General features: G+C 45.2%; 2 protein-coding genes across 2 annotated transcripts; one reads left to right on the forward strand and one right to left on the reverse strand.

Annotated features, from left to right (window-relative positions):
- Positions 1 to 348: 348 nt before the first annotated feature.
- RSPH9 (radial spoke head component 9) lies at positions 349 to 19,025 on the forward strand (the record flags this gene model as incomplete). The annotated part of the gene is made up of 5 exons (XM_080342267.1): positions 349 to 575; positions 780 to 942; positions 1,492 to 1,621; positions 2,179 to 2,325; positions 18,865 to 19,025. The coding sequence occupies 5 exons, from the start codon at positions 349 to 351 to the stop codon at positions 19,023 to 19,025; spliced, it is 828 nt and encodes a 275-aa protein (XP_080198393.1).
- Positions 19,026 to 20,355: 1,330 nt separating this feature from the next.
- Positions 20,356 to 42,217, reverse strand: MRPS18A (mitochondrial ribosomal protein S18A). Its single transcript, XM_080342268.1, has 6 exons — positions 42,006 to 42,217; positions 41,787 to 41,818; positions 38,217 to 38,321; positions 31,051 to 31,174; positions 30,167 to 30,233; positions 20,356 to 20,985 (listed from the first exon to the last, which is right to left on the reverse strand). Exons 1-6 carry the CDS (start codon positions 42,103 to 42,105, stop codon positions 20,841 to 20,843), a joined length of 573 nt encoding a protein of 190 aa, XP_080198394.1. The 5' UTR covers positions 42,106 to 42,217; the 3' UTR covers positions 20,356 to 20,840.
- Positions 42,218 to 71,386: the final 29,169 nt, after the last annotated feature.

The following is a 71,386-nucleotide window of genomic DNA, read 5'->3' on the forward strand; positions in this document are numbered from 1 at the left end:
GGCTCCCCTCCCGCGGGGCTTTCCCGGCGGAGCCCTCAGCCCGAGCCGGCCGCCCTCCCACGGGTGGGGGGCCCGGCACCAGCCGCCCAGCCGGCGGCGGCTCCGAGCTGCCGCCATTGTCCGTCTGCACCCACCGGCGCCGTTTCCATGGCAGTGGGGAGGCGGGACCCGCCGTTGCCATGGCGGCGCCGTTTCCCCCCGCGTCGTTGCCAGGGCGCTGACTTTGATTGACGTTTCGGGCCGTTCCCTCCAGCGGAAGCCCACCGTCACCTTTGACCTCAGCTCTGCGGCAACGGCGCGGCGCCCGCCCGCCCGACGGTTGCCTGGCAACGGCGACGCGGAGCCACCATGGAGGCGGCGTTGCTGCCCGCCGGGCTGGAGCTGGTGGCCGGCGGCGGCGTGGGGCTGAGCCCGGAGAAGCGGGCGGTGCTGGGGAGCTCGCTGCTGCTCCTCCAGCGCGACTACCGCTTCGAGCGGGTCTGGTTCTGGGGCTGCATCCAGGGCGTGCGCGGCGCCTACTACATCGCCGAGGGGCTGGGGCCCGACCGCGCCGCGCCCCGCAGCCGCCTCTACAGGTGCCGAGGCCGGGCCTCACCGCCGCTGCGGGCAGGGGACGGGCTCCTCCCTGGCGAGCTGGGACGGGGAGGCCTCGGGAGGCCGGTTTGGGGGCTGGTGGGGAACGGCGTCCCAGCTGTCCCGGTGGGAGCCTCGCTGTGCCCTGAGGGGCCTGGTAAGGCCGCATCGAGCCCTGTTCTCCTGGTTGTGCTTGTCGCTGACAGCTTGAACTGCGTGGAGTGGAGCCTCCTGCCACCAGCCACCAAGGAGATGGTTGCGCAGGCTGAGCAGCTGAAAGGTCGTTTCCAGGGGGATCCTTCTTTTGAGTATGAGAACCCTGAGATAAATGCAGAAGATGCTGAAGGATTAATAGAAGACGGTAAGGAGGTAAATAGAGCAAACCACTTCCAAACTCTCTTTGCTACAGTTGTACCCCTCACGCTGCACAGGTGGTGGCTCCTCCTGAGTAGCCTGAGCTTGTGCTCAGGAAGAACACACAGTTTCCTCTTTGCTGTCATTGTGTAGCAATGGTTTCTTGATTGGACTTTTACTGTGGTTACTCCTAGGGTTAGACACAGCCCAGAAATATTTGTTCTCCTTTTTGTTTTTATTATGCACAACCGGTACAGATTCCCACTGCTGTGCCTGAAGCTTTGCATGGGAACTGCAGGTACCCTTCTTTAAAACTGAATAGACAAGTCACAAGTAGCTTAATTGAGAGGGAGGAAAGGACGAATGGAGGGGCAGTTAATTCTCTGATGAGTCTCTATAGACTGACTGCTCCTAGCCACATTCTTATGAGAAAAATATTTGATTTGTGGTCCTCGTCTTAGTGCCATCCAAGCTGTTGTGGTTTCTGTTGTCACTTTGAGTTTCTTTTCAGAAATGACAACAAGGAAAGCTCTGCCTTTAAAATTTGCCTGTTTTTCTTTAAAGCTCCTAATCAAGGAAGAGGCCCGCCTTGTAGCTACGATAGAACAGATAGACAGAGCAGTTGGTATCATCCCTCGGGGAGCATTTGTGAAGACTCCTCTTGGGTCTGTGCAGGAAAACAGAAACTTTGAAGGTAAAGTCTCGTTGTCTTTCTCAGGATCAACTGTACTTTGGTCATAAAGGCTGTAAATTAAGATGACTTTTTCTCTAGATGACATCTTGACTGCAGGTTTATTTTTTCCTTGAGGAAGATGAGGAGAGCATCCAATGCCACTAATGTTCAGGTGCATGATTGAACTTTGTAAGGTGGGAGGAAAGCCAGTAATGACTCTGAGTCATTAAACCTGTAGTTTAATTTGTCTGTGTATAGTTCCTGTCAGTGTTTAGTGATCATAGCTGCAGTGAATTCTCCATCTAGATAGAAGTTGTAACTAAATGGGGCCAGAGAGTTGGTATTGACTCAGTGCCCATTGCTTACCTGCAACTGGAGTTAGTATGGCCTGCAATGCAGAGCATCAGGGAGTACTGCCACCCCTTTGTGGCAAGTCTTTGGTCTGCTGTGGAGTCCACTGGAGAAAGACTGTGGTTCTGTCCTCTGCGGTGGGCATTAAAGAAACAAAATGACATTTGATGGTGTAATGTGTGTTAGCCCAGCTCACTGTATTAATGGTCACTAACGGCTGTTTGCAGGTCTTTCTTTGACGGAGGCAAAAAAGTTAAGCTCCTATTTCCATTTTACTGAGCCTGTTAACCTGAAGAATAAAACCCTGCTGGAAAAGGCTGACCTGGACCCATCCACGGACTTTCTAGACTCTTTGGAACATGATATCCCACAAGGTAAAAGTAGCAGAATCAAGAGATGCAGTGAGGGGAAAGGCAGTCTGAGTAGCCTGGGAAACACTGAGAGAAGGTGTGGGTTACTGTGGAGTTGGTAGGCTAGGGAAGAGCTCCTGTGAATCTATAAAGGAACTTTATCCTTTACTAAATATTGTAATTAATTCCTATTTTAAAGTGATCATAAATGCTTAAAATGGTAAGATGTAAGTGTACCAGGGCTGTCACATCCTCACAACAGGTCTTCTGACCATACTGGCAGTTACTCCCTCTGCCTGAGTGCCACAATCTCTCCTGACTTCTGTAAAGCCTGTGACAGCTGGTGTCCCTGCCAGGAGAGATAACCTCACCAGTGACAGAGGGAATTTATGTGGTTGGAAGTATTTCACACCTCTTGTCCCACCCAGTATTGCTCTTCTTTATCTAAATGGGCTCTCATTAACACTAAGCTGATATCTCTGAGAGGCTGAATTCAAACCTTTCTATGACAAACTGTGTTAGAAATGCTGTATGTGGAATAATCTCTGCTCTAGCAGGATTACACACTGTGGAAGGAGAAAGGAAGATATGCATTCTGGAATTCGTCTTCAGTTCACATCTCTATGGTTCTGTTGGACAACTGTTAAATGTATTTAAAGCCTCTTTCAGGGATTCCTCTGGCAGGATATTTCTCTAAAGAGATGGGAATGTCTTGTTTCTAATTGCTTTCTGCTGATTTTCTGCATTTTTCAGTTTGGGCCAAGTGTTTCCACATCCTGCTGTCTAGAAAGATTCTTGGGACACAATCAGAATTTAGGTTTGTTATTTTATTCCTATCCTGGAGTAGCAGGATAGGATAGTAGGCGGCCTGTGCCAGATGGAACTGGCTGGAAGGACAGTGAATTGCCAATGCTGTAAATAGCTTTTCAGACTTTGTCATATACATATATATATATATCTCCCAGCCTTTCCTTTGGCAAAAAAAAAAAAAAGAACTGAGAATGACCCCAGTGAGATCCTGCCTGAATTCTTAACATTTTTAACTATTCAGAGCATAAACAGCACTAAAATCTTAACCATTGTTCAATTTAGTGGGAGTGTCCTTGCTGCAGTCATTTTCCAGAGGTGTAATCTGGAGAGATTGCACATTTTTACATAGACTGCCCCATTGAGTTGGCCCTTTTGACTCAAAAAGGAGTATTGCAAGGGCAGTTAAGTCTTAGATACTTCCTAAGAAAATTTTTGCTACAGTTTTGTATGGTAGTTTGGCCATGGCTACTGTTTGCATTTTTTCCCCTCTTTTGTCCTAGGGTTTGTGGTAGGAAGACTTTTTAATTTTGTGAGACCTGAAACCACAGAGCCCCTGCAGCAGGACATAAATCTGCCATACTTTCTATGTTTACACTAGAAAACAGGCTCCAAGGGCTAAGAGCCTGAAGGCTCATTTGCATCACAGAGCTGGTTTTAGCCACCTTCAGCTGTGGTGGAGAATGACACCTTGGAAAGGTTACAGATCTCATACTGCAGTGTTTCTCTTCTAGTTCCAGGGACCAGGCAACTGTCAGGTCATGCTGTATATCAGACATGAATAAGGCAGTTTTGTGGAAGTCTTTAAATCAAATGTGACTTGTAGCTGAAAGTGGGGCTCAGCTGTGCCCCTGTCACGTTTGTCTTCCTGTGGCAACCTGGGGTCTGTGTAAGCGTGAACCTTTGCCCCCTTCTCAGGAGGTTGTTGCTGTTAGCGCAAATCTCTGCCTCCTCAAAAAAAAAGTTACTTCTCAAAGGCTACCTGAGCTCAAGTGCAGCTGAGTGCTTCTTAATGGAAGAGGAAAAGATTCATCATGGTGCCTGTTGCAGCTCTTGGCTGTGTTGTCCTGCTCTTTTTGGACTGAACCTGGGGATTGATGGAATGAGCTTGTCAGGCGAAGGAAGTAAGACAGGAACTGGTTACAGGATCAGCAAGGCATGCAGCCTCTCTAATTGCACTCTATCACATGCAGATAGGAGCTCTGACATTAAAGATCAACCCATCCCCCTTTAACAAGCATTCAGGTTGCCTGAAGTACTGGTTGCTTGTGAAAATGTGGGGAAAAAAAAAAGAACAGAGGGCAGACACAGGCTTTCTGCTGATTTTATCAGCATGGCTCCACCAAAGTCACTCACTCCTGGTTGCAAGGCACTCAAACTCTGGTTCTTGGACTACCTTCCCTCAACTGTGCCAGTGCGTGTTGGTCCTGACCCAGAGCAGATAGTGCTTTGTAGTTTTCCTGACATGTTGCTCATAGCTCTGACAAATCCCCTTATTTTGGCCTGAAGCTTTTATTGCCTTTCTGTGCAAGATCCTCTCTTGAACAGTTACTGTCACAGCAGAAGTAGGATTTTCCAAATCTATTGCATCTAGAATTGTGGCTGAAGCCAGAATTGTCTCTGCCCTCAACAAATACACAAAAAGGGGACCAAGGGTGAGAGATATCTGAGTGATGCTCTCAGCCTGCATTGGCTAGAATTCCCCAAGCATCTTAAAAGATCTAAAGAACAGGACTGAGTGATTAAGGGCTGTTTTTAAACTGTCTAAAAGTAACATCTCTGTTAGAATAGTTTTCTTTATTAATTGGAGGCTGAACATCTGTGACAGCTGTCAAGGGGGTAACTGTCATGAAATGTATGGTGTGTCATTATAGGAGAGCAGAGGTGTCTTACAGAATGGAAAGTTGGAGGCAGAGAGAAGATTTTATATGACAGCTGAGAGGTGGGAAGAAAGGAAGTTAAAACTGGGTTGAATAAAGGAAACAGTGGTAAAAGCAGAGAGTTTAGTGCAAGATTGGAAAACCTGGAGTTTTATAACAAAACTGTCTGCCACCCTATCTTTACCAGTGATATCTGTGGTGATTGCAGGTTCCAGATTCTGTCTGTGTGTCTATTTATCAGGTTATCTGTGCATTTTAAGAGTTCAGAATATGTTGCTGCTCCTCCCCTAACCATACTGTGAGTCTGTTTTTCCTTTGTGTCTCAGCTCCCAGAGGCAAGTGATTGTGTGACTTAGCTTTTATTAAAAAATTACTTTAAAAAAATGATTGTAGAGAAAAGTGGGAGAACGTGAACTCTGTCTTAAAAGCAAATTCAATTGGTTTATCCCCTTTAAAATTTCCAGATCTGCGAGCCAAACTCACTAATTTGAGTGGCCTGACTCATGAGTTTTGAACATGGAGGGGTTGCGATACTAATCTTCTGTCACCACAGTATCAGATCATGTAATGCTTCATTCTGATCCAAATGGCCAGCTGGCCAGAATATTGCATGCTGGGATCTGTAGGTTTTGCTGGCCATATGTCTGCATTAAAGATAAGCTTGTTTGCTCTAGTCTAAGCAGACAATCTGCTCAACTTTATGCACAATTAGATGTAGCCTTTCAGCTGCTGGCAGATTGCCAGCGTAGTTCTTTCTGCTGCGCGGAGCAGCACCCTGGGCGGTAGCGTTTCAGGAACTCGAGTCGTGGCAGTTTTACGTGTGCTTGTAGATAATGGAATGGCAAAGCAAATAGCAATAATTCCTAGCATGCCTGCAGCATTTTCACTTGATGACATAAGGTTGTGTAGATATGAGATAATAGTCACTTGCCAGGCAGTGGCGTTGTGGGGAGAATGAACATGGAGGGAGAAGGGTGATTTTACTGTGACCATGGTCAGGCAATGCTATATTCTGTGTGGATAAACGAAGGGGATGGGAGAAAGCCTAAGGTATTATACTAGTGTAGAATAGAAAGCTTGGCAAGGAGCAAAATAGGGGACGGAGAATTCAGCTTTTTGGCACTCTCAAACTACCATTCAGAAAAGCAATAACTTGAGTCTGAAGGTCTGTTACAGATTACTGACTCAGATCACTTTGATATGGAGATAAGGGACACCAACAGGGCACTGTTAAAAACTGATGCAGGAGAAGAGGTATGTCAGAGGCAAAGGGAAAGAAAAATGGAGATGGGAAAAAATATGAGTGCAAATTAGATTTCTATGAGAAGAATTTATTCAAAAGTCATGACTCCCAGTCAAGAAATAGCTGCTTTTGCCTAAAAGCCACTGGTGGAGTACAAGTAGGAATTAGAATTAAAAAAAAAAAAGGAAATGCAGGAAGTTGGGAACAACTGATGACTGACAGAAATTGGAGTTGATCATGAGTAGAAAATGACAAAGGAGGCCAGGATAACCTGGAGTAATCCATGGCAACTATAAGGAGGATTTTTTTCAAGTACATTGAGAGAAAAAAAAGCATAGTACTGGAAACTTTCACTAAAGCGGAATGGTAAAAGGCTGATAAGAATGTGGGAGGGCAGAAATGCTCAATAATTTTTTTCCAGTTTGTTTTGAAAGAATGCTGACTCACATCAAATGAAGAAAATAAAATACTATTTCAGACAGTTTTCAGACTATTTGCTAAAGGCAACCTTTTCTGTTCATCAAAAAATGAAAATGGCAGAGCCAGATAAGTTAATCCTGAAATAATTATCTCAGGAGACTTGTGGCATACTTACAATGCTGATCTTTAATAAATCCCAGCATTGCAGAAATATTCCCCTAAACTTATCTTGATTAGTGGTTGTGATTCAGAAATCACTGGATGGGCGTATTTATGGAAGGGGTCAAAAGGGGCTTCAGCTGGGACCAGTGCCAGTGTTGATATTCTTCAATTTATTTCTGAATAATCTAGAAGTAAAGGATTGGCCGAGAGACAAATTATGACAAGGGAAAGACGGCTAAAGAGATCTGGTAAACTGCGCTTACTCAAAGTATATTTTGATGTAGCTACCTGCAAAATTGTGTATCTAAGAGCAGGGACTGGAAGCCAGACGTGTTCTGGAAGCTGAGGCTCTGAAAGGAAATCCATGCACAACCCACTGAACATCAGCTCCCAGTCTGATCCTGAGACTTAAAAGGCTAATACGATCTGTGGATTTATGAACAAGGGCGTAGCAAATCTGAACAGGGAGGTGACTTTACTTTTGCGTATTCTGTTAGTGGAATCAGAACTGGATTACTGCATGTTGCAAAACTGGAGAGTTGCAGAAAAGAATCACAAAATGATTCAAGGACTGGTGAGAGACATAAACAGTTCAAGCTGTTTATCTTATGGAAAAGAACATGAGAATGACTGCATTACACTGTATAAATACTTCATGGAGTTTAAGTGTTGGGTACTGAAGATCTACTTAGTATAGCAGTAACCAGCAGCTGAAAATTACAGCCAGAAAAACTAAAATGAAAAATTAGGTGCAAGTTTGAACATTGAAATGATTACCAGCTAGCAAGTGCAATGGATGAGTCTGTGGCTCTTAGTGTCTTAGCATCATGCTGGATGTCTTGGGAATTATGTTTTAGCCCAATGCTAGTCACAGACATGAGTAGCTGCGTTCAGTTTAATGGGCAGTGGTATGTAGGAATTCAGAACAGACGATTTCCTGGTACACCTAGCTGTAAACTTGACAACAGCTGTGGAGCGTGATGTTTAGCTTGGGCTTTTTTATTGTCAGTGACAATAACAAAAAGGTGACAGTGGGTTCCTGAGACAGTGACTCTAAGCACAGCTGACTTTGCTTCCTGAACTGTGATGGGCTCAAAAGAGGACTGAGGAGATTCCTGACTGATTGCTGTCCATTGTAGAGAGTAAACCATGGAGCTGAGACCTCTCAGATGTAATTGCTGACTCTGTAATGCTGGGAGATTTTATAGCATCATTCTAAGTGGGTATACAGTGGCATGATGGATCATACTGAGTCTTGTCTACTTGCTGTTTCAAGATTCAGCTAGAGGAGGAATAACTGTGCCTCCTTTACCATTTTGGCTGTGGAGGAAGTGACAGCCATTTAGTTTGTAGCTCTGTTTCTTCACCTGAATGTGCAGTGGTTTTGGAGCATTCCTTAAACAGCATTACAGACAAAGGCATTTGTGGCTATTTCCTTGGCTGAATACTTTGGGCACTAGCCTTTCTGTAAGCTTGCTGAACAGTAGCTGGGGTTAGAACACTAACCTCCTGTCCTCTGAGCTTTATTAGCACGCTCTTTAGTGGTTTAGCAAAAGCTGATGTTTAATGGGCCCGTTAAGATAGAGAGGTTGCATTTCTAATTGGGAGACAGTTTCCTTTAGCCACTCTCACAGGACATTTTGGTAGACCCATCTTGGATGCCCCAAAGGTAGGTAGAAAGGGAGGAAGAAGGCCAGGAGACACAAACCTGCTTTATCTCCATGCATTAACAGAGCTAATTAACTCCCTTTCGACCCGCCTCCGGGCGATTAATCCCCTATCAGCCTCCGTCTCCAGCCATTTGAAGAGCCTGTGTCTGCAGAGGTATTTACAACCCCCAGCTAGCCAGCAGAGAGCAAGTCGGCCTGTTATCAGGGCTCTAAGACAAATGGCTGCCTATCTCCCCAGTGGCCTTGCAAAATCCAGCGGAGTGCTGTGCTGTGCTGGCCACCTACTTTCACCCAGCCTCCCTTCTCCGCTAACATTTCACAGATGTGACCTGAGCCCTCCTCTTTCATTGCTTAACAATAAGCAGCACCTCCCCAGCTCTGTGAAAGCTGAGAGCAAGAGCACTTTACTTCTTAGCCTGCCAAGAGCCACACGGGGACAAGGCTTTTCAAGCTGTCTCACTGAAATCCAAACTAAAAGAGCCATAATGAATGAGAGTTTCTTGTTAGCAAGGATGAAAAGAGGTAGCCAAAATGTAAACCAAAATACCTAGCAAGGCTCACAGCTGCCCTTGTTCCTGGTTAGGAGAGGTGGTCCTTAGGCTTGTTATGTGTGAAACTGAGTTACAGTATCCCATGGAGTTACCTGACATTTATAGAAGTGGTTTTGACAAACAAGCATTATAATACAGTGGTACAGAAGGAGTAAACCAGATCCATGTGCATAGAACAGCCAGCTTTCACATGTGGGAACTGATCTGAATATCTGGCTTAATGGGTTACTAGTTAAAGCGTTGGTACCTGCATTTCTCTGTTAAAACTGAAGTCAGCCATCCCTAGAAATAATTCTAGGGTGGCCGTAGCTGCTGCTTTCCAGCAGGGTGCACTATGGTGCCAGCATTGTCAGTGCTGAGCACAGAAAAGGGAACCACAGAAAAGTAAAATGAGAAAGAAAAGCACCAAGAGCAGCATCAAATTGAGGAGAAGGTATGGCCTGAATTTCCAGACTGTGTGTGGTATACTGACCTCCTGAACTGCAGGTATGGAGAAGAGGCTCTGTCCCTTCCAAGCTTAGGCAATTTTTGGAATGGTCACTGGGCTTTTCAATAGCTTTCTTAGCATCCTTAGTGATCACAGGCATGCAGTGGTCATAGACAAACAAATAAGCATGTCTCCTGCATCATTCAAAAGCAGAGACACTATTCATTTTTGCTAGTAATGTATGGACTGGGGAGCCTTTAGAGGCTATAAGGCCACTCCTGCAGTGACCCAAGAGAGTTGCCTGGGAGCAACACAAGATGTTGTCCCTCCTGCAGTGGGGGCACTGCCAGCTCAGGAGTTCAAGATGAGACTGGAACCTCCCATGTGGCAGCACAGCAGGAGGACTCCAGAGCCAGATAGCTTCTGCCTGGCTATCCATGGCCTGCCTTGATTTCTGGAAAGGAGTCTGTTTTCCTTGGGCTTTGTGTCTATGAGTAATAAAGCAGTGCATTCACTGCTTTTGGGCCCTAGGTCTGTATCACCTCAGGGGGCTTGTTTAATCAGAGGCCTTGGATGAATTTACACCAGAGCAGGGCTGCCCATCAACTGAGAGCTGTGGTGGAGTTCTTCGCCCTCCTGACTGCTGCAGTGAAAGAATAAGGACAGAAGCTGAGTCTTCATAGCAGCTTTCCAGGGACTGTGTTTAAAGTTTTTTCCTCCTCAGTAAAAGAAATCATTGCCGACCCTGTCTCCATTTCAGCTCTTGGTTCACTGGACATGAAAAGGAGATGAACTTCTTGCCGAACTGATGGGAAATGCTGGTAAAGCCTCTTAGAACCAGAAATTGTTACAACCACATCAGTCAGCCTTGGCCAAACCCTTTCTCCAGGGAATGATGAAAAATTACTTGCAGGGGAAAGCCTAGGGCAGTCTGTGTGTCACTGAAGTCAGAACAAGGTCAGCTTTTGCTAGGAGTGATCTATTTCTGAAGGTGCTCATGTCAGGAGTGGCAGTTCTTCCTGTGCAGCAGTTGGCATCGGTGCCAGCCCTGCATATAGCTTTCCTTTGCTGTTCGCTACCCCTTTGGCCATAGAACTTTTGCAGGGAGGGAGTCAACAGGCGTTGTCTTTTTTTACTGTACACAAATACCACATGGATTGAAATTCTGCACGCTGAAGGGGTGTGTGGCTGTGTGTAGTTGATTGCAGTTGATCTGTGGTGTATTTGTAGAGCAGTTGTGCTGTGCAGACAGGCTATCCCAGGTACTCGAAGATGCTTAGCCATCTTCAGTGTTCAGAATTAGCTTGAGTATTGACACAGCTGCGCTGTGCTGTGTGGTATGCTCAGTGTGACAGTCTTCTCAGAAACTGGTAAACTCTTCAGGTAATTTGGGCTAGAATTGTATCTAGTTTAGTATGAAAATATTGACAGTTTATAATCTGTGCCATCTGTTCCTGGTCCTAAGCCCTTTTAACTAGCCCTGCTACTTTGATGAGGTAAGAAGTACAACTGGGGGACTGACAGGGCTTGTAGCCTTGCCCCTCCTGCAGGAGAGTGAATTGGATGTGCTCTAAGTATATGGTGGGTTTTGAATCCCTGCATCGACTGCTTTGTGTTCTCTCAGAATTCAGAGATCAATGTGAGGTTCTTGGCCCCTAATCCAGCCCCTGTTCATCATTATCAGCTCCTCAAAGTGGCCAGAGCTTTGTTATCAGGAGAGGCAAAATCTTACAAGGTGGCCATAATCTCCTCTGAGAGTCAGACAGATATTCTCCCGTGGGTAAGAAAGTGACAGTGACCGAAAGCTCTAGGGGGAAGCGGGCTAGAACAAAGCTGTCCATTGCATCCTTTCATCAAACTGTTAATCTTTCTTTCAAAGACATCACATTTGTTTGGTGACAAAAGCCCCAAAGAAGCTGAATTGAGCCTGAAATCCTGTAGCAAGATTTAGAGGAAGCGTTTTTCATTCCAAGCAGGGAGGGGCGAGAGACTCCTTTTTCTTCCTACCAACCAATGGGCTCAGAGAAGCCCACGAAGGTGACGGATTAATGCAGCGGCTCCCCAGGTAGATGCTACGTGACTCCTGGCACGCTCCAAAAACGTTTCCACAGCGACTAGCTGAACAAGAAATATGGAGTGTGATGAGATCCAGCATAAACTTGTGCTTCGGAAGGAGGGTGCTTTTCCACTCTGAGAGATTTCTAAATTTACCACAGAAGACGCAAGATACAGTGATCTGTATTGCAGTTGTCAGAATCCAAATAACAGGGATTTTAATCAGTTTTCCTACTCCTTTTAAGTTTTCATTGCTTATGGTTTTGCTGTTTCCTCTAGCGCACAGCTCCATTCCGAATCTTTATTCTGGATGCTTTCTGTGCAAAGTCTGCATCTTTTTCTTAATAACAACAACAGAAAAGTAAAAAGGATTCTAGCTCTATTCTAATTATCAGGTGGATTTAGGACTAAAGGGCCAACTAACCAGGCTATAAGGGAGGCTGTAATTTGATGTGCATTACTTCTGTGCTAGCTTTTTCAGTCCCTCCCATCCTCTGCTGCTCATTTATGTCTGTGTATTGTCCTTTCTTTTGTGTTGGCATTGCTGGCTGTGTAGCCAGATTCCAGCTGGAAAAATAACTTTATTTTTGGCTAGACTATTTTTCAGCTAGATTGTTTCCCTGACCTGGTTCACTGAGCAGTAAATAAGAACTTTTGTGGTCTCTATGATGGAAGAGTGATGGGGGGGGCATAATAAGGGTTTGAGGGCAAAGGCTGCTTCAACTGGATTAAGCAGCACTGTTGTCAGAGGTCTAAGTATGGCCTGAATTTCACCTAGTACTTGGACGCACCTGAATACGGTTCACCGGGGACAACATTGCAATCCCTGGATCTTCCTTGTCAGCAGAAACAGGTATTTTGTGTGTCAACGAAAGGCCCAGGCCTGTCTTAATCATTTGTGCTGCAGAGGCATCCCCAATGGGAGAGGATAACAGAGAGAAAAAGCCTCTGAAGTAGGATCGTTTTACTCTGAGGTTTGGGCATGGTGGTATTTGTGTGTCAAAGAGGTGGCAGGTATTAGGACCAAGCGAGAGCTGCTTGGCAGCACCTGACTGGTTTTAAGCTGTGCTTTCCTGGCTCTGGTGGCTTTTTAAAATAGTACTGAACCTGCAACCAGTCTGTGTTTTTATTTAATTATTATTAAATAGTTATATGGGGAATTGGAGATATTGACAAGAGTGTTAACATACGGGGTGCAGGTGGTGTGTCATGCAAATGAAAGAGATTTAGTTTGCAGTCAGTAAGTGGCATGAAGGAATTTGAGCCCACATAAGAGTATTTGGATGTGTCCTTCTGGCTGGTGGGCTGTGTGTGAAACATCCGTGTGGTGAAATTTGTTGAGAGCCAGAGCACAGGTGACCTTTCATTACAGCTGCTCTGCTTGGCAATTTGTCTTTGTTCCCTACAGGCAGCAAATTAGAAGTAGGAAGCTCTTCGCAGTGTAGGATTTTCTGTTGGAGTGGAATGGAAACTAAATCCCATGGGCGTAGCGTAGCTTTGTCAGAGCTAAGCGCTTGGGGTCACACAGCCAAGCAGCGGCTGCTTTTGCAAAGGGAAACAGTTATGTTGCCCCTCTCTGGGTGTTCATATTTGTCCTATAGCTCAGTACTTCACTCTCACTCAGGACTGACTGCAGCAAGATACATTATAACCTGCTCTTGCGACAACACACTATGTTAATGGTAAGTGCAACCATGCTGTAGCTGCTTTTCTCTTGAGACATCTCCTCCTTTGCAGAGCAATTGATAATGTCACTTTTATGACCCTCTGTGAGCTTTTGTGACATGGAGCCTCTGTATCAGGCTGTCTAGCTCTTAAAGCTGTTTCTTCTCAAGCTTGCGCTGAAATGAGGCATTGCTGAATCACCTCCAGAGCAGCAATGTTATGAGAGGTCATACTGAAAGTGGACCAGTTACCTCAGGAAAGTTCTTCTGCAAACAGCCCACTTAAAAGGCTTTTGTTTAAAAGCTAACGTCTCACGCACCCTATTGCCTCTGTGAATTACAAGATTCAGCCTGTAGCTGAGACAGACGTGGGGAATGAGACAGGGATTTCTATTGGCGACTGGAAAGGAAGAAGAAGCTGAGAAGGAGGTTGACTTTTGAAATTCAGCCCTGGTGTCCTGGCAGCTGTTGAAGAGCCATAAAAAAGGCAGTGGTTTAACACTGGGTGAGCATCAGGATCTTCAAAGCACTTTCTTGTTTCGAAAGATGTAAGGAACTCCTCAGAATTCCTTCCTGTGTTTGGAGGGTGGAGGCTGCAGCCTGATCCAAAAGAGGGAATAGGAAGCTCCAGATCTACATCCAGTGGATATTTTTCCCATGCTCTTTCCTCCCACACAGCAGCTCCCTCCCTTCCCTTCTGGAGCAGCAACAGGCAATAGTTTCAGCACAGACAGTGCCTGACATCCTTAGATTTGCTGGGTGCAGCTTAAGAATTAACTTGCTGTTTAAAAAAAAAAGTATTTTGAAGAATGGAAACCTCACCAGAGCAGTGTTACTGTGAGAGATCTCTAGCGTGAGAGCAATGACCTCCAGTTCCCTGCACCTCAGCTTTGCGTGATGAGTGAAGTTAACTCAGCTGCCTAATTCAGAGACAATACAAGCTACAGTTCACATGTATATGCAAGTTAAAATCAGTATTTAACTCTAGGAAAGCCAGCTTTTACTTGCTGTCTCTTAGTCCTAGTTGTATTCCCTCCAATGCAAATAATAATTTTAATTTCTTTTCCTGAAAACTTTTATCTAGGAGTCTTGTTATACCTCGAAGAGTGATGCTCTGGGTTTCCCAGCTTCACAGTAACAGACATGTTGTCTGACACAGGGGTACTGATGAGCACAGGGACTGCCATGGGGTATTCTGAGCTAAGGTTAGAAAGAATTTGATCTCAGCATCGTGCTTTTGCATTTTTATAGCCATACAGACCTACATCTACCTATGCAATGATTTTACTCAAAGAACCATTTGTAATAGGAGGGAAGTTAAAAAAAAATAAAAAGGATAAAAGCAGCATTTAATTTTCATTATTCTCCTCATCCCTTTTTATATTGTATTATTAAATGCATTTATAGGCTTTCTCTTGAAGTAGGAAGGCATATTCATTTTAAGCTATAATTTCATACTGGTCATTAGCTACTGATTAAAGTACTTTTAGAATGATTTATGACATTATTTCAAACTCCTACAAGAAAGATGGGCCGGAAAAGGCATCCTGTTGTTTGAAGACTGTGAGATTTGAGCTGTGATGGAAGAAAATACAATTGTCTTCAGTCTTTCAAGAAGAGCAATCTTCTCCATGTCTCCTGACTTCAAATATTGTTTTCTGGGCCATTTCCTCAAATGCTGCTAATGTGGTGAGGTATGGAAAAAAATAAGTACTGAGATAATGGGCCCTAATTTCTTCCTTTAAAGAAAAGGACCAGAATAAGCAGACAGATTGCAGAACTTTAATGTGGTGCCTTCTTAGGAGGCAGACAGCAACACTGTGTATCAAATGCAGTTTCTGAATAGGTTTGGTGTGTTGCAAAAGTACAGTCTGGAAAAGTATACTGAATAAAACAGCTTTGAAAGCTGGGTTAGAAAAATGTCCCCAGTTATCTGGTTAGTAAAAGGTGGAAGGTGGCACTACTGCTGCTGTTTGGCAATGCAGAAAAAAGAGCAGCTCTATGACTAATCATCATTCTGGCTGAAAACAGGATCTGAATGAAAATAGCATTGCAGTTTCAGGCAGTTTCTTATAATTTTTCCTGTCATCAACCTATGTTGTGTTGGTCTGGTTGGGATTGCCCTTAAGTAACCTGCTTGTTTTGTTCAGGTTCTCATTTCACAGGAAGACTTATGCAGCATTGACAAAACTTTGTTGTCTGTACTTACATAGAACTAGATGCAGAATCTATGGTCAGAGAGGAGCTGGAAAATGAACAACTTAAAATTCCCCAAAGGTCTCACATTTATGAAAAGACAAATTTGAGAGCTTATAGCTTGGACAGATGGCAGAGAAATAAAGCAGCTGCACATCACTGCATAAAAGTGAATGCAGATCTAGCACAAAAGTGAATGGAGCTGTCTTCAATTACGTCTGTTCATTTCTGCCAGGTGTGAAGGCGTATGGGAAGTTCCTTTGATCAGCAGAGTTAACTGCTGATGAATACTCTGCAGAGATTGATAAGCCTGTGTGACACTGGGTAAAGGTTCTGAGATCATGGATCCATGTACTGTATTGCCTCAGAGCATAGGTATGGGTCTTTAATCAAGTTGAACTTGATTTACTCTACCTTCTCTGTGAATTTGTCCAACAAAAACAAGTCTGAATCCAGATACAGTTCCTGAGAGCATTAATATCCCCGTTTTCCCTCTCACCTTTCTCACTTGTCATGCTCCAGGCATTTCTTTTTCTTCTTTGTAAATAGTTTGGGGGCAGAGGGTTCATCTGTGTACATTTACATACATATACAAGCTATCACATGTACTTAGGCTGCTGGATGCTTCCAGTATGTGGGGAGGCATTACAAACAAGATAATCCCTAAAGGCTTTCACCACCCAGCAAGGCAAGGCACAGTCCTACTCTTGACAGACTTGCTTCTCAGTGGACTGGTCCTAAATCAAAGATGATGAGAGCTCCTCATTCCATTATCTTTTTGTCAGAGAAACTCTTCCAAAAGTTTACAGGCTTGCAGATCATTTCTGCAAGTTCAAGCTGTGAAAAACCTGCACTGAAATCAAAGTCAGTTCAATGTTCAAAGGAGAAATGGAAAAAGTAATTTGTCACAATTACGTTCAGACCTATTTGCTTGCCATTTGTTGCTCAACACCCCTACACATAGTCTAGCTACTGCCACTAGCAAATGTTAAAAACTTGTCAAGTTCAAGAAACTGTTTGAAAGCTTGTCCTTTGGCAGCACATGGCTGTAGTGTTTCAGTCACTGGATGATCTGCCTTATAGTGAGCTGCTCCCTAGCTGGGTTTCCGTGCTACCCAAGCAGTGAAGTTTCTTAAGAACATACAGATTTTGTAAGAGACATAGTCAGTCAGTCAGAATTTGTAATCCCAGTGGCTGAACCATGATATGTGTTTTTACTCCAGGTATGACGAAGATCCAGTCCAGTTTGTGTCCATATGAGTGACACTGGAGAGACTGCATGGGAGATTTGGGTTACCTTGTATGTGAAGCCACCGCCTGAAAAAGACACTAGCTTGTGTTTTAAGTAGGACCTGTGCAAAGAATGTCACAGCACAAGGAAGGTGAAAAGATGGCACACACCTGTACTGATCCTGCCCTATATTAAGTAGTGTTTTGCTTTACTGCGATTCCAGCTGTTTGTCTTTAGTGGAAACACGGAGCTGAGTGAGTCAGAAGTAAGCTCTCCAGCGCAGAAATCTCCCGAGTCTTTAAAGACTGTGAATGTCTCTTTTGTACTTCTGTCCTGCAGCCAGAGTCAGTTTGTCAGGCACCTGTTCTTGCTGTCCATTTAGTTCCATGTTTGCACATAACTGAAGAAGGTACTTTAAAAGGTAACAGATTAAAGATAACACAGGACTTATGTTGTGCATATTACGGTGTAACAAACCTGTGAAACTTGCTACTAAAGGAGACAGGGGAAATAATGGTGTCCAATAAACTTGAAAAGTACAGAAATACAAAGATAAGAGGTAGGTAACAGGTCAGCAGCACAACTCTCGACACCTGGTTTTAGATGGCTTTCAACTGTGTTGTTATTTTCTGATTCTGCAGCCACCATATATACATTTCCCTTCAACCTCCCTCCTCCGTCAAGCCCTCAACTACTGTAGTTTGCTGTGAACTGCCTAAGAGATGACAGGTACTGCGAGTGAGTGTGCAAGAGCCCAAAACTCGGCAAACACTGATTGCGCAGCCAGCTGCTGCCTCTTGGCTGCCAGGCAAGCCAAACAGCCTGTGCTTCCTTGCAGCTGCAGGCAGACCAAACAAATAGCTTCAGGAGCTGCAGTCAACCCCTGGGCCATGTCCTGTGGAGACCTGCTGTAGGAACTTGTGGTGTTAAAGCCCCTCTGCCCTTGGTCGGATGTGAATGAAATTGGCTGAGGCAGAAGTTAGTGGGAGAGGGAGAACCAGCAGCTGACAGCAATCACAGAAGCCCTTCCCCGGGCTAACCATGACATGAGTAAGCATGAGTCACAGCACAAACTGATGAGCCTAAAATTATCTACAAGCATGAATACCATCTAACTGGCCCAACACATTATTGGCTTTCTGCTTACTCTGGAATTGACAGATTTTGGCTTTGGGTGCAGATAGGCTGACTGATTGACTCTAGGCCAGTTGTAGCCTGACTGCTCCAACTGCATTTTCTTTTATTTGGGCTTGCTGCTTTTGATTTTAGATGGAGATTCAGCAGAAACCTTGTTCCCTACATTGTAGCCTCTAGGCATTACTGATTTTGGTGCTGAAGCTGATATTTTCTTCTCCTGGGAGCTCCTTGCCCTCTGGCACTGAATCCAAGCTGATGCTCCAGCCCCCTCCCCTCCGGCATTGTTCCCAGGCTGTAGTGTCAGACGCAAAACAAATACTCAGTGGCTCAGAGCTCCTCGCATCCAGGAGAAATTACATTTTCACACTGGCTCTGAATCTCCTCCGCAGAGCCAAAGCAAAATTAATGCGAAAACTAATCCCTTTGCCCCTACCACGCACATCCTCTTCAATGGTGGAGCCAAGAAAGACTGAAGAGAATTAACCTTTTCTGTAAATTTCTCTGAGATAGGAAACACTCTGCTTTACATTCTTCCTTCTTCCTCTTTCCCAGTCACTGCACCAGGGAAACCAGTCTTCCATGCAGCAGGAAAACACCTTCTTCTTCCTACTACTAATGCTACGAATTTATTTTAAGAAGACATTTCATACCTATGCAGGATTGCTACAGCTTGTCTTGGCTCTCTGTAGCTATTAGCCAGACCAAGTAGGTGGCAGAGCTTATTAGAGTAACTGCTGCCCACTCAGAAGCAGCCAAGAATAGCTGTAGCCTCTCCTAGGGATCAAGTGTACAAGTCTGGAGCTCCAGGAGTCCCTTCCTGTGACGCATATGACATTAGCATCATAGCCATGGGAATATGCTACTGTGTGAAACTAGACAGACATCTGGAAACGAAGGCAGCCTGTAATGCTGAACTGACAAAAGAAGAAAAGTCATCAAGGTTTCTGCTCTCCCTGAATTTCCCCTTTTCAGGTGTCACAAACTCCAGTGCAGCCTTGTGCATTGTTAACTGGTCGGGCAGAACCTGCTGTAGTCCTCCTCTCAGCACGGTGACAGCTTGCTCCAGGAATGCCGCCTCTTTCTCCTTTGCAGTGACTCATTTGTGTATGTTCTCACACAGGCTCCTGGACTGTCCAGCTAGAGAAGGGAGGCACTGTGGTGGTGCTGCGGAGCCTGCTCTGGCTGGGACTAACCTTCTACCATGTCCCAATGACCAAGCAATACGGCTATGTCTACTTTGGCACTGGTGAGAAGAACTTAGATCTGCCCTTCATGCTGTGACTCTCCCATCTGGGACGAGGACTTGAGAACATCTAGATTTTATACTTCAGATATTTTTGTTTATTGCTTGTTCTAATAAATGCGTGAAACCTCTGCACTTCGAGTAGGATTATATTGTACCTGGCCTCTGGGCCCTGATTCTTCTCCTAGGACTTCACAGTATGCAATCCTCCCTCAACTCTAGACTGAATTCCCTGTAATGTGTCACTGCAGATCCTTTAGATAGGAACAAATTGCATTTTCTTCCACGATGGTTGAAGCTCTAGGTCAAAAATCAAACCTCGGCCATCTGTTTTATTACAAAGGCACCATGCATACACAAAAACCCATTTGGAGACAACACAAATGAAAACCTGCTGTCACCCATGAATGACATGCCTTGGAGTCAAAGCAGAAAGCTGATGCACACTTTAAGAGATCTCTACTAAACCCTGATCTCCAGAAAGGCACACTGAAGGGAGTGTTCTGTTTTTCAGATGTTAGGTTTCACCAAAATGAGAGGGTTTTTTCCAGCACATGGCACTAAAATGCAGGAAAAAAATTAACTGTGGGCATCACCTGGTCTTTTGCAAAGTGTGCTCATTCTAGCTCACCTCAAAGCAATGGTTTAATCCAGTGGCTTCTCCATTAGTAAAACTCACTGAGCAGAGCTACTTGGGCTACAAGACATAGTAACTTCTGTACGTAGAAGAGAAAAAAAATCTTTTCCTTTCTGAAGGGCTGTAGGTTTCAAAGCTTCATAAAATAGAGAAGGTCAGCCAAAGATTTTATCTCAGTAGTTAATGAAGTCTTGGCTCTGTCTCCCAAACCAAAAAGATTTTGGCCAGCTCAAGGGGCTGAATGTAGGGCTTCCATTTCACAAGGCAAAGCTAAAAAGAACCATTATAATCTAATTCGATTTCTTCAGTAATATGTGTTTATCCTTACCCTTTTTATTCCTGTCCATGCCACTAGGTATTAGCAGATGATTCTGATGAATGCAGTACAAGGTTAAGTGCCATAGTAATATGCAAAAAACCCCCTGTTGTTGATTTGTAGCCCCCAGATAAATATCAAATAAATGGAGCCAAAGCAATAATGACCCTGATAAATTTAGTGAGCCTTTTATACCAGGCCTATAAGTAGCACTTCTCAAGTAGCAGTGGTCACTAGGTAGAAGGTGCATACTTGTACTCTACAGGGAGAGAAATGGTGCCACTTTTTAGTTACAAGATGGAAAATTATGCGCATCTATCAGCCCCAAACTATCCCAGGAGGCAGCTGTATCACTGACATGGTAAACTTGTGGCAAGTGTACTTGCAAGGTCAAAAAACTAGGCCAAGTCGTCAAGGATGTCAACATTCTGTATTTGCTGGATCCAGGAGTGAAGCACAAGCCAGGAATCCTTACAGGGACATGTAAGACACACACACACCTGTCTGCCACTGCCACAGGTGTTCTGCTGCAAATTATGGATAGTACAGATTAAAAAAAAAATTAATTTCAGTAGTCATTAACTATTTCTGTTACTGCCAAGAAGGCAAATCTGAGTTGAAATACACGTTGAAATACATGAAATACCCAGTTGTGGACCATGGAACAAAAACCTTCAGCTTTTTTCTGGCTTTGAGGTAAAAGTCTTTGCCTCCTGCTTTCTCCAAATCATTCTGCACACAGAACTTTGCTTTGCTGAATCTTATATTCTCCTAGAAGAGCAGATTGCATTCACTGGAGAAAATGACAGTTTTGTGATAAGAAAAGTTGAGATACTGACAAACTTGCAAAAAACCTCAGAACAGTGGAAAACAGCTAAGTGAGTATGCCAGTTTTGGCCACTAGTGGTTGAAACAGAGAAGCTTGTGTGTATATTTGACATTATCCTTCAGCAAAGGGTGTCCGACTGGCAAGGGTTTTTTGCACCACTTAGGGCCTCTCCTCCAGATGGGCTTTGCAGATTTGATGGACCAGCGCGTCAGATACCTGTCAAAACAACACAAACGCATTTCACTCATTCACTCATGGTCACTGAGAAGAAGTTCCGACTGAAGCAGAAGCAGGCACTACAGCCTCTGCCTCCCCAGGTGCCTCTTTATAAAAGGAATAATTGTGAGCAGAGCTCCCTCAATTTTTAGAAGGGACCACTAGAAGGGAATTTTTGTTTTGGAACTAATAAGCTGCACCTCTGCACTGAAAGCACTGGCACCAGCCTGACTTTCAGTTTCATGAAACAGATCAGGTGTAGTCTCTAGGCTGCTGGCAAGTTGTCCACCTGAAGCTAAACTGGAGTGCCAAATGCTTCCGTTGGAACTAAGTCTAACACTGAATGCATCCAGCCTGTATGGGATGTGTTATTTCAACAGCCAGCCTCAATAAGGTAAACTAATTACAAAGGCTAAACCCTGTGAGAAATAAGTCTCTAAAAAGGGATTTGTTTAGTTTCAGTGTATAATTGGTTATTTCTTCTCCATGAGATAGGTTTCTGGCCTAGTCTTGTATTTTCACATGTGAAAATTTGCTTTCCTATTCTCTGTACAATACTATTGCAGCTTGCTGGTGCAGGAAGTCAGAACCTACAATGCAAGAGGTGCTAGAATGGAATTACCATCACAACTGCAAATCTCTGTGAAGAGCAATGTCTGGCAAAAATCCTCTGCTTTTTACCATATGAAGTTTTAGACTTGGCTTTGCAAACAGGCAGGGGATTTCAGATCCAGAATCAGTTACTGGAAATTCTACCCTGTGGCTGGGTGGCCTAGAGTTTTGTTAGGCTTTAAATCTTTTGCTACCAGTAGAGAGGGGAATAGAAGTCCTTAGAGAAAGAGGAGTCTTTTCAGACAATAAAGATCCAAAGTAAAACCCTAGCATAATCTGTACAAACAATGCTCCAACAAATTAGAATTTGGAACAGACTGATAAACTTTGTCCAGCGATGTTTGCATGCCTCTGTTGAGTAATCCCATGGTCTTAATGTAACCTCAATCAGTCATCCTCTCCACAAACAGCTTTGTTACCTTTTATTTGCATCGTGCAAATTTGAGATATTAAGAACTTTGGACAGAGACCATGTAATGCATTTGTTTGAAGGCATTTGGCACTTGCCTGAGAACTACAAAGAAAGCTTGCTATGCCAGGCAGCTACAGACTGTATAACAGCAGCCCATTTTCCTAGCACTTCCTCAGCAATCCCAAACAACACAAATTGAAAAATGAATCACATTTAGAGGCTCCTGCCACTGAAATGAAGCCACTTCCAAAATGCTTTGCTTTTGCTTTGAGGAGTTTATGGTAGTTAAAACACCTAGAAGCAACAGGAAGAGGGATCTGGGAGACAGCAAAGAACAAGATCCAGCCACTTGTTCTCCTGTGCATGCGCTGAATTAGTCCCTTTTGACCTTTCACGTTATGTAGTGCATTAGCGAAATCCCTTACATAACCGCATCAGGACAGGAAGTAGGAGAGACTCGTCTCTAATTTCACACGTGAAGGGAGTTCAGAGAGTCCAAATGCAGGTCCCCAGTTCGGAATCTGGTAAAGAACTGTGGCAAGGCAGCTACTTCGGGAGAAGCTGTAGGGTATTTGATGGGCACATGCGGCAAGGTCCTTCTTTTCACATTCCCCTTTCTGCACTTAGGAGGTCTGTAGCGCAAGTTTTAATATCGCAAAGCTGCACTTACAGCGAAGGAGGAAGAAAAAATCCCAAATTGTTTTAATGCATCAGTGTGCCAAGTGCAGTTCTGGTCACGTGTCCACGGGCTTACGGGAAAGTGCCCCTGTGATAATAAATGATCTCACTGGAAGAGAAGTGAATGTGAGATACACATCAATGCTGCGTGCAGGTTTAGACAGACAGTGGCTTTTTAAGAAATCCCTCTGTTTCTGTGTGGGGGCTGGAAGTGCACACCCCAATTCTGCATAGGAAGGAGGATTTAGTAATGGCCTGATTTTAAAGCTTTTGTTATTTCTCTTTTGAGTAGGTCTAATCCAGCGCTCTGGTCCAGGCTTTTGGCTTCCTTTGGGGACTGCAGGCTGGGGTTTTTCATTGTTAGCTGAAACAGACATTTGGACGCTTTCCCTTCCTGGAGCACATTTGCTTTTAGCGCTTTTAATACTTGCTTTGTCCCAAACTCAAACTTGTCCTATTTTGTTTGCTGCCTTTTTTTTTTTCCCCCCACCTTGATTCAGCAGAGGCAAAAGCCTGATGCCTGGGAGCAGTCAGTCTACAAAGTTCCTTTTCCTCTTTGACTAACCCCAGTTCCTACTATTTCACAGATTTTTTTTTTTTTCCTAACAGTAAAAACAATCCACAAAACTCATGTTAGAGATGGGCCTTTCCTGCATACTCTGCTGTCCATGTAAGGTAGTGTACCCCCTTTTCAAGACAAGTCACCCAATTTTCCATTGTACCCAAGGACACAGTTTGTCTTGGGGAGTTTTTACAATAACCTACACGCACACACTGGCAGATGGTCTGAATTTTCTCAATCAGCTGAGGGTTGTCAGGACAGACCTTCCATGTCGATGCCAAATGCAACTGGTCCACAGTCTCCTAACCTGCCATCTCCGTGTGCAGAGCTCTCAACTCTGGAGAAAGGGGAACAAAACTGCCAATCTTGGGGACTGGCAACTCACCTCAGGCCTCTGCTTGCCCCCTTGAGTACGGTAGGATCCTGGTCAACAGCTAGAATCCCTACACTCCAGCTGCACAAATCAGTATAACAATTTGGATAAAGTGTGATGGGAATCCTGGTGGGATTTCCCTGATGGGAAAAGGCAAGATATAAACAGGATGGAAACAACTGTGGTTAGGCACCTGCAGTCATTGCAATTGCCTAAAATCTCTGTGGCATGTGGAAGTCCATTTCCACAGATTTTATTCAGTGAATAAAGCCTCCTCACTCAGACGCTGCCACTTAACACCTAGGAGTAGTACAGGGCTTCCACCTCTGCTGGATAAGGGGAATGACCTACCTGCTGCGCACCCACAGCCCTGCACACAGCCCACACAAAGGCCACTTTGGTGCAGTTCAAGGCTGAACTTCTGAACACCCCCCCACTGAATTTTTTCAGTCTGGCTTTTGTTTGGATAAAGAGCAGAAGGCTACAGACTGCAGGAAGCACTCGATCAAAGTGCTGGCAAGATTGCTCCTCCCTGCCACAACCCTTCCCATGACACCTCTTGGCTTTGCTCACCTGCAGCCGCTCTGGATCTTTGCTTTTGAATTCACATGCTATGCACAGCAGAGTTTGCATGCAGATGAGAGAAACCACATGCTGCTGGAGTGAAATGCTGATAGCAGTGAAACCAGATTCTGCTCCCAGGGACAAGAGGTGTCCACAGAGCCCGAGAACTTCGTAATTCATAAGGAGTTCATATGGAACCTTCCTCTTTCCTAACACACAGCAACTTCTTCAGTTCATGTGATGGAGGAGGGATTGACTTGGATATTATCTGTGCCAAGTTCTGGTCTTCCAATAGGTAGCTGAAATTGGAGTGGCAGCTGAGCACTCCAGATCAAGTACTCCATAATCTACAGCACCTCTTGCTGCCACAGCCTAGATTCAGAGAAACTGTGACTTCCCTTAGTCCTTTTGGAAAGGGAACAACTTCACAGTGTTGTGCTTTAACCAATATTTTGGACCTGCCAAAAGAAAATGAGCGCTATACTCACATTAAGAGAGCATCTAGATGCTGGCTTGAACTCACTGACTGTTCTGGATAGAGTGTTAGTCCACACTATACATGTAACAACTTCCATGCTGGAAAAAAAACCTGCTGAGCTATTCAGGTTCCCATTCATGAAAGTAAGGATAGAAGTTTGACCTGCAGCTGTGCTTGACTGTTTCCCAGATGGTTCTCCTGTGAGGTGGCCTACACACACATGAATCTGGAATATGAGAACAGTCTGTCACTCTGCACGGTGCTGGTGAAATCCCTCAGAACTTCCTTGGCCTCATGGACTAGTAAAAATATTTTGTTTCTGCAGCACTTAACTGGAGCATACCAGGCTGGCACACAAGTGAATGCAGAAATAACCGTAGGAAGTTATGAAAAGGAGAATTCAGGCTCAGGATGAGGGAACAATCCTTGGCTGCAAGACAAATTTGCTTGTGGAATCATCCCTTGGAAACAGTGAAACCCCTAGACTGGGCCAAACATGAGAAAATGAACTGCAGGGAGTAATTCTGCATTGATAGGGGTAAATTTCACTGGTGTTCCATGTCCCAGTTCTGCAGGCAAATGGTATGGAAGAGAGGGGGAGGACAGTCGATTCAAGAGTTTATGGATTATGTGGGTACTTCAATGGTCATATTTCTTTAAAGGCACCCATAGCTAGTAAACCAGTTAAGCAATAACATTCATGAGCTATTGCTGTCAAAAACAAATCAAGCAGAAAGCAAAAAGACAAAGAACTGAAGTCCAAGAAAAGAGAAACATCATGGTCTCAGCTAGACAGTGTCCCAATTGCAGAGGATAGAAGAGAGAGCTGTGAAGTGCTCCCCAGTTGAATTCTGACCACAAGGTGCTCTTATGCATCTCCTACCAGCCCCAGGACCACACAGCTTGGCTCAAACTGGCAATTCACTTTCATGTAATACTTTCTTCTGTAGGCCCATTATCATAAGGACACTGAGGTACTAGAGAGAGTGCAGAGAAGGGCAACAAAGTTGGTGGTGGGCCTGGAGCACAAGTCTGATGAGGAACAGCTGAGGGAGCTGGGGCTGTTTAGCCTGGAGAAAAGGAGGCTGAGGGGAGACCTTATCACTGTCTACAACTACCTGGAAAGGAGGTTGTAGCATGAAGGGTGTTGGTCTCTTCTCCCAAGTAGCAAGTGGTAGGACAAGAGGAAACAGCCTCAAGTTGTGCCAGGGGAGGTTTAGATTGGGTATTAAGAAAAAATTCTTCACAGAAAGGGTTGTCGGGCATTGGAACAGGCTGCCCAGGGAAGTGGCAGAGTCACCATCACCATCAAAAGGCATTTAGATAAGGTTCTTACGGACATGGTTTAGTGCTAGAGTTAGGTTATGGTTGGAGTTGATGGTCCTGAGGGTCTCTTCCAACCAAAATGATTCTATGATTCTCTTACATCCTGGATGGGTGATCTCACACTATGCTACACAGCTGGATGACCAGGAACAAGCTGGGATCTGCTCTTCCTCTTGCATTCCAGTAGCAGAAACAGGATCAGGAAACAGGGTGGGTAGGGGAAGGCCATCTGCGAAGTGACCCAGTGCAAAGCAGGGCAACTCTTACCTCTCTGCAGAGAAATCTTGGGCATGTAGAAGAAATGTCCAAAGTTTGTACAATGGAGGCAATAAAACCACTTCAGAAAATAGGGCAGGGATCCTGCTTTTTGGAAAACATCATGCAGTAAGCACTAAAAGAGCACCTTCTGGAGAGGCAAAGCAGGCAGAGGGGTTCCAGATGATAAATCCACACTTCACATCACTAGAAAAATGGCAGGGCAGCACTGCTGACCTTTGTAAAAACAAGACAGTTTGCTGATAGTTCCATAGGATGGCACGTTACATTTTAATCCCAGCTGGGTGATAGTCTGTGCACACCAGACGCTTTGTATTTGAAGCAGCCTCACTTTAAACAGGTTGACCATGACATACGCCAAACATTCTGGCCAAGACAAGCCACAAGTGCAGCCAAGGAAAAGCAGAGTAGCAGCTATTCTGGTGCTCTCAAGAAGTATACATTAACACAGCTCCTCCTTTATGTATGTACTTAGCACCTTTGCTCAGCAGCCATATAGCTCCGCCTATGTAGCTGGCCTGTACATAATCTCAGGGGCAAAGGACAGTTTTTCATCAGGTTGGTTTTTGCCCTTTTGGCAGCAGATGAAGCTGCTCCCAGAAATAGAGACACAACCTTGGAAGAAGCCCTAGCCAAAGGGAGCATCAACCAGAACTTTGCAAGACTGGGGAAATGAAAAGGATTGCTCATCCAAATGAAGTAAACTGCCAGAATTCTGCCAGGCAGGGGTTGCTGCTTGAGTCTACAGAACATCCACAGAGACAACACGCAGTAAGCAAATGTTCAGGTCTGTGTTATGGTAGAGCTGCTGGGCTCCGCCTCACACTTCAAGTTACATTCCTCACAATGAATCTCCTTCAGTCTCAGGTGCTCTGAGTGGAATCAGCCTCTAAGGTTATCTTAGGCTTTCATCATGGTCCTGTCACTCTAGCAGCTGATGGTGTAGTCTAATGTCAAGAACTCTACCATCAGCAAAACATTCTTCAGCTCAGTGTAAGATTTTCTGTCTCTGGGTGGTAGGAATTCTCATAGAAGTATGTGGGGTAACATCTACAGCAGACACTGGCTTCTCAGAAGTCCCTCCTTTAAAAGTGTGAATGATTTCCTAATTCAGAGTGAAGAGTGAAATATCTGACTGCTTACAGGGGAGCAATGAGAAGAATTTCAGGGCAGAAGGGGTGAGCTCACAAAAGTACAGATAAAATTCTGAGAGAAATATGTTCTTCAGCAGGGTAAAGCTTACTGTCACAGTCTTGAGACAGACTATAAGTCTCTTTGGTGTTCTCTCTATTCTTTTCATCTTGCGCCTTCCTATTTTAGAACAGTATAGCAGGAACTGTGTCTTTCACAAAGCTTTCTTCCATGTGCAATGCAAGATCCTGATGGCAAGAGAGTAAGTGCAGATGAGTAAGGAGATGACAGCAGGAACAGAGGACAGGTGACTGGGAATGGACTAAATTCTCAGTATAATGGATATGACAAATCCACCTGTGAGAACTATCTATCTCACTTTGCAACCCTGATACAAGTTTGTCTCTTTGTTCGCTGGCTTGTTTCTGCATGACTACTTTCTTCTGACCAAGGAGGACCAGACTGCTGCAGAGACAAGTGACTTCTCTTTCACCTTTGCAAGCACTCATGCACAGCAACAGGCAAGCTGCTGTGCCAGAATCCCTGGTTCCTTCACACACCAATTCAGTGCTTCCCAAATTACTGCAGATTTACAGAAAGATTTACAAACAAGTGCAGAGGCAAGGACAAAGTAAGCTTGGACAAATCATTCATGTAGGAAACCTCTGGTACAAACTCTGGCTTCATTCCCAAAATGAGCACAGGCTGAATGTCTTAAGCATGTGGGCACCCTTCAGACCAGAGGAAGGAAGCAACTGATATCTCCTGTCTTAGGTGGTGCCAGCTACTGTTCCAGAGAGCAATGCGGGAAGTGCAGGTTGGGGTACACATGGTGAAAACTCTCACAGAACTACAATGGCCAAGATGTCACAAGGCTCCCACAAGCAGAGCTTTCCTCTTCCGGCAGGCCAAGATGACCTAGGGAGCACTCCTGAAGTACCACTGCAGCCTATCCTGCCTCTGGGACTCAGTTGTTTAATTCCAGCCCCACCAACAAAACTTTCAATTTGATTTCTTGATTCCATTATCTTGCCTCTACCCAGACCCCAAAGCCTGCCTATTACAGTGCTGTTTCATCTTCTCAGCAACAGCTCTGGTCTCTTATTCCAAACTCTGCTTCCACCCTGATTACTATGTTCCCTTGTAGGGAGGAGAAAAACAAGGGTGGTGTAGGGAGGGAGCAGCAATGCAATAGGGCGGGCTTGGATACTAATCTCCAATTTAAATCTCTTTTTAGAGATGTAGCACAACTACTTCCATGTAGAATGTATCCAGAGGTATCTGTTCTTTGTTCTCACTAAAAGTCTACAGAACAATTTATAGGAATCGAAGCATTAGATCTGGAGTTCTGGTGTGATTCCAGCAAGATACAGGATTTGCCATTTCCTGTCTCAACCTGCTATGCAGGGTTGCTATGTGAATGCTAACAAGATAATGTGCTCCACCCCACAGCTGCTAAAAAACACAGCTACTAAAGAATCCCAAAGACTTGTAAGATACAGGAAAGAAGTAGTTTTCAGAGCTGAAGTATATGATGGCTACAGGGCTTTATCAAATGTAGTCCTCTAATTTGATGCCCACTGATACCCAGTATGCAGCATGCCAGTATCCAAGGGACATTTCCAAGGGCTTGCCTCAAATCTCCACCGCAGACAGTCAGAACTGAAATGCAGGAGTCTTCAGCTGCCCTCAGCCCTGCAGCCTAAGCTCTCCCAGCAACAGCCCCATGGCCTCTGGTAACCCCTCGGCTTGCTAATGCAAGGTTCATAAACTGCTCTGACATCGCCATGGAAACAGAGTGTGAGGTCATAAACAGGGGATTAGCACCTCTGAGCGCCCAGCACAGCGTAAGAGGCGGCTGCAGGCTTTCTCTTCACCCATCAAAGGCCAGGGGCCATAGAGGCCGGGGAGGGGGAAAAGACCCTGTAGCACAGGAAGGTGGAGGGCAAATCGCTGATTGGGGGAAATAAGGATGGGTAGAGTGGAACAGACTTGTGATGGGCCCTTGCTGGCTGCTCAGCCCCCCACTCACTGCTGGAACACCTCCAGGGCACCCTCCCGCTGTTGGGGCCCAGGCACCAAAAAGCTAAGAGAGAAGGGACTGTTTCACCTGGAGAAAAGCAAGCTCAGGGAGCATCTTATCAATGTTTAGCAATACTTGAAGGAAGGGAATAAAGAGGATGGAGCCAGGTTCTTCCCAATGGTGCCCAATGACAGGATAAGAAGCAATGGGCACAAACTGAAACACAAGAAATTCTGTTTGAACATAAGATAACATTGTTTCACGATGTGAGTTGGTTCTCTGGAATAAGCTGTCCAGAGAAATGATGGAAAGTCCATCCCTGAAGAAAAACCTGATTGGACATAGTCCTAGGTATCCTGCTCTAGGTGACCCTGCTTGAGCAAGAGGCTTGGACTATGTGATCTCCAGAGGCCCCTTCCAATCTCAACTACTCTGTGATGCTGTGGCTTACTCCTGTGACTGCTCTACTAAGTGTTAGTGATGAGGAGGCAAGTGCAGCTGAGGATGGGAGGGCAGAATCTGAGGTGTGGCAGTTTAATCCTGTGGGAATAAATGGTTTGAATGAGATGTGGTTTGCCCTTAAAACACTAACAAGAGAGTAGCATGAAGGACCTTTTCCAAAATGCTACAAATGCTCTTGATGAGCCTTATTCCTTATGGCACATTTTACCCAGTTATAAGGAAGCGTTTTTCCTGTTCCAATGTATCCTTGAAAAAAAGAAATGTGGAAAGACAAGACTATGCACCTGTTGAGCTTGGGTTTCTTGGGAATATGCCCTTCAGGAAGTGGAGGCCTGTGGTTTGGCAACAAACCTGAAACAGAAAAAAAGAAAAGCGTGAGAATATTTTGCAGTGCTTCCTTTCCTCTATAGCATCCACAAGTTACCTTTCACCTTGTAAGCCAGGCAACCCAGATCTCTACTGGGACATCACAGCAAAAACTCAGGTACAGTAGAAAGGGTATTTTATCTTGAACTATTGCTGAACCTGCAGCCAGCCAAAGAGGAGCTAGGAGGTTGTGCTGTGTACAGAGAAGAAAAACACAAAGACACAGACACTTGGGCTCATTGAAGATGTTTTCTGAGAGGACACAGGGCACTTGTGTCCAATCATATTCCACCTTCAGGATGAAAATCTGACTATTAAAATTCTCAGTCCATTCAATTTGGATACAACTCAGGTACCAGGCATAAAGATCAGCACTATACTCCAATTGTGTCAACCTGGGTCCCACTTCCAGGGTAAAGCAAAAAAGTATTCACATATCAGATAGTAGACAGGTGCATGTTATTAATGAAGTAGGTCAAGCTTATGCTAAATCAAGTAATTTCAGAAGCTGGTATTTAATCATTAGCTACTAGAGACTGAGCCACTTCCCAGATCTTTCTGCAACAGTAGACTCATCTACAGGAACAGGTGTCTGCTGCCAAAGCAGGAGCCAAGACACATAGAAGGTGGAACAAGTAGTCTCTGGTCCATTGTCCTGTCCCAGCATGTGTACCATAATGATTTTGCTGGGTGACTGGACAATGACATCTCACTGAGCTATATTAACTGGGCAGGAGACAGCTCTCAAGGGGCTCTGTGGGTGTCCCTCAGAAAGGGATTGTCTCAGGAGAAGGCTAGGTACCTGCACGGTGAGCCATCTGCACACAGACAGCAATCTTCTTATGCTCCTCCAAACAGAGCCCTGTGATCCTTCGTGGCAGCATCCCTCCATCAGAACGGATAAACTGACTCAGCAGCAAGACATCCTGAGAGAGCAAGAGAAGGACAAAACCATCAGCGCTACAGCTACTTTAACTGCTGTGATTCTTAGGTGTTGTGCTGATGCTCATGCTGTGTACAGGACTCGAAACAAAGGAAAACAAACCAATGATTCCTTTCCTATGTGTTTTGGCTGCAGCCTCACAACAAGTTGCGTTTGCTTGCTGTCACTCCACCTGCCAGCTTAGCTCACTAAGGTCACTCAGATGGTCTGAGTCTTCCCCTGACTTCACTAGTGTAAACATATGATGTCAGCTGCAATCTCTGCTACTTCGCTGTCACTTGCTCCAAGATTCTAGCTATGATAATGTGTCCTAGGTACTCAGGCACAGTTACACAAGACCTACAGATGGACAATGTTTACACAACTTGAAATGCCATCACAGCTGCTACCCTAAAGGTCACAGATATGTTAGATCACCTCTGGCCCCCTCCTTGTTCCCTCAGAAGGGGACTGTTCTCTGCTATCTACTCCTCAAACTTTTGTCCAGTTTCCCATGGTGGAACTTCCCTCATGTCTCTCTGGAGGGGTGGAGAGCAGGAAAGTGGTCCAAGATCTCGCACGAAGAAGCTTTGTGTAAGAAATGAAAAGAACGCGTGCTGATAAGAAAGACCTAATAGGAAAAATCATTGCCTTCAGTCCTTCAGCTGTGCATTTATAGGCTGGGGCTGTTTGTTACAGCCATGCTGGATGGAAGGAACACTTGGAGAATGCCGAGGGCTCATCTGTGATTCAAGAATAATTTAGATTACACTGCTGTTGACCTTTCCAATTAAGAGCTCTAGAAACCTAAAGCATTCTTCATAAAAACAAAATTAAAGGGATCTTTAGGATCAGATAGTATCACAGAGCTAGGATAATAATTTTTTTTAAACACAGCAGCAGCAGCTGTTGCACAAGTGTCCCATTAACTGTACATAGTACAACAGCCCAGTATTTAGATATGTGCTCTCCATCTCCACACGCAGCACCACTGCAAATGTACTCCATAGGCCAATACAAGCAGGTCCCCTTGACATGCTGACGTGAGCATAAGTTGGGCCAAACAGCCTCTACAGACCATGTCCTTATTTTTTCCCCATCTCCTGATAGACTTGTTGCTGGTGGAGAGTTTACTTCTCTACCACTGTTGTAAACATGTTCATAGTTGAGGTAACTGGACCATGCGGAAGCTGCCTGCAGGCTGGAGGGACCTGCCAGCACGCACCCCGACAGAACAAGAATTCAAATCAGGTACATCAGTACTTTACACCCCTCCTGTCTAGGGCAAACCACAAGAACAAAGAGTGCTTGTTACTTTTCACATTGGGTAACCCCGACTCTGCCTGTTGTTCACGGATTTGCAGACCTGCTCCCATCTCCCTATCTTTGCTCTTTTATAAAGAGCTCCTCAGAGCATTCCTAGGTTCATCTACTGCCCTTGCAAAAGTGGATATAAAATGAGTATTCGGAAAACCTAGCTATCTAGGAATTATACATCCATTCTCACTGCACAAGACCAGCTCAGCTCTGAAGGGGGCCGCTGGAATTCAGTACAGCTTTCTGATAATGACCGGTTCTGACATATACTTTCATACCAGTATTGCAGCCAAAATTTAGAGGTTTGTTGTTTGTTTTGGGCTTTGTGGTTTATTTTTGTCCTTCCCTCTCCCCACCTCCAATCCCACCCTCACTAATATCATCATGACACACAATTTCCCTATTCCCTTATCTGGCTTCCTTTCTACCTCTACTTGTCTACAATGAATGTGTCCAGGCTGATTTTCAGATCCAGCCCCTTCAAAAACACAGCAGGTTAGGCAACTTCTCACTGATACAAAATGACTTATTAACCACCATACAGAGTGATGTTGTATCCAAAGAACACAAAAAGCACAGCGGAACAACTAGCAGCAAGCTCCTGAGAGGCCATTTATGGTTGAAAGGGAAGCCAAGTGTCCTCAGCCCAGTTAATGCACAGCCTTGCCAATGGGAACAGTAACCAGGGGACCAGTTGGTGCCAGCTGCGTTGGTGGAAGTTGGACAGGGGCCAGCCGAACAGTCCAAGGGCACTGACTTTTAGCCACTCCTGAAATGCACTGGATTGGATTCAGGAAACCAGAGCAAGACTCCATTTCCTTTTTGCCTCTTCTTTAGCCATGCAGTTCTCCAAATCACCAACAGCTCAACTTGCCATTTAGCACAAACACAGCATTTCCCAAAGTGAAAAAGGGCTGTCCAGCTCCAAGTGCCTAGAAAGAGAAAAACTTTCTAGACTTTTCTACTAGCCTGCTGCATTACTCTGTGGGGAAGAGGAAGAGGGGAGCTGATGGCAAGTTTGAGGCTGTTCCAGCCTTTGCAGCCATGAAACCTTAAGTAGGCCACAGGCTCTTGTGAGTGGTGTGTGTGGTCCAAGTGATTTCTCATATTACCACCACGCCTCATGGAGTCACAGGCTTGTTATCAAGTGTTTCTACGCAAAGAGAGGAGGTGGAAAGGAAAAGGAGAAAGTCTTTCTTTTTCTCCCTATGGGAAAAAAAAAAAAATATCAGGAAAATCTGTTCTCTGTTATCATCTATGACCAACAGTATCACCAACTGAACAACACCCTTGTGTGGCAGCCATTTCTGAACTGAAATCATCCACGTCCCAGCCGCTGCAGCTCCAAATTACACTCAGAGTGTTTGACTTAAAATGTTGCACACTTGACAGACGGATTGTCCATTTCTGAAGATCCCCACAGTTAATAGGCCAGGTGCCTCTCTCAGAGTACTTGCACAGATGCATCTTACCATAGGGAGAAAGCAGACAGGTACAGCCAACTTTATGGGGCAGCTGTGGAGGGAAGCAAACAAGTATGTGGAGCGGTCAAAGAAAAAAATATGTCTGGCAAGTTCTCATGGTGCCGTCATGTTCCATGAAATTCACATTTTGTGCTAGTGGACAGCCAAGCCTGTAACCACAGATTTGCTTTAATCACTGGACAGCTCCCACGAGGCTGGACCCAGATTCCCACCCCTGTAATCTGCAGCATTTGATGAAAACAACTTGGATTGAATTATTCTAGGGCTAATAGGCAAAGCTCGCAGTTTGGTTTCCCCTAATTGCTGCCAAAGCAAGATGACATATTTACTGCCTACTCAGACTAACGATGTTTGAAGTGGATAAGGGGGAAAATGAAAAACAAGTTTAGCCTTTACCTCTAAAAGAGCTGGATAAACTTGGTAAATGCAACACTCTGCACAGCACATTCTTGTGAATGGATGGCAACCAAAATGCAGAGGTAACTCTGCATTTTAATATATGCAGACACTTTGAAAAGCAGGATCCTTGACTAGTTACATGCAATTCATTAGAACCTTCATTTACCGCAAGAGTTCTGTCTGTGTAGCCAAATTACTACTGGACTGTATCAGACAAGTCTGCCAGTCATTATTTCCAGTTACACAAGAGTCTAGTTTTTCCCTTCTCCCTTACTCTGGGGTGCTGTACACCATTCTCCAGGCATTTTGTAACAGGATTGCAGGTTTCAATCCAGTTGCATCCTGACAACGACCAAAATAAATTTTTACCTTCAACGGATATGAGAAAAATCAACTGAGGTCTCAGTTTCAATGAACAGACGCACGCAGATCACAAATTTTGGGAATTTATACCTTAGGCAGTATTATCCCGAGCCTCAGCAGAGACTAAGGACTGAACTGGCACAGACAACTGCAGCCCTCCACACCACAGCTGAGGCAGGTCGGAATCATGACCTGCTAGCCCTCACAATGCCTGTTCAGTTGATTAATAACTTGGGAGACATTGGTCTCCCAGTTCTCTGACAGCCAAAGTAACTCATTATGCCACTACTTTAGACTCTGCTAGTTGCACATGACAAAAGGAAAGTCCTATGAGGTCATATTACTCAGCTCCCTCAGGGGCTAATTCAACACTTCCCTTTTCATAGTGCCTCATTCAGCCCAATTACAAGCGTCCCAAGCAAAAAAGCTCACACTTTCCCTTCTGTGCAACTGACTGATCTCAGCTTATCAATCTCAAAGGAACCACTGTGATCCATCTATTCTGATCTCTTACCAAGCACAGATTATAGGTTGTGCTGTATGAACTGGGCTATCTCTGTAACAAAAATAGCTGTTCTCAATTTACAGACTTTCAGGACAATTAACCACCAGCGAGTAAACTGTACCACTGTTTAATTATCCACACAGTTAAATGCCTGCACTTTATTATTAAAGCATTTCAAGATTCTGCTGCTCATGACTGCTGCAGCAAAGAAAAATAGCAGAGACCGCTTTTGTGTGGAAAAGGGAAATTTTATTCTCCTTAACATTTAAAAGCTTGAAAATCCATGACTGGTACAAAGCATTCAAACATTATAAGGGACTTATCCAAGCAGAAGATGTGGCCTACTTCAGAACTGTAATTTCTCCTAGTTCTCATCAGCCCCACTGAGGAATGCCTCTAAATACCGAGGTAAGAATCTTAGAACCTGCTACAATTCTGAAAAACCAGTTCACGCTGCTCTCTTTAGCGTTTTGTCCAGGTTCTCCTCTGCTCTACAGCAGGAGTATTGCATATATACACCAGATGCATATACTTTAAAAAAAACTACATGACAGCCAAAATGAACGTATTCCTAGTTTGTCTCTCAGGACCACAATTTCTTACCAATGATCTCAACAATGATTCTCAAGACTCTGGCTGCAGAATCTCTTCTCACATTTGTTTTTTTTTTCTTGCCTCCACACCAAACAGTAGAAATCAGGATCTAAGAACCAAACTGAACCAAAGCGTGGAAGAAAACTCATAACCTTAGTTCCCTCTACAAACACACCTAAAACTCATGCTTTACATTGTCTGTTGGGACCTACTTCTCATCCTGTAACTCAGCCTCTACAGCATTACATTGTCTAAAACTGCTTCTTTATTCTCAATGGTGCCTTTACCTCTACATACAACAGTCTTCTACCACAGACAGCAGTAGAAAGTTGGTTTATATATCAGTTTCCAAGATTTAATCCGCTCCCATGGCTCATTTAATCCCTGAGCATCAGTTTATAGTTTCTGGAGTTGTTACTATGTGACTCATTGAATGCTTTCTGGAAATGTGTAGAACTACCCAGTTTAATGATGTTGTTGCTTCCTTGCATTTACAAGTCACACATATTAACCTTAAGGAAAGTATTTTACAGTGCAAGTGATTGGTATGTTTTGATCACAACACAATTCAGCAACCATAAAGACACGATGCAAGAATTCGCTGCATTCAAACATGGCAAACACAAAATAACATATGTGTCTTTGTAGTTCTTTCCATACCTTAATGGTGTTTGCCATTCTCCTAATTTATTATCATCTGCAAATGCATTGTATTTTCAGTTTTCCCACATTGTTTAGAAACTAGATCACAGAATGCTAAATACTCCCCCGCCCCAAACTTATTTCACTGTTTAATGTTGCATCCAGCTTGAGTCAGAATCATTGCCAACACTCTGATCCTAGACAAATTAATTTCTGCAACACAGGCTTTGAAAGGCACTAAACAGATACTTACATCTCACATCTGTTGTTTCACCTGCCTGGACCAATTGCAAGTATTTTGTCTGGCAGTATTTTTGTACTCATGTTGTTCATAATTAACGAGTCATCATTAGTTCTATCAAATAGGTTATTTGTTTTTATTCCTAGTTGATACCATTTTACTTGGAATTTGTAACATTTGATTTACCAAGTGGTAATCATCAACATAATGCTCCTTCCTCTCTCAGCAACTTAGTATTTCACTTGCCATTTTCAAACCATTTAATGATTCCTCAGGATTTTCTTCATGCTTTAAAAAAATCCTGCAAGCGAAGTAATGCTTAGCCAATTAGCCAATTCCCTTAAGATCTTGGGGCTACACACAATCCAGGACTGCTAGTCTGTACCTAATTCAATGCTTAAGTTATTTCTGTACCTGTTTTTTCCTGTTGTTTTACATCAGCAAGATTGCCATTACTACCTAGATATTAAAATATTAACTTTTCTTTAGTGTGTGCACTAGAAAACTGCATGTGAGCAGCTCAGCCATCCTGCAGCCAATGTGGCTTTCAGTGCCCTTCTCCTCTCATTAATGGACTTTCTTTTTCACAAAGACTTCTTTTCCTCCAGATGCATCTGTATCTCTCTCGCCCTAATCCTATTGACATTAACTTATTCTGAGTTTTCTGTTGCTTATCTTAGTAACAGCATGTTCCTGTCTGGTTTTCTTCTTTTCTAATTCCAGTATTGGGTTTTTGGCTTGCAAGGGGGGCACTTAGTCCTTTTGTAAACTCTGTGCTTGAATGACCTCTTGTTAAGTTACATTCTGAATCTTCTATCTCATGCTACTTATTCTAAAGTGTTCTTAACTGTTGTGCTTTTGTTTTAAAACATTACAGGATTTCCCTCCCATCTTCTACATTTAGTGTTAGTAATCCTCTCATCAGTTAATAAACTTGTTAGAATTTCCTGCAAAAAGCTTGAATCAAAGTTATTTTTTCTGTTGCATCGGATGTAAACACATATCCTCTCCTTCATATTAAGAGTTTTACAACTTATAAAAAACTTTTATTACCTTGTTGGATGATGACCCAGTGAGAAATTGTAGTGCTTAAAGACATATAATTGGTCTAGTAAAATCTTTTGGCCTCTCTGGAGTTAGAATAGGTCTGAATCAGTTGACTAAATGTTGCATTCCAGTTTGATTCTCCTGTAAGTACAATGCTGAAAGGACGCTGGGCACAAAAGAGATATGGCCTTTGTAGATCAGATGGCCATGTGTATCATTCCAAACCTCCTATATGATATGAGCTCATCCTTCTTTTTCCCCAGGAACACCATCAGCCAAGGCACACAATTACTGTGTAGGAAGCTCTTGTTACACACAAGAGAAGCAGAAATGGAGTTAACTATCTTTACTACATCCAGCACAAGACAAGAAGGGAAGGTTGTACAGAATGTAGATCTGAGAGCAATATTTACCTAGCTAAGGGGATGGGGGAACTCTCCTTCACTTAACTTACCACATAATCGTATTTATGCTTCAGGTTCCAGCGACAGATAGGACACTGGCCAGAGGGGTTTGGAGGAGTTGGTGTCTCAGCATCCTCTATAATTCTCCCTTCAATCTAGGAAGCAATTTGAAGGACATAATGATTAGGCACAGTTTGGACCTCTACCTGTACCTGTGACTTGAGGAATACTTGTCATCAAGTCCACAACATATTGACCAGTATTGCGCAGAGGTAAGGGGAACAGTATCTGCATTATTCAACCCACTTACATAAAGATATACCAAGCACTTTGGGTATACAATGACTATGGGGGAAAGAACAAATCCAATAGGCATAAAGAACCATTTGGTAAACTCTTGTATAAGTTTTAGTAAATGTAAACTAGTTCAAAGTCAGTGTGAAGTTCTCATAGTCACCTGAATTCCACTTATTGCAGTACTGCTTTGAACCATCATGCCTTGAAACTGTAGTGGCCCCTTAGCCAAAAGCTTTAAAACACATTTTTTTTCTGCGAATAAGAGAATGTCACAGAATAGCAGATGCACATTGTGGGCCAAAACAAGCAGTGGCCCGCTAGATTATAAATCAGCAACAGGGAAAATTCTGAGCAAAAGTTAAACTTAATAAAGGGCTGTTAGGATTTTTTTTTTTCAAATTTAAACACACCAATATTTTTCCATCCAGTTTAATTCCCTGAACAATTCCTTTAGGAGATCATTTTATAATCTTTTCTATATCACTACAAAGCAGTGACATTTAACACTCAAGTTTTATCAAAAGTAACATGTAAACAGATGCAGAAGGTCTGTGTGGGAAGAACTTGAGAAATTTGTTTTCTAAATGTAGATATAATAGGAATATGAAGTCCATCTACATACGTGCTTGTCTTCTTTTGAGGACTTATGAATAGAAATGAGAGCTTTCTCAATTTGCAGCTGAATGGACAGAAAAGACAATAAAACTAAGACTTTTTTTCTCCAAAATATTTTGGATGTTTCCTCTGGTCAAATTAAAATTAAAACCAGATTTTGAACACCAGCTGACAGCATCAAATAGCACAAGCACCAGAGTTTAAAAAGAAACTCTGGGTGGGATTCAATGTTACTTTTAAGAAAAAAGCTGTCTGATTTAGATTGAACTGTCAGGGTCCGTGCCTGAAAATCTGGGAAGAGAAAAGCATGACATTTTCTGTAAGTGTGTTTGGGACACTGGCATCCAGCTGAACTGTCAGAGCTAATTTATATCATGGATTTGTGTCTTTCTTGTCTAGTGGTGGCAAAATGGAAACAGAGAAGTTATTTTGTAGTTCAAGCATCTCAGTATCTCAAAGAGATAGAACACTGTCAATTTTTAAGTAAGATTCCTCCCTCTACAAGTAGAATAGCCAGTTTTACAAAACCCAAAAAATAACTACAAATATAAAATAAAGGCCAGTATATAATTTTCTATTCATTAGTAAAGTTATATTCTGGGGAGTCAGTGTATCTGATCTTGATTCTTGCCAGCCTGGCTTCAGGCTGTACTTTGATTGCAATTCCATCTTAGAATTCGGAATCTTTATTCATTTCCATGTCAATATCAATTTTTCTGGAAATAAATTTCAGTGTACGTTATTTGGCAATTATCACCCAACTACCGAGGACTTTCATATTGTTAACTCACTCAGTTATTATTCTTCTGTTAGAGAACTACAAAGGAATATAGGGTCACTACATTCTCAGTATGCTGATGAAGTCCAGATTTCTCTGGGATTCATTCATCTGGTTCATGTCAAACACTTCCTCCAATACTGATAAAAGCACAGACACATAGAAAGATGAGTCCAGAAAAGACTAATGTAGAGTTGGTAGGATAAATGGAATGACCAGAACATATGTTGAGAAATGTTTCAGCCCTTTAGCTGGTCAATTTACACCATTTGTTACAAGATTTTCCTCATCTAGGGACACTGATGGATCCTAGGCTGATGTCAGATATTATACAGTACAAATATCCAAATCTCCCTTATGCTTCTGCAATGGGCCAGGAAGAATTATTTTTTCTAGAGACCTCTCCTACTGCAATGCATACCTTTTCTTATTCAAGCCTCGGCTAATGTATTGGGACTTCTCGATTATAATTTACATCCCCTCTGAAACTGACTGAGTGCCGAGTAAAGCAATCCACTGTGTGTTGTGTTATGTTCACACTCTCCCCTTGTTTTGGTTAAAACAACTTCAGAGCCTGCCTGCAAGCTATTCTCTTCAGGTCTCTGGGCAAAGATTAGTAGTTTGGCACTTGAAGAGAAGAAAAAGAGACTTTCCATCATACTTACTGTCAGTTTTGGAAATCTTGCAAACTGCCATATTCTATTTGATATTATATATCTAAAATATAAGTAACCTGCTCCATTCAGGTTTCAAATGTGACAATGTCCATTAATACACACATGACAAGAAGGAAACTCAGAATTTCAAAGGCATGAACAACTGTTTCATGCTGTTTCATCAGCAAGCAAAAAAGTCTGTCACTTCCTTATTATTTATATATAGAGATTAGCATTTAGTACATTGTCTTCTAGTTATTCCCAAATAATTTGTACTCCACTCTCCTCACTGTATTTACACCTTTCAAAAACATCTGTCACCTGTTTCCAGCCAAGGCACAGATTGCTACTGGCATATGTCATGTAAGCAGAATAATGCAACCTCCCTTCCTTCCCCAATCATTTCAGTGCTTCTGCTAAAAAAAAAAAACCAAACAAAAAAACCCCCAATTCTCTTGATAAAGTGCAACAGATCGGATAGTGTTAAATTAAGAAAAATGCAAATTCTACTGCTTTGGCCTCTTCCTTCCTGTCTTAAAACACAGCTAAGAAAATGCTTGTCTTTATCAGTTACTTCAGAACTTCTGTTTACTTTTCAGGAGCAGTTTTCCTTTAGTATTTAAGGTCTTCCTTTGATGACACTCGTTTCACTGAGGATTTTTTCTTACTACGTGCATTACAAGATACAAGCTTTGCATCACCTGTGGTCACTGTGGCACACACAGAGCAATTAACAGACACAACACAGATCAAAGGCAAGTGACATGCACGGCACACAGCCAGTACAGAGCCATCCTGTGATGTCACATCGGGGTGCTGGCCCAGGGCAAAGTGACAAAGTGACTGGGCAAACCTCCTTCATGCGGGGCCACACTCCAGACAACGCCAAGTGCCACCACTTCATGAAATCAACCCATTTGAAGAACTGCCTCTTGTGTTTTGGGTTCCAAATGCCTCTGGTCAGGACTTCCAAGCTTACCAGGAGTTCAGCGAGGGATCTGGCACTGACGGGTGGATCTAACTGGAGCCACCCGTGACCAGCAACACAGTGACGATCCCAACCTTCAGCAGCCAAGCCCTCCATGCCACTTAGTAACCCGTACCTACAATGCACCCCTACCTCGGTTTTGCCTACACACCCCGGGATGTCTTTCAGGCAGAAAAGCGACCCTTTTACCCTCTTTTTATGTCTTTCGGGGCGGGGCGGACACACGACGGGCGGCTGAGGGAGACGCGACGCCAAGGGCAGCGACTGAGGGGGCGAAGGGACTTACTGTGGTCGTGTTGCCTTTGGTCACCTCCACGACTGAGGAAAAAAAAAAAACAACAAACAAACAAAAAAAGCAAAATGAGGCTCATTCAGTCTAAATCAAACAGTAATTTTTTGGGGAGAGGGTGAAATACAGCGAACGCAACCGTGTCTCCCGACCGCGGTGAGGCAACGGGGCAGCCCGCAGAGGCTCCACGGCGCCCAGGGCCACCCTCAGACTCACCCTCCCGGAGGGTTCGGACCGGCGGCGAGGCCCAAACGTTTCCGAAGAGCCCGGTGAACAACCGCCTCAACCCCCCTCGCAGCAGGCTGGGCGCAGCCATCTTCCCGTCGCCGGCGCTGCCGTCACTCTCGCTTCCGCCGGCGGGAAGGCGGGGGCTCTGCCGGCGCCATTTTGATGCGCGGCGGTTCCCCGCCCCTGGCACCTGAGAAGGGGGAGGAAGCGAGGGGTTTTGTTCCCCTGCCCAGCGTCTTCTCTCTGTGAGAGAAAGCCCAAGGAGGGGTTTAGCTTCAGCATTGTGGCGCAGAGGCCCCTGTGTTTGCACGGGCCCTGGGGTGACTCCTTCATCAGGGGGTGTTTCAGCCCAGCTGTGGGGGGCAGGGAAGGGGCTTGTTTCCAATGTGCCTGTTTCATATCTGTACCTTCTAGGGGTGCTGAGGTCAGTGCATGTGCCTGCACTGGCTCGTGGAATTTGGCAGGTGAAGCTTTGAAGCAGCCTGTTGCCAGGCTGTAAGCTTATCTTTGTAACCATGCGGTCCAGTTTACATGCTTTCCATTTTTCTTTTAATATCGCTTGCTGTTGGGAGGTCTCAGGCAGCTTGTAGGCTGCTGAGAGATCACTTCTCCCATCGTCTTTCTTAGCATGCCCCATCTGTTAGCTTCTTCCACCTGCCTTTGGTGGAAGGTGGCCTGGAGGTGCCAGCTGAGGGGGTTGTGTCAGACAGCTGAGACTTCAGATACCAATAAACCATTCATTTTAGATGGTAATGCTGTATCGTCATGAAGAGCGTCCTTCAGGTTGAGTTGAACTGTACTCGATAGCAAAGGACATTCATGGGGTTTCCCCAAGTACTTATTTGCTTTCTCTTTGTCATTTCAACTCTTTAAAAAATGTAGGAAGCAAAACTAATGGAGTGAGATAAAATCCCTTGGAAGTCATGTGTGTTGATGGACATTCGTGCTATTCTATTCCATCAGCAGTCAACAGTGCTCGTGTGATTTCTTCTGTATGTTTTCCTGAGTTTCTTGCTAAAATGTGGTGTAAAATTTAAATTGTGGCATAAACATAAAATTTAATATAAAATAAAATTTGATCTTCCTGTATCAGGAGGTCTTCTACCCTCTTTCTCTTGTGTGTTATATGTGCCTCTTGTTACAGTCCAGTTTGCGAATCTCTCTCTGTGGCAGATCTGAGCACTCAACTCTGGGACTTTCCAAAGAAGTGGGAATGAAGGCAGGGCTTCTGTCCAGGCTCTTGTGCTCTGTGCCAAGCAATGAAAATAGGGCCATCCCAGTTATTCAGAGAACAAATTGAGCAAGAAGGCTTGCAGAAGAGACCTCTTCCTTTCTTGACGTGTTATGCTATATAATGATATCTAGAAACAGGGCGACCTTTAGCTTGTCCAAAAGCTTAAACATAAGAGCCAAACAAAATATTTACTTCCATCCAGTCTAAGGATAACTTCCTTATGAGGAGAAGGAACATTGCTAGGCTCAGTGCTGTAGTGATGTCACATTTTTATGAGGTGCTTGTGTTTTGTTTTGTTTTCTTTACATAGAGGGTTTTATTCTAGTGGAAGGAGTCTGGCCATAACAACCTGACAGGAGAGTTTATTCAATGCCTTAAATTGAATGCAATTTCTTCTTTTGGCTTCCTGGCCTCTCATGATGGGGAAAACTAAAGGGTTGACTCTCTTCATGGGACAGAAACCAGCAGTTGGTAAGGACAGGGCTGGCTCACTGTGGTGAAGATATGCAGACAGAGGGTTAGGGGCTCTTCAAGAGCTTTTCCATGTCATAGGGCTTTCGATGCAGTTAAGCAGCACGATGGCTTTTGGTCAGACAGAGAGAGACCAGCAGCATGGTGATAGTTCGGATGCAGTGAGCACTCCTCTTGCTTGCCTCACTTTCAAATAAATGCTGCCTCTAAAGGAATTCAAGTGACACAATTTAATGTAAAGAAGGAAAACAGTTGCTTTCTTAAAAACCTACAGTTTCTGAGTTGAGCAAATTCATTCTTCTCCTGAGATGTTTTTTCTGTCTTCTGAGTATTTTCTACAACTGTTAGCAATGCAGACCATCGAGTCCCAAGGAGACAAACAAAGCATGTGCCAATTTGAGTCAAAGCCCATCATCTCTTTCCAAGTTTAGAAATTTGACATATTTCTGATTTCTTGCAGATAATTTTTGAATGTGTTTATTTCATCAAGCCCTTGTATTCAGGGGAAAAAAAAGTAGCCCTGAATACTATGTCTGCATACACAAAAGAGAAAATGAAGTTATTTTCTTTCTGTAAGATGGTTCAGCCATGGTCTGTGATTTGTCAGCACAGTGGAGGGTGATCCAGTTTAGGCAGAACTGGATGTTTCCAAGGAACGGAACAGGATGTCACCGGTCATTGAAGAATGACTCCTTTTCCTTTTGAATTAAAATTAAACCTGCACTCCCAAGTGTGGATCTGGTTAGGAGCAAGGAGGTATCATATTTTAGATGAGAAACTTATGTCCTAGTTGCTTATGGCCTCCAGAGATTTTTTAGGGACTGCTCTCAAATAAAAGGTATTCCCTTATTTGGACTGCTTTGGAATTAGACATAGATGTTCTGTAAGCTCAGTTTTTCTTTTCCTGCTAATTTGTGTTCTGCTCTTGTCTGAAAAATGGAATATATTTTCCTATTTTTCTTAATTCCTATAACATATTAATATTTTCTTCTTCCAACTACAGAGGAACTTTTCTGGTCCTTTGGGCCTTTCTGGTCCATTGGATGCTAGTGGATGACATGTATGTTTGCTCCAGAGCCTTGCTCGTGCAAATAGCTTATGAAGGCTAAGCCTGTTCCAACCAAACATGATTAAAAGTCATAGAAATCGAGATGGAAAAAGCTATTAGGTCACATAGTTCCCACACGCGCCCCCCGGACCAGTACAGGTTTGTTTCCAATGGTACATTTTTGGTGATTTCCAGAAGGGGTCACTGCAGGTCAGCGTTCACTTTGCATCCAACAGCCTGCCTCCCTTCCCCCCTCCTGAAAAATTAGGAAACCTTCTGAACCTGGTGGCGAGTAGGTTGCAAAATGTCTAGAATTTTTATTATAGCTTGTAATTTGATGTTGGGTGATCAAAAGCAGAATAAATGTATTCATGCCCAACAACTGATCATCCAAGATTTTAGATGAGGAAATTTAGCAAGCACTTCAAAATGATGTGTTAGCTACATGTGGATATTAAATGCTACAAATCCTGAGGACTGTTCTGGGGGATGCTCGGTTGTAATGAGAAAGACACAGATTCACAGTTTTACCCTGTTGGGTAGTCCATGCTTAGAAAGAATGTATTGCATTAATATTTTATAGTTACACTAAAAAATGTCTAGATAATTCAAATCAAATTTCTGATTGTAAACAGCAAAAGTGTCAAACCCCCCATAAGTCTGAGTAAGAGAAGGGAATAACTAACGGTTTTTCACCTTGCACCAAAAATGCAGTTCATCCTGCCCAAGCATCGCGATATGGAAACCTTTCTGCAGAGTGTCTGGTGTCACGAATCTGTTCGGGTTCAGAGGCTCCCGCGGGCTCCACCTCACCTGCAGGAATGGGGGCTCCTGGTCTAGAGCGGCCACATGCTCACCAGCAAGAAAGGCCTCGCCGTCCCATGCAGCAAAGCTCGCCCCAAATGCCTGTGCCTGTGGAGAAGTGACAACCAGCTTCTGAAACAGGCTTTAGAGGGTGGAGGAGAATGAGGCTGGGACAAAAATTAATAATTTGAAGTGTGGAGGAGGATGGAAAGTGGCTGGAGATGGCAAGAAGGAAGCCCTGCAAAGAGAGCAGGGTGAGATGGCGCTCGGGTAGGAGAACGAGCGACTCACTTGAAAATAAGTTGTTTATATTTTTAAGGTTTTCCTATTTTCCCAGTGGATATCGCTATTTTTTTCAAAGTAAAATAACCAAGTCATAATTTCATTACGTTTTCTTCCAAGATTTCAAGCTAAGTGTAAACAAGAAAAATCCATTGGGAATATTAATCCAACTTCCTTTTTCAAGAGCACTTGAGTTCTCTTTCTCCCCAGACCCGTCTCCTTATGTAATTTCAGTGCTACTGTTCTTATAGCCAGTATCTGTTGACACCAGCTGAAATACCTCAGTGATGGCATTTGTCAGAGGGAGAAGCCTTTGCCATCACTGAAAAACACTTCTGGTACAGAAATGATCAAGTTCTGAGATTTTCAGTGTTTAAAAAATATTAATGACTTCTGACATTTTGGGAATGTTCCATATGGGCAAGACACAGTGATGGAAAACAACTGAACCACTGGCACTGAGATTTGATCTCTGGCAATTAATATTTGGGCTGCATGGGAGAATCATAAGGAACAATAGCTCTGGAAAAAGACCATGGCAATCAGACCGGCAAACTTCCAAAGCTTTAATTTTTGCAAATGTTAAGTGCCTTTTTCTTTTTTTTTTTTTTTTTCCCCAAGCCAGGTGAAAGAGTGACTTCAGAAAAGCAGACAATGAAAAACATTAAATTTGTAAGGCTTGGTTGTCATAAAGATCACAATATGGAATGTTCAGTACCAGTGTGCTGAAACACAAGCAGTGTTCATTTGCACTAAATGAAGACAGACATTTTTTTATCTGGGACATAACAATAAAATGTTTTAAAATATGTTTATATGTTTCTATAATAAAAAATTTGTGTCTTCAGCTGTTTCCAGGCTGCATTGTAACGAATGCTGAGTTTGCCTTCAACAACAGACGTGCTTGTAAATGGCAAGGAGGAGCAGGAGAAGACCTGGAATCCTCTGGTTCATTGACACGAGGAGAGTCCTGGGGGTCTTTCACTGGGGAGTCAGGGAAGCCTGGAGCCAGCTGTCTGCGTCGGGGTTTTTATGCTGTTGGCTGCAGCACATATGACCTCGACTCAGTTTCTCTCTTGTTGCCACCAAAGCCTGAGGCTTACCAGAGAGGCCTTGGGACAGCACAGGCAAAACCAGTTATACGCAGTCCTTCCTTCTGGCAAACGGATGTGTGGCTGTAGAAACTGCTGCATTAAATATTTAGTATGGACATCTGTAAGCTTCACAGCCCTGTCTCTGAGTGCTGGAGGATCCACAAGCTCAGCCTCTGATCACTCCTGTCAAGACTGACATGAGGCTGAGCACAGAGCAGGCTCTGCAGCCTGTTCCGGCCAGAAATCAAACACCTGGGCTTTAAGTGAAGGGGGATTTTTTTTAACGAGGCATGGATTCAAGACTGGAATAGTTTGCAGGAGAGAGTGCCAGCTGGGTTTATACTTTGCAAGAAGAGTAGAGGCTCTGTCATAATGATGAACTTTGCAGTCCTCTTGCTCCTCTTCCCATATTTAGCTCAATGAGATCAGAATGGGGGAAACCCATGCTGTGCTCTGATGTTGGACCATGATGGGACATGATGGAGAGATCTCCAGCAGGGTTTTCCTCTTATGGCTCCTCCAGCCAGATGGCTTCAATCTACTGACCAATTCTCTCTGTGCTTTGTGTGAGGTCTGTATGTAATTTAAATGGAGCCTGTTCTCAGCTAGTTTTGCCTTTTCTTTGCTCCCCTCCCCCACATACACATACATTCCCAACTGACCGTTTTCATACTTCCCCTTTTCTCTGGCCATTCAGGGAAATGATGCTGGCACCATATAACACATATATCAGCTGGATTTGCCTCAAAGCCCTTCACTTCTGGAGGCTTTCAGTCATCTAACTCCTCCGAGTATTTCTGAGAAGAGCGTTCACTTAGGCAACTGTGCTGTTGATGTAGCTCTCAGAATGGCATTTCTTTGTGATGCTGCTGTTTTCCAGCTGGTTAGAAGTTTAGAATGCGACAGTTCTTGTACTCACCTATGTTTGCTACCACTCTGAGTCCTGGCAGATTTGTCTAGTCAACAAAGCACAGTTATCTGAACATCCATTTATTTTTGCATTTTGCAAATCTGGAAAGAACGCATTTGGTCTCTAGGTGTTTTTTTTGTTTGTTCGTTTGTGTGTTTTTTGTTTGTTTTATTTTGTTTTTGTTTATTTATTTTTTTTCATGTACTGGGATTGTTCAGCACAAAAAGGCTCAAATATAATGACAAATAAAAGCAACAACGGCCCTTCTCACTACATTTTGATCACTTAGCACCAAAATTGCACTGAGTAATAGACAATAGGAGACAGTCTTATTAGACAGTCTTCTAAATAGAAGACAGCAGAAGACAATAGAAGAATGATAACAGCACAAGACAGTAGGACATCCCTGTTTGTTTTGTTTCAGTCATCATCAAGCTTGCTTCCTGGACTGACACTTTGATCAAATGGGCTTAAGTGATGGTTGTTGGTCTATTAAAATGAATTTTACTGAATCCCTAACTGTATGTGCTTTCTGCTTTGCGATCTGTTGCATTGCATTTTTTAGTGAATACTTTCATTAGTCAGTGACCTGACAGAGACTTGGAGGCCTCCTTGCCACTCAGGTGAAAGCACAATATACTCCTGCATTTCTTACGGCTTCCTAATATGAGTCACAGCCGGCTACCTTATCTGGTTAGAGACAGATAAGAGAAAAGGGAATTTCCCTTGGGGAAAGAAGAGCACAAGAGTACTTTCATGACACTTTTCAGTTCTCTTGGTACGTTGGACTTTGGGGTCTACATGGGGCTCTGCCATGTTGTACAGCTCAAAGAGACCCATTCTGCTGACAAGGATTTCCAAAGTGTATTGCAGTGCAGTGCTCCTTCTCTTTTAATTTTATTTCATTTCTGTCAGTTCTTCTTGGGAAAGGCATTCAGTGTCTGTTGGTGTGAGTGATAATGACAAGCAATTCCCATTTTGATATCTGAGACATGGAAATGAACTCCCCGCCTGACCCCAAAGATCCTCATTTCTGGTACCCTGCAGATCTAGTATATAACCAAGAAGTACTCTGACTTCATCCCCCCAAAAAACAGAAAAACAAGACTGCTAACTAATCTTGCTGAGTGAATCGGAGAAGAATATGAGCTTGGCATGCAACAAGAAAAGGGAGACAGTGCTCAGCAGAGATGAAAGTGAGATACTGATGGTCAGAGTTTAATTGGGTTTTCATAAAACATGCTGTTCTTCACAATTTGGCTAGTGCTTGAGAGTTTTTGAGTCTGGCAAGACAATAAAACTTCAAACCATTTGCTTTGCAACTGGAAAAATGAACCAGAGAGATATTCAGAAGAGCACTAGGACTCTTTGTCTCTTGTATTGAGAAGAAGCAATTCAGCAGTGAGGGAACGAGAGCCTCTTGCAGCCATACAAGCACAGTTTAGCAGTAAATCAGCTCAGCTGCAGTCCTTACCACACGATATTCTTTAGTTGCCACTGGGGAGAATTCTGCTCATCTCCAGACAAGATTTTGACTTGAGTTAATGTTTATTTCCGTTTTTACAGATGTGCTGTCCAGTGATGGATGGGGTGTGTTAACCTTCTACTTTTTCACACCTGGTCCACACCTGTTTGGGATCTCATTCCCGCCCTACTGGGCAGAAGCTCTTGAACTTTGTTGGATCCTGGATCTCAAGCCAACTGAGGGTGGTGAACAACTTTGAAAATCTTGGCCAGAGGGCTTTTTGTTTTTAAAGTCAGAGAGGTTGATAGGTTTTGTTTTGTTCTTGAGTGAATATTCATTCTCATGACAAAAACATTTCACAATAAGCTGTTCCCATTTGACAGCTCTTTGGCAGCACATGTGTGAAATGAGTTGTTTTTTTGTAGTCCAGTTCCTAGTGGGCAAGAATATCCCTGTCTCAAAAGGCATTGGACATTTGTGGTGCTCATTGATAGTTTAATCAAAGAAATTGTGGATTAAATATTCCTCAGAGTCTAAACCCTCTAGGGAATGTAGAAGTTGATCCTCCAGCACATTCTGAAGAAACTTGTTCTTGTCTTGCCTGTACTGCTCCTTTTGGGTAAGAAGGGGCTTTGGTCTCCAGGGCTGTGGATTCAAGAGCATGAAATTCAATACAAAAACTTTTAAACGAAAAGCAAATGGCATTGTTTAGAATCTTGTTATGGCATGTTTTTTTCATTTGCGCTGTGGGAGCTTTAAATATTAGTATGTGAGCACTAGCCAAATTTAGGTTGGTCAAGACTAGAGAGGAACTGTGAGGAAGTTCAGAGAGACCCAGCTAAGCTTATTGAAAAGACAGCTCAATGGCAAGATAAGTTCCCTGTAGAATGCCAGAAGATAATGCATGACTGGGAGAGAACTCATTTGCTCAGATATCTTGAAATGCTCTAATTTAATTCTTCTAGTTTAGGAAAAGACCTGAGCCAACACTTCTGAGTGTGCTCATCAATATTACTGAGAATATACTTGGGCAATATATGAATGGCAAGTATGTGGAGAGTCACTGTGGTTATTAATAACATAATTAAAAGCCAGAATAAACATCGTGTTTCAGGCCTTTAAACTAATACCAGTTAAAATTTAGATGATGGACAGGTTACTAAGTGAATTTTACATTCTCCCCTGACTTGTCTGGTAGCTTTTTCTGGAGATGAAAGATGAACTATAGAGATCTTGGGACTGATATAGCAGAGCGACACATGTTCCACATCTGCTGTTTTCTGTATGGGCTCAAGGATGTGCCAAGTCAAGACTGAGATGCATGGAAGGAGCTGTGCCATGAATCTGGCACAAGAACACTTGAGGTGTCATAAGCAAAGGTCAAGACGTACCAGCAGAGATGGGTTATGGGATCACAGAGCTGAGTTGTGATTAGCTTGTGAGTAGACCAGCATGTCACTGTGGTATCGGGGGCTATTGACCAAGGCTCAAAGACAGCTACTGGGCAATATGTTGTCATCCCAGGGCAGGAATAGTAGGGGAGCTGCAGGTCAGTATGAGGAGCATCCACAGAGTTTATTGTGGTGACCCGAGGGAACAACAGAGAAAGGAGGAGAGTTGCCAGTCAGGAATGAAGGATGTTGGCAGAGCTCGGTATTTGGAGTGATAGGTTATTGCTAAGGTGCTTTCTTCTTTCCTGTTTTTTTTTTTTGTTTTTTTTTTTTTTTTTTAAATTTTTCTTTAAGAGTCTAAATCCCACTGAGCAGCAGGTGATCCTGACTATAACATAGAGAAATAAGCTTGGGAAAGTTTTGTTAAAAGAGAGCAATTTATAAAAACAACTCTCTCTGCAATGTTTGAACCTGTCAGCATGACGCTGCTGACGACACGGCTGGAGAGGAACGTGGCAGACTCCTCAGCCCTAGAGCAGAGCAGCCCACACAGCCTGCAAGTGTTATGGGCCCAGCGCGGGTTTGGGGGAGGTGTGCCTGCCTTGCCAGGTGGGCCGTGCATGGAAGTCAGATGCTTAAGTGGCTGTAAGCCTCTAATCAAAGCGATTGTTTTGAATCCTGGTTTTGCCAAGGGCTTGAGAAGAGAGAGAAAAGAGCATGAAAGTCCTGCTGGGCCCATCTCCAAAGTACAGGGTGCTTCTGAGTGTCCTCTTCAGGACTAAATTATTAACCCCTTGCAAGATGAAGTAACTTTTTGTAAGGATAGTTCTCTCTGCAAGTCACTGCAGCATCAAGATGTGCTGGTGTCCAATAAAAAACTGCTAGGAAGAAAGTGGCCAAGCGACTGGGGAGGCTTGTGTCACTGCAGGCCCAGGATGCCAGGCTGTCCAGGATGTCTTGGTGTCCTGCCCAGAGTCAGCAGCCCTAGAGCAGGGATTGCTGCAAACGTCCAGTAGTTGGACTTGATGATCCTTGTGGGTCCCTTCCAACTCAGGACATTCTATGATTCTGTGATTTCCACACAGACAAATGGACTCTGTTCCTGTTGGCTTGGGTCCTGTCTCTCTTGTGCTCCAGAAGGGGAGAATTTACCCTCTGCAAACGCATGGCTTACATGCAGTTTTCCTGGAGCTCAGACAGTCAGCCAAATCAGCAGGAGCTTTTTGGAAATGACAGGAACCAACTGAAGTCAGTTTTGATGTAGCAGGAACTTTACTAAACCAGTCTTGATTAGGAGTTTCTTTCATTAGGCCAAGTCGGTAGGAACGGCAGAGAGCTGCCTGAAAAGGTGTAATTCCTGGTGAGGAGCTCTTGGAAGGAGGCCACCTACTAGAGGAAGGAGTCAGGGCCATGCTGAGTTATGTGATGCTAGAAGGGACTTGTTTCTCAACCAGCTGAACCAGACTAGGCTCTTTAAGTTTTTCTCAGCTTTTTCTGTTGCATACTAAGCCCCTTTCCAAACAAGCAGCAATGGACCTGTAGCTTTTGTGTAAGGACTAGCAGAATCTACTATACCTTTTGTGGGCACCTTGAGGCCAGACTGGAACCTTCTCTGCTCACAGGTGCTGTGTAATTCCACAGTGTAGTCCTCACCTCAGCTGTATGGAGGCTTCTCTTGATCTTCAGGTATACTGCAGGTAATTATTTCCTCTTGTTCTTAGAGCTGTCTATTTGGAGAATAGGTGTCATATCATAGCATGACATGTGAATGTATGCAGTGTCATGTTGTGGGATAGTGGGCATGCCATGTTTCTAACCATGCAGGATCATATGTGAGCATGCCCTTGTGTCTGTCTGTCAAGGCAGCTCACCCTTTCTCCCGGGATTATTCTGCTTCCTGTTTTCTGGGCTGTTACATCCTGATGATGGCAGAAATTTTCTGGAGATGCTTCCAGACTGTCCTTCTTCTAATGCAGCATCTGATCCATGTTCCTAGGTGACAAGCTGAGGATGCTGTCCACCTGGGTTCAATTCTCTGTTTTACCACAGACTTTCTGTGAGACCTTGGCAAGTCATGAAGTGATTTTTCCAACATGTTTTCCTCGTGACCAATCAAGTGACGCATTTTTAGAAGCAAAACTCAAACTCCAAGAGAACAGCAAGGATTAGCTTTTGCATGGCGGCCATCCATGAAGTACAGAGTACCTATATGTGGTCTGTGTGATTGTGCTTGAGAAATAATAGCTTAGAGTAATTATGGAATGATCAAGAGCATAACTACATTGGCAGAGCCACCTAGTGGGAATATGCTCCACATGTCTTGAAATCTTTCTGCTGGGCTGGGGATCATTTACTGCCTCCTGTCTTCCCAGCCCAGGGCCATTCCTTTGTTTACCCAGTGACAAAAATGAGGACAGTATAGGATTGCATCAGTTTAAATGCATCTACATGAGGGCTTTTGCTGGCACAGTTATATCAGCAGCTCTCTCTGGCAGGATGAGTTTTGCAGTGTGGGACAAGCCTTAATCTTTGAGTTCCTCAGGGACTTAACCATAACTGGGACATAATTGTGCCACTCTTCCCTGTAGGTCTGTATGAAGATGAACACATTAAAATGAAGAGTTGCACAAGCTGTAGCTGAAGGGACCATTGAAAAACTTTGATAAATAGAGTATCGTTCCACCAAGATTTCATAAGATGGTTTGAAACATGTGCATTTGATAAGTCGAAGTGAAAACATGCACAAAGTGGAGAGGTAGATCAGTTCAACATTTCCCTAATTCTAAATATCCTTTGCAATGCTACTAAAGATACCCATGTTTATATACAAGGTAGGAAAATATAAAACAGGAGAGCATTACAGTGATCTGTTTACTTTTAGCTACACACCCCGCTTGCACAGTGTTTTGGTCATTGGTTCTCAGTCTTGTCTCTCAGACAGAGTAAAATCATTGAACTGAGGGTTCTTAAGGGGCAAGTGTGGATAATGACACTTTACTGTAAATACAAGGGCTTTTGGCTGATCTTTGTTAGTTTCTGCTACAGGGCCAGTAGTTCTGAGACTTAGTGAGCAATTTGGTCTCTTTCAAAACAAAATTGTGAAATTGATCCAACTCTGCTCTTGAAAGCTTCTGCGGGTGAAAGGGCTGTGACCTGATCCATTCCTCCACAGGTCAGACTCTGTTAAAGGAGCTTTTTCCAGTGTGGCTTGTAAAAGCATCTCCTTCTCTTGGCCCGAAAGCTGATGGCCCAGTTGACCCACCACTTCTGGCTTTAGGAAGGGGCCCTGATCCCACTGGTTTCAGAAACAAACATTCCTTGTGGCTGCTTCTCTGAAGTCAGCATTTCACTTCAATGCACACTTGGCCATATACTTTAAAGTAGCTTTTTTTTTTTTTCTCCTCTCTGTCTTCCAGCTATTAGAGCACAAGAGGTTCAGAATGTCTGGTAATGCAAGAGCAATGTGATGCCAGGGGCTCCATTGCTGGCAGCATAGTGTAAACATGCTTATCTTGTAAGCTGGTAGCAAAAGAAATTCCTAGAAAGCCAAGGAAAGACTACCTGGAAAATTAACAAAGGTGTTAGATGTGGATGAGCCACCTTCCTTTTTGCAGCTCTCAAAATGAATCCTTCTCCTGCAAGGTAGTTAGGGCATTTTAGGGAGTGGTAAGTGAACCACACCTCTTCTTCCAAATTCTTCTCACTGACCCACCATTGGGCCTTAATTCTGCCAAGGAAAAATCTTTTAAAGTTCAGTGTCAACAGGCAAGTACTGTCTGTTCTCTGTAAGGACAACATGTATCCGAGGCATCTAAAAATATCATTCTGTGTTGAGAACTAGATAATCTGTGTCCTCTGTAAGGACCTGAGTTACAGAGAGTAACTAAAATCAAAATGTATTAGTTTTGTCCAGTAGTTAATTGCTGGTAGCATGTGAGGGCATTTTCCAGAAAATACTTGTTTTAATTCTTGGTTTCCTGAATGGATATATCTGTCTGTTCACTTACCTGTCTACCTCTACTGGGCATGCACGATGTGATGGTGAAGAACACAGACCCTGCGTTAGTTTTCAAGGTAGATTCTTTGCATATGAGCAGTGCCTGTAACAGACAGCTGGGGACAGATCATCAGGAAGCCAAATGTAACTTCCTTGTCATATGGGACAGACATGAGATATATGGGATAGTCATAGAGTTAGAGGGTGTTAAGTGCAGTTTTCTCTTATGTTGCTGTTCACTGTCCCTTTGCACTCAATAGTCCTGACAACATGCATTAAGGTATGCAAAATGGCAGGCATGGAAAAAAGACTGATGAGTGGTATCTTGTTTCCAGGCCGTTTGTTCCAGCCCAGGAGTCTTTCCATGTCATCTAATTCCCTGTGTTTTTATAAATTGCAGAGATGAACTGGACTGTAGCATACAAGTCACGTTGCTGCTTTTTTTCCCCCCCCAATAGTATACAGTATACACTGGATTATGACATGAACTGCAAATGCTCTGTAAAGGGATTTTTGCCCTTTAGTACAAAGATTTCAGCCTGTGCCCCAGTACAGCTCTGCCTCTGTCTTCTAATGGGAGGCCTCAGCACGGGGAAGCACGTCCTAGGAAGGCAGAACAACAGGGCGGGAATTGGTCAGATGCAGAGGAGAGCGGCTGGATGCTAATGGCCAGATAGGCTCTGACAGCCTCACACCAATGGGCCACTCTTCTCTACAGGGAGTCTACGAAGCCTTGGCCTGTGTGGCCACCTTCACTTACGAATGAAAATCAAAACCAGATTGATGTCCCCCTCCCAACAGCAGCTGCCTGTTTTGTTTTTTTTTTTTCTTGCATAAATTGTGCTCCCCTGCCCCTCTCCAGGGGAGCTCCATAAAATAAATGGATTCATTACATGCGGATTTCCTTTTCCTTCTTCTCTGGAGAAACAAAGAGCCTATTAGACACAATATGGAAATGCACATACGCATGCACACACGTGCAGACAACATGAAAATGTGCACGTGCACATGCAGTGTATAAGCTCCCTACCATCTCTGTACCCAGACAGTGCTATAAAATATGTGCAGAAACCCTCTTCTCCTTTACATACACAGATCTGCAGAACACACAAGCCTGTATTCATTTGCACAGATCTGCAACTTAAATTCTAAGCTAACAAGGACAGGAAAGCCCAGGGCAAATTACCTCCTCCCAGAAGATGCAGCACGGAGATTGAGCTGAGTGGGGGTTGCTTGCTTTCACCAAAGCCTCCCCCGGTGCGCAGGACCTGTGTTTTAACCAACAACATAAGTGCCTGTCCTTCTCAGAGCAGGGCTTGCAACAGGCTGCAAGCAAGGGACGTGGTAACCACAGGAGCTGGGAGGCTGCCAGGTCTCCCTCCAGCTGAAGTGGAGGAGGAGGGATGAAGGTAGGGAAATGGTTGGGAGCTCTTCATTCCTCTCATCTCCAGGTGGCGGCAATACTGGCACAGGAAAGAGCTGGAAAAACACACCTTTCCTGGAAAGCTCTGCCTGTGGGCAGTAGCCACAGATGTACATCCTACACACCTGCACACCAGGGTGAGCAACACGCTGGAAACCCCTCACTGAGCATGTTATACGAAGTTAGAAGGTGCATCTATTCACCTTCAAGATGCTGCCATAAGATGTTGGCCCCGGGACAAGATTGTAGTATGTGGGTATGTTCACATTGTATGCTAAACCTGGGTCAGAGCCTGGGTTTGAGCACTAACTTGCTTCCAGTGCAAATTGTGAATGCCCTAACCCTCAGGTCCAACTCCCTCCAACTTCAGTCAGAAAGCCTTCGGGGGTCTGAAAGCCCAGCTTCAACAGGGTGCTGTGCTGTAGAAACAAGAACCAAATTACAACAGCACTGGGAAGCTGGTGGTAACATTTACCAGCTCCTGGTTACCTCTGCTCACCTGACTGGGGAGCCAGGAATGGAGCAGGGGTGAAAGAGAAGAGCTGCTTTCTCTCCCTGGACCCAAGGGATGCTGTGCCTTGGGGCAAGGGGGAGGGATACAGAGCTCAGCTGGAGGGTGGGAGCCAGGCACGATGGTGACTTTTGCTGGATCAAAGCCCAGGACAACACTAAGGACATGCCAATAGTGCCTGAACTGGACTGAGCTCTGCCAAAGCTCTGGTGTTTGAGAGAAGGATGTGAACATCAAGCTCCTTCTTCATCCAGAATCTGTACTACTGTGGAGCTCTTTTTAGCCTTTTAGCCTTTTTAGGAAGCAGTGGTGTAAATTTAGGAGGGCATAGCCGGAGGCTGGAGGCAAGAGAGACCCATTCAAAATCGAGGAGTGTGGAGAGCAACGTTGCCAGCAGAATGAGTTCAGATACACAATCCAAGACTCAAATATCTCAAATCATAAATGTCTCAATAGTGTAAGAAGATACTGGTGTTTTTCTCAGGCATGCAATATTGGGCTTTTGGGTTACATTCAGGCTCCATTGCTAGCTTTTCCTGGCAGCTTTGAAGGGTAGGAACTTTCGTTTATAAGATGTATGTTTTCACGTAATGAATGAGTCTGAGAGCTGGAGCTTTAAAAAAACCCAATAACTCAAACGAGATGTCTGATGAAATCTAGAAATTCAGCAGCATGGGGGGAGACAGAATAGCTGTGACTGAGAGAAGCTAGCAAGAACTAAGATGTGAGGGAGCTTAAAGCATTTCATATTGCCTTAAATTCAGTATTCTAAGTCCCAAGGTTTCAGACATCTCAAGACAGACCACAAAAATTTGTGATAACTTTAAAATGATGATCTTTTGTAAAAGAACAAATTCTTCATTTTCTCTCTTTGCCTCTTGATTTCTGAGCCTTAGAGTTGCCTTCGAATTGTGTTTTGTAGTTTTCCCCATGGTGTACAGGACTAAAAACTTCTCTCTTGTAGAAAACATGTTTTCCACCTCATCATCTGTCATCGGGGTCTGGAGCTTTAAGGAAAGACAGGAACAGTATAATGAGATCCACAACCCATCACAAGCATTGGCAATGCTACTTCAAATGGCTTCACTTCACTGATGTCTGCAAGAACTTTGTATACGCAAATATGGAGATTGCAATCTTGACCCTGGAAATGCTGGAGCCTTGAAATGGCCAAAATGGGTGAGACCCAAAATCCATTTATTCCAGATCCTGTCTCTGATGCTCTGATGTTGTCTCTGATGCCTTTGCCAGATGCTTCAGGGGAAGGTGCAATAGCTTTGCAGTAGGCAGATGTAGCATAAACTGTTCCACGCTTCCTGGTTCCTACCCGTGAAGAGACGGAATTGGGACCAGAAGTACGAATTTCAACATATTTTCCAAAATATTGTTAGGTATTTTTTTTTTCCTTCTTGTGCACATAATTTTCCATTATTTTTGTAAGGCTTGCTAAATTGTTGACCTCCCCATATTATTGTGTTAGGGATAGCTTCGTGCAATTACAGATGATGCAAAGGAAATTATTGACTTTGATGAAGTTTGGACTGGTCACTTCTTCATCTTATTGAATGTCTTCACCCTTATGTGTCCAAGGACAACAGCAACACATGTTTTTCTCTCTGCAAGCATTTTGCATGCTTTCATCAGGATGCCTTCTGGTTGCAAGAATGCATAGTGCTGGGGATTTATGTCAGTCGATCTCTTTGCTTTCGTCTCCCATGTACTTTACCTGCTTTCTTTTACAGATCCCACTTCCCCCCGGGTGTTTTTCCCTCCCTGCATTTGTTACCTGGTAGCTGAGACACTCAGCTTGGATTGAAACAGCCTCTGGTGTGTTCCCTTCTATGACCTTCCGCATCAGCATCTACTCTGTTTTAGATTCTAAGCTCTATGGTAGGAATGAGCTTCTGTCTATGTATGTTGTGCCTGCAAACCGTGATTTCAGCTGGAACCTCTATGCTCTGCTGTAGTGGATGCAGCAATTACTAATGATTTACACTTAAACAGACCCTCTTCCCAGTCAGCAGCTCTCTGGGAACCTCTAATGTTCTGCCATTCACAGGGTTGAGTTGAGAGCTCCTTCTTGGTGACCTGGTGGCCAGGCTTGGCGGTGGGGCTTGTCTCCAGAGCACAAGGAGACCAGTGACTTGGAAGGGACTCAGCGCTCCTGATTCTCCGTGTGAAAGCATAGGGCACACTGTTCTCTCTAGAAACAATCCTGCCTCTGTCTCCCTCCTTTGCCCCTTATCTCTGAGGACATTTGTATGCAAATAGGATCAAAGACTCAGAGATAGACTGCCTGCATATTCACCGACAGGCAGTGACAGGCGTGCACTTCAGAGCAACTGTCCTCAGCTCACAAGTGAGTGAGGAGGAGGGATGGATGCAGGGCATCAAGCCCTGACCCTTCTCTGACAGTCACCCCTCATTCTTACACTCGGAAGGCACTTGCTGCCATTTGTTGAACCAATACCTCCCCTTTGAATGGAAAATCCAGCTGGAGATGTGCCTGTGATATCTGACACTGGTAATTCATGGTATGTTGGCTGGTTCTGCAAATTGGAGTGGGAGCACAAACAGCCCCTCATGACTCGCCAGCCACGTGTGGGGTTCAGTAGTCACACTGTGTGTGGGCTCCTCAGAGAGGAGAAACCTTGCAAGCAGCAATGGGACTATGATGAGGGTGAGAGCTGGGGATGAGGAAAGATGACAGCTTCCCTGTTTGGATCTGAACGAAAAGGCAGGTGAAGTTTGTTAACTTGCAAATTTGCTCATGCCCAGGAGCTGGTGGGGATTTGGAGGTGAGGAGCTGAGCAGCTGGCAAGAGAGATGGTCTACTGTGCTTGTATGCGGCCTTTTCAGATTTTTCCTCACTGCAGTCTGCCTCCAGGGACTGGGACTGCAGCTTCCACTGCAGAGTTCAGGCTGAGCTTCCTCTTGGAGAATAACTTGTGGCTTTGATCAGGCGTAGCCATGTGCCTCCATCTCTGCCTGCTCCCCGGTTGTGGAGTTTGGCTGTTCAGACAAGTGGAAGCTCAGCTGGGTAGATGGAAGTCCTGCTGCTGTGACATCCTTACCAGAGTCAGGACTTGCTCTCAGGGCAAGGAGAACAATGCTGCCAGGCCAAATTGCCTCTGCTGTGAGATGTGTGTTCACTTCAGTACATTGCCTCTGCTGCCCAGACCACCCCACAAGTCCCTGCATGGGAAGAAAGGGCCAAAGGACCCTGGAGACAGCAGCGTCCTGGCGTTCAGGGGAGGCCGGGCAGGTTCTCAAGGGCAGGACAGGGACACATATGACCAAGACAGCGGGAGTGGAATGTGCTGCATTTGCCAGCCTCTGTCTCCTAAGCCTGGCCCACTGAAGGAAGAAGAACACTCCTCCTCTGTGTTTTTCATGTACTGCCAGATTACCCGTGTCCAGTCACTCCTTCCTCAGCAGCTGGGGCATATAGCAATAGAATCTGTCTGTGTTTCAGGCAGTGCTGTTTTGGGATTAACCTATCGCCTGTCCCAGCTGGTGATTCCTTGGACAAGGAGGAGGTAGGCATGATGGGAAGGTAATATTCAGGGTGTTTACAGTCCATGAAGATCTCACCTGCCCATCACGTGCACTACACCATGGATTAGCAGATCTCAGGAGTGCATGTTGGAAACCACCCCTAGATTGTCTTTTTTGGGCTACGGTGCCCATTACTCTGCTACTTGGGCACTACTCAAATTGTTGAAAGTATGAAGCTTCAAAGGTTAGAGCTCCTACTCGCCTCTGGGTGAGCTCACCAGCCCTGCCTACATCCAGACACAAAGCCATGCCTATCCTCTGGTTTGCAGACAGGATATTTTCTCCCAGTAGTGGAGGTTTGAAGGTAGACTCAGCTCTGGCAGCCTGCACGGTCTATTAAAAACCAGCCTTATAAAATAGGAGCTAGGAAGCAAAATCCAGCGACATAAGAGAAAGAGAAGGAAACCACCAATTAGGAAAAGCCCCCAAGGGGATGCTTTCTCAGGAGCCAGGAGGCACTCTGCCAGCAGGGCTTTTGGAGCGGAATGGGGGTGGCTGGGGAGGGCAGAGCCGGGATAGCTGCCTTGCACAGAGCCTTTCTGCAGTCAGGAGGCATGGTCCTGCAGCCCAGGAGCTGCTGCCCCCCAAGCAGGGCAGTGAGGGATTGCTCCCCGTCTGGGCGAGGGCTAGAACTCAGGAGTGGGAGGAAGAGCAGGCAGAGCACCAGGAAGGTACAGCGCCCCTTAGCCTATGGCAGACAGCTAGTGATGGGGAATTCCTTCCTCCAGGAAGTGCCTTTGCCATGGAGCAGCCTGGAGCAGCTTGCAAAGCTCTTCTGATAGCCAGGTTTCCTGCAGAATGGCAAACACGTGCTGACCACGGGACTGCTGCAGGCAGGCAGAGGCTCTGGGGCCCTGCATTGAGCAGAAACAGGTTCCCCTCTGCAAAATGAACCCACAGCAGGTGTCCAGCTCCAGAGGTGGCCTCTTACACCAATAGGTGTATGTTGGTAGAGAAAAAGGACATGAGGTCTGAGCTTTGTTGTCTGTGCATCCTTTCCTGGTAAAAGCCAGTGGATGATTGTTTAGTTCTTGGCCTGCTGGGTGAACACTGAAGGCTGAATGACCAGGATGTGGCTTGTGAACCAATACCATGTGCTTTCTGATGGAAAGAAGACGACTGGGTGTGCAGTGTGGCTTTTATTTGCTCCTGTCTATCTTTTTTTTCAGTCTTCCTGGAGGTGCCAGCTTCTTCCCAGCTTAGGGACCTACTTAGGCAATGGGATCTGAGGGGACAATGAGGTAAAATACTTACTTAGGGCCAATGGGTGCTGCCTGCAGGGACTGTGCAGGCCGTGTGAGAAGGGCCTCCAGCAGGCAGCCTGAAGCACCTGAAACCCCATCTGCTTTTCAGGGCGCTGGTGGGAATTTTGTAGGAGGTTTAGGTCCCACTGTTTTCTCAGCAATGAAGTGGCTCATCAGCTGGCTGCCCAGACAGTTTTCAACATCTGTGGTCACCATTTACCACCCTGGTAGTGGGCACCTGCCTGATCTTTGCAGGGGTTCAACACTTTGCTTCAGCTCTTTTATGTCTGGGTCTGTGCTTTGGCAGTGGCTCAGCCATCCTCACTGACCCCCTGAGTGACAGGACACGAACGGTACTTCAGGCCAGATGTGGCAGGCGAGGATTGCTGCAGTGATAATGAGCACAGTGGTGACCCAGAGCACCATGGACAATGTGGCCCAAAGTATTTTGAAGATGCTGCAAGTGAGAGCTGCTTAAATGTTTGCTTGGATTGAAGCAGGGACTGAGATCTCAATCTCTAGTGTCACAGACATTTTCCCCATCCTGAAAATTTCTGTGTGGAGGTGCTCTCCCTCTTCCCAAGGAGATGTTTCATACTGTGTCAGGGATTCAGTACTGATTAGTTGAGGAATTTGAGCACAGCCCTTATCCTCTCAGAAGAACCAGGGTAGCGTAATGATTCAGTCTCTCGGGTCCATTTGATGCAGATCATGCATCTGGGTCTCCCACATCTTTCTTGAGTACCTAAGCTTGAGCTGTGTAATCTGTCAGCTCTGGTAAGTTTCCACTGGAAGGTTCATTTCCATTAAATTGATATTTTTCTAATAGAAAAAGAAAGTTTACTGAGAAATATCTGATAAGATCTAGTACAGACATGTCAGTGGTCTTCTCAGAAAAGAATCTGCAGCAGAAATCATCTTGCATCAGCTGAATCTTATAGAGAAAAAAAATGCACTTCAAAGTTACCCGTAAGCATTTTGCCTACTAGTATGTGCAAGAGAAAAAACAGGGGCATTAGTTTGACACACCAGGTAACAGAAATCAGGCTGTGTAATATTTTCTGCCTGGCTACCCATATCTAATATGAACAGCATGGTTAAAAGGGAAACAAGAAGTGCATAGGTGTTAGAAGGGTATCTTCTGAGTCATTGTGGAGTGAGCAGGAAGTCCTGATGATTCAAGAATTGGCACTTTCCCTTGCTGAACCCAATGGCATATCCCGGTGCCAGGAGAAACTAGGCTGTAGGAAGTGCTATCTTTCAGCTGCGATAACAGAGACCTGTGATCTTCCTCTTCATCAATGAGGAGTGCAGTGATATTTTTCATGAGAAAGTGAAGTGAAAGTGAAAGTGAAGTTCATAGTATCCTGACCCAGACTGTGTGTGGAAGTCTTTACCTTCTCAGTTTCCAAACCACAGTGAAATCTCTCCTCATTTCAAACACATCTTGCTGTGTGATACTGTGCACATACAATGATTTGCTAATCTATTTAAGAAGCTAGTTCTCTCAGTCATTAGGACAAGTTACATTTATCCTTTTTGTTATTTTACTTATAGCCTTTATTTTTCTCTGTCTTTGGAGTCCTGAGATGCAGAACCACTCTCATTGTCTGTTTGTGGGCACTGTTGTTTGATGTTTGCACTTTGTTCCAGATAAAGTCAAACCAGTGCTCCTCTAACTTCCTTTTGGAAAGAAACATCACTGGGAGGAAGTTTCTTGTGACCCCCAGTCTGCTTTATAGATGCTGTGGACCTCAAATGTTAGGATGTAATGATGTTAATTAATAATGGCAACCATTATTCTTTCTTTACTGATCATTTTTGGAGCAGGGCTCTGCTATTCTCCAGCTGTCCTTCTGTCTCTCCCCTTCCCCTCTGCCCATCCCTTGGCATGTGGCTGTATGTCCTACTTGTCCACTATCCAGGTACCTTTGGGGAAGCACAGATGTGTCTACAGTCCAAAATCCTGCTGTGACTTGTTGAAAGTGTTCCAGCAGCGGTGAACACCTTACATGTCATAGCCAACTCAACAGAAAGGAGGGGCTCTATGTGGATGACTCATTTCCCTTTGCCTATAGCAGAAGCAGCTAAAGGATTTCCAGTTGATTGCCCCATTAACCAGGGTGTCTGGCTGCGGATCTGTTGAAATTGCATGCACAGCAGCAGTCACGGTTGTTGCACTGGTGAGCTAAAGAGGGCACTTGAGGCTTTTGAACAGTGAAGACAGAGTCCCAAGAAAGAACTAACATTTGGAAACCGTGAAGACCATCCCTGGCCTGCTGGCTGTTGTGAGCCTTGTTCCCACTACCTCTGCCAAGCCTGGACAGAGGAATGATGTCAGTGAGTTGCTCTACAGGGTTCTGGAGAGCAGTGAAATGCACCCAGTGAAGTCAATGAAGGCATTTCCAGTCCTGAGCAGGGGGGTTACATGACCATGGATCACCCCCACACCTATTCTGTTGGACATAGATCTGGCAGCAGCACCATTCAGCCCCTTGAGTGTAACTCACTATATCTGGGAACAGAGCCAAGGGGGAATGAAGGAGACTTCAACTGGTGTGAATCCTAGCTGCATGTCAGCTCAGCAACACAGCTTTTCATAAATACCTTGTCCATGGCTCTGTGCTTTCTGCTGCTTTTTTTTTTTCCTGTATGCAGAGACCCGTGTGGGAGCTGGGGCCACCCGTAGGATCACTGACCAGCTATAGCCAAGAAAGCTGTGGAAATGCTGAAGCTATCAGTTGTCTACCAGCCACTTCCCAGGTGCTGCTCCTCAGAGCTAAACTGTGGGAGCAGTGGTTGCTGTGGGTCCTGCAGCAAGAAAGGCAACAAGTCTCTGCTCATCTTACTAAACAACCACCCAGGATCTGATGCACCCGGGGTGCATCTGCTGGGGAGTTGTGCTGGAACGTGTAAATGCCGAATGGTGAAGACCTTAAGAGCAGACAAAGCCTTGAGAGGAAAACCCCCATGTTAGAAACAATGCTACTGTGGATTCACTTTGGGTCAAAGGCTTTTCCTCCATCCTTCTGAGGTGTACCTGACCTCACATCCAGCTGATATTGAGCTGGGCATGAACTGGGGATCCTGTATACTTGTTTTTAAGGGGTGATGTGTATGGTTGAAGCCAGCCCCACTTTTTGCTTTATCCCCAGGTGCCTCCACAGCCCCCACTGGGTTCAGTGGGTGGAAGAAGAGCTCTTCCACTATGCCAAACAACCGGAGCATAACTTCAGGGATCACTGTCCAGCTCTGGGAGAGGAATTGAGCTAATGGATGAAGCAGGCTCAAGGGAGGCAGATTTTCTGAAGTCATGTCCGAGCAGTGGGAGGGAGTGAGGTTGGGTGGCCAGGAGAGGGGATAAGGAGCCAGGTTTCATAGGCTGTAGCCCTATCCATAATGGAGAGTGTTTTTCTGATTGTGGCAGCGGAGAATGTAGGTCAGGACTTATCAGTATTATGGACAAGCCACCCAGAAGCTTTGTTTGACTTTGATTCTGGTCTGGGTTCATTCAACTTTTGTCTGAGGCCAGATCCAAACCCACTCCTTTCCCTTTGAAATTGTTTTCCGCTATTGGCATACATGAGAAAAAAATTACTTCATTGCTTGCCTGCAGTAAACAGATCCCACTCCATCCTCATAAAACAAAAACTGAGGACTCATTTTCCTCAGGACCCTCAGCAGATGAATCAGAAAGCTGGACTTTTTGTGTTTGTGAGGCTGAGCTGGTCTGACGAGAGCAAGCAAACTGAATGGGGATGCTGGAAGCAGCATCGGAAGCTGGTACCTCCACACACCAGGAAAGCAGCGTGTGCTGGACGTGAGGCCAAGGAGGAGGGAGACCTCCAGCTCCAGGCCTCCAGACAGTTCAGCTGTTGAGTCAGCTGGGTCCGGGACTTTGCAAAACAGTGAGGGGGCAAGGGTGAGCAAAAAGCCAAGAGCGTGCGTGTGTGAGGAAGATGTTTCACCTCTGGCAGCGGGCCGAAGGAGCTGCTACGTTACGGCAGACCTTGGAGACACGCTTGCAAACACGCACGCTGGCTTACACATGCACGCTCTTGCTCACACACACGTACCGCTAGCAGCGCATGGAGGCGGCTCCCAGAGGCCAGCCCTGCCTCATGCTGGTCCCTGCTAATGGCCAACATCTGGCGAGGTAAGCTGGGGTGGAGACAGCTGGGGCTGGCCAGCCCCTTCCCTGGCTATGAGTGAAGGGGAGGGCTGAGGGCTGGGCTGGGTGAGGCTCGTCTTTAAAATCAGTCTGCAAACACTCACTCCTGCTTCCTCTGCGGAGAGCAGAGGTTGAGCAGCTCTCTGCTGTTGTGTTTGGTGTGTTAAAGAGCTGCTGAAAGACAATAGTGTGAAACCCCCAAACCAAAGGTCCCTGGCTGCACTAGGCCATAAGAGCCAAGCAGGTTTTGCCAGCCCAACCTGGGTTTGCCAAGAGGCCTTAGCTTTGGTATGGAGCACGGGAGCACAGATATCCTTGAGATATGTTGTTAGGAAAGACTTGTTATGTTGATGAAGGGATTTTTCAAAATGGATGTGGGCTGTTCACAGGTTTGGGTTTGCCTGACTTTCCTGTTGGCAGAACTGGGGAGGAGGCAGCACCCATCCCATGGCCCTGCAGCTGCCCTGCCTGCAGAAAATTGGTGGCATTTTAGCCCCCCCCGGGGAGGAGCATTCAGTGGTGTGAATGGGTGGCTGATGGTGACCCTGCTAGAGGGTGTGTGGGCTTGCCCCACTGCTGCCTGTGGTGCTCCTGCTCCTTGCGTGTTCCCTGAGGTCTGACATTAAGTGACGTAGGGTGGAAAACACACCGGTAGGGAAATATGGGAAAACTTTGCATTTCTTAGGCTACAGCTATTCTTCATCGGGGAGGACTCCCCTGCCAAGATGGGCGGCCTCACTCCCTGCTTCCTGGCAGCTGCACCCCGTCTCACCCATGGATTTTATCTGCAGGGGCCTGGGGTGATGATGGTCACACCTCACCCAGCCTGGAGAATTCTCGTCCTCCCCATCGGAGCTCCGGGTAGCAGAAAACCTCCCCCATGTCTTAGCCTGCCTGAGCTGCGGCTACCCAGAGACGGCGTTCAGCGAACATAACAAAGGCTTTCCGGGCATCAGAGACATGATATTATCCAGATCTGCTGTTATCATAGTCTCCTTCTTGGGAGTACAGGTAGTAGTGTTGTCAGAGGCAGAGAGAGAGAGAGAGATGGGGGTTATGGAAAGGTAAAGAGAAGAGAAAGGGTCTTTTACACATAAAGAGCACATTTTTGCGGATGTCGTCTCTGCCTGTCTGGGATGGGACTCCTGAGGAATGGGGCCTCATTTCCCATAGCTGAGCATGCCTGTGCTCCCTGCTGGCTGTTCCCACTGGAGATGCCCTGCCCCACCAGCCACTGAGCTGAGGGTACAGGGGAGTGACAGGAGGGGTCCGGGCTGGGAACAGTGCACCCTGGGGACACGCACCACAGGGTGTGGTGCTGGGCTGTGCAAACTGAGAGCCTTGCCAGCATCCTTCGACTCTCATAATCTTACTGCCATTTGCACTGCCTATGAGGCACTGGGTACTGAGGGCTGAAGTGAACATCAGTGCACTTCTCACCCCAGCAATGTCCCCAAATCAGAGGACTCCACCTGGGGTCAGTGAGGCTGGACTATTCCCTCAGTCTCTGGCTTCCAGGTCAAGTGTGGAACCACAGAGGAAGGCTGAGGTTAGAGTGTGGCCATGCATCTAATTACTTTACCAGATGTGCGTATGCATGGCACACCATCCTTGGACACAATCCACACGTCCCCACTTGCTCAGCACTGACTCAGAACAGACTGGAAAAGTACAATCCCACTCTGATGCTGTGATGAAGATGTAAGTGCTCTCTAGTAATAGATAAGTAGTGTACATGAGCAGCCAGCCGGGACATTCGACATCTGACATTGCTGGGTTGAAGACTGGGATGTTTACTCTATGAGTGTGTTGAGTTCAACGGAGAATGACTCGAGCAGACCTTCATGACATGCTTGAGGCTGTTTTGGGATGATACTCATCAGTTCTGAGGACACCGGCTCAACCTCCCTCCCCCTCCCTTCAAGTCCATCAGACAAGTGTTGGGCAATCAAAGCCCTAAATCTCAGGTATTGAGGAAACAAGGGAAGTCTTGTTGCATCATGAGACATTTCTGCTAAGAGAGAAGGAATTCATCCTGGTGGGTGTTCAGTGGGAAGCACTCATGAAGGTCAACCTGTCTGGGGCACCATGACGAGGCAGAACTGGTGGTGACCAGGGGACAGGCAAGGCCTGGCCACCATCCTCCTTCCTTCCTGGACACTCCTGTGTGGTGGCATCCAGACACAAAGCCCTGCTGAGGGGGATCCTCCACAGGGAACCAGCCAGCTCCCGCCTCAAAGGCTGGGAGAGGGTCACTGGGTCCTTGCTTAGAGCCAGAGGAAAAACCCATGCAGCACACATGGGCTGGCAATTTGTCTCCCCTCAGGAGGCTCTGGATGCTGCCAGTGCTGCCAGATGTGAACAGCTGGGTCACAGATGTGCAGCTGCAGGGCACACTCACAACATGCCCATGTCTTTGCTGGTGGGCTCTGGAGAGAGTGCACAGTAATCTGAAGTGCACGTGAGAAACTGGATATTCCCGGAGTCTGTGGCCCTTTCTCTGAAGTGCCATCTGTTGAAGGAGCTGGTGCTGGCCCAGCCATGGGATTAGCAGAAGTGTCCTTTATGCCTTTACACCTCAGTCCTTCGCACTTGCACACTTAAGGGCTGGAGAGCAAGGGGGAGATGACTGGTCTCCTGCCACATTGGACTGGGAGGACTGGAGAGACAGAGCCTCTACCTGGTGAAGCCACGATCCCCCAGGCACTGGTGGAAACTCATTTTATAGCCTGTGTAATTTAGACAGAGTAGCTAGGAGGCTGCAGGTTGTTGCTGGGCTATGTACTGTGACTGAGGCTGCTGCACCACTGTCCTCTCCCCTTGACCTTTCACAGGCAGAGGAGAGGAGGCAAGACCTAAATGAAGGGAAAGGGCAGGGAGCTCTGTGGACATCCTGACATGGGAACGAACCCCACGTTGACTCCTATCCTTCATGGGGCTGGAGCCTTGCATATTTGCTGTCACCTAAGGACTTCTGTTCATGAGTGATTCCAGGTTACCAACAGCTCATCTCTGCCATCTGAACATGCTCCCTGCTATTCACACAAACAGGAGTCTCAGCCAGAATGATGGTCTGATCTGACATTGTGTTTCTGCAGCCAGAGCTACCATAGGCGTCCGTGATACAGCTGCCAGGTGTTGCTTTATGTTGCCCTACCATCCTACCTGACTTTCAAGCCTTTGGTGGCACTGGGCTGGTGTGCAGCTGGAGCAGCGAGGAGGAGTTTGGTGCTGTGCTGTGTCCCTTTGAGATGGACTGTGCTAACCCTCTGGCTCTTCTGACCAGCTTGACCACATATACCTCTTGTTTGTCTTCAACCAGCATGTCCCACCACCCACTGCTTCTTTCTTACTAGTGACTCTCACCTTTTATTGTTTGGATTCATCCCCTGCCAAATGCAGGTCCCCATATGCTGAGTCTTTGTGGGTTGCAAGAAATTTCAGGGTGGCTGAGAGCCTGAATATCAGGTCTAGAGCAGACCTCCAGCTGGAGGACACTGCAAGCCAGACCCACAGGGAATTTGGCATCTAAACTGCTATTGAAACTAACTCACTTGTGTCTGAGGTGGAGCACTGGGCTATCTGGTCCACTCAGGTCTGCTGCTGGAGGACAAGAACAGCTGAGACTGGGTCCTGTTTCAGGGAAAGGGTGAAAGACAAAATAGTGTAACAGAAACAGTGAAGTCTACAGAGATCAAGCGAAGCTTATAAACACCTGGGTCCAAAAAGTTGGCACTTAAACACAAAAATCCTTCATGGGAGCATAGCAAGAGATGTGTTCCCAGACCAGCTCCTGACCCTCCTTTTTTGGGTAAAGACTTTCTATGGCTTGCCATGTCTCCAAGGCACTGAGCTGTGGGCTGCTGGCTCAGCAGTGAATTTTACTCCAATCTCAATTTGTCAAGCAGCCAGTGCAAAAATGTCTCTCTTCCTCAGGATCATGACACCTCGTCTTGTGGGGTTGTGGTCATAGGTATGAGGGCTTGGTGGCTGTATAAGCCACCAGCAATAATATGCCCCTAAATGAGAACCAGATAGCTGCTGATGACATCCAGGGACTGACTTGACTGGTGTGTTTTATTTTTTGGTATTCAGGTCTACCTCGACTATCTGGACGCAGGCAGTGATGAGTGAGGAAAGAGAGCCTTGGAAATGGGAAAGGGAAAAAAAAAGAGTGGAAGGAGGCAGGGATGGCTCAAACTGGGGTTGGGGTGAACCGATAGCAGAATTTCTTCCTGCTGGGTTATTACTTAGCAAAAGGCACAGGAGCTTGCGAAGCTGAAATGTCTTCGTTCCACCATGGCCTCTCAGGCTCAGGGCCAGAGGATGTGCGAGCGCTGCTTGTAGCCTTAAAGCCTTGGCGTAAATGGTTGTCTGCATCATGGATGGGTGTCCAGGTGTGTGACTGAGTAGGAGTGAATCTGGCTGCTGAGGCGGAGCAGTTGGTTTCATGCTCTCTCCAGTGGTTATTAGCTTGTTGCAGAGTCAAGCTGGCGTGCCAGGCTCTGGGAGCTTTGGTGAGAGCACTTGTGAGGGCAGGGGGCTGTGTTTGACTCTGCAAGTGGTAAAAGCCTGCCGGGAGGCTGAAATCTGCAGAGGCAGCCCCATTCCCAACTCCCAAACTGACTGCGTTTTTTCCGCCAGCACGAATGGGTCTGTGACTGCATGGGGAAGAAGAAGGAGAGGACGGCGCGATGCTGCTATTCCCTGTGCCTCTTAAGGAAAGAACAAGACAGGCAGAGGTTTCCCCTGCGTCTGTGACGCTGGCGGGCTCCCCAGCTGTAGCCGGAGCCTGACGCCGAGCTGGCGAGGCCGCTCTGAGTCACAGGGCGTCTGCACGCCGCGCAGCCCCGCTCCTTCCCGGGGCACGCAGCAGAGCTAGCGGTGCGGCTGCATGCCTCCATCAGCATCTGCCCGTAAACTGACCCTCCAGCCACCCGGCCTCTGAATCACGGGGTTGGGTCTTGGCTGCAAGGGGGGGGATTTCCCAGCACCCTGTGCAAGGGTTTGCGTGCGGAGAAGCCTCCTTGCAGGCAGCTGGAAGTTGTCTACAAGGACACATTTCTGGACAAGCCAGGGATGAGAATGTCCCTGAGTGGGTGGAAGTCCCTGAGGAGCTTTTCTATGTTTTGTGGGGTCCATCCCCACAGTGAGCACAGGGACGGAGGGTGCTGGGCATCCTGCACCCCCTGGTGTGGTGTCTTTTGCCCAAGTGCGTTCTTCTTCCTACAGTTCAAGGTGTCTCTGAAGCCATCTCCCTCCATGGGCTGGACAAGCCCTGACACTGCTTCTCTACTGACCACAATGCATGAAAAACCCCTGGGTGACTGTGGCTGTGACATCCCGGTGGGGGCCACTGCAACCCCTTTGGTGGAGGGCTTACTTCTCTGGGTGCTCTTGACGTGAGCTGGGTACGGGGGCTGCGGGATGAGGTGCTGTGGGAGGGCTTTGCTTGCTGCTCTGTGCACACTGTGGATGCCTCTTCCCCAGCCTCCTGCCCACTCCACCCAGTGCTGGACCTTTTTCCCCTGCATTTCCCCGGGGAGAAGCTCCTTTCACATTTCCCATGCTTCCACAGCATGGAGCTGGTGTGAGAGATGCTGGGGTTGCAAATGAGACATGATGGCAGCAGGGACCTGGCTGAATTTGACTCTCTGGGTATTTGAAAGGAGGGTGCCCACTGCACCCCCTGAGCTGCTTTTCACTCGCTCCGCATGAGAGGAAAGAATATTTCAGCATCAGTCAGGCATGGATGCCAAACAAGCA

The sequence above is a fragment of the Nesoenas mayeri genome (assembly GCF_963082525.1).
Source record: "Nesoenas mayeri genome assembly, chromosome: 3".
Taxonomy (NCBI): domain Eukaryota; kingdom Metazoa; phylum Chordata; class Aves; order Columbiformes; family Columbidae; genus Nesoenas; species Nesoenas mayeri.

Coding starts and splice junctions, on each gene's coding strand:
- MRPS18A (XM_080342268.1), bottom strand. CDS start 42,105: ATGGCTGCGCCCAGCCTGCTGCGAGGGGGGTTGAGGCGGTTGTTCACC. Junction 31,175..38,216: donor AGCATAAATACGATTATGTG/GTAAGTTAAGTG, acceptor TTGCTCTCTCAG/GATGTCTTGCTGCTGAGTCA. Junction 20,986..30,166: donor AAGAAACCCAAGCTCAACAG/GTGCATAGTCTT, acceptor TTGTTTTGACAG/GTATCTGACGCGCTGGTCCA.